The 72,089-nt window shown below is 40.7% G+C and overlaps 1 protein-coding gene and 1 long non-coding RNA gene across 5 annotated transcripts; one reads left to right on the forward strand and one right to left on the reverse strand.

Moving 5' to 3' along the window:
* Positions 1-24,342: 24,342 nt before the first annotated feature.
* Positions 24,343-28,120, reverse strand: LOC308594448 (putative CENPB DNA-binding domain-containing protein 1; the record flags this gene model as incomplete). The annotated part of the gene is made up of 3 exons (XM_081207519.1): positions 27,808-28,120; positions 27,006-27,466; positions 24,343-24,375 (listed from the first exon to the last, which is right to left on the reverse strand). Exons 2-3 carry the CDS (start codon positions 27,447-27,449, stop codon positions 24,343-24,345), a joined length of 477 nt encoding a protein of 158 aa, XP_081063645.1. The 5' UTR covers positions 27,450-27,466; positions 27,808-28,120.
* A 25,750-nt stretch (positions 28,121-53,870) lies between these two features.
* On the forward strand, positions 53,871-69,480 carry LOC308595192. 4 transcript variants are annotated; one of them, XR_014011892.1, is made up of 4 exons: positions 53,871-54,089; positions 59,004-59,162; positions 59,732-59,892; positions 68,039-69,480. It is a non-coding gene; the product is annotated as an uncharacterized lncRNA (long non-coding RNA). The 4 variants fall into 4 exon arrangements; XR_014011893.1 differs by lacking the exon at positions 53,871-54,089 and adding an exon at positions 55,173-55,201; XR_014011894.1 differs by lacking the exon at positions 53,871-54,089 and having other exon boundaries at positions 58,358-59,162; positions 59,729-59,892.
* Positions 69,481-72,089: the final 2,609 nt, after the last annotated feature.

A 72,089-nucleotide genomic window follows, 5' to 3' on the forward strand; every position in this document is an offset into this window, starting at 1 on the left:
GAGCTCAGGACCGTATTATGACATTAATGAAATGTGAAATCCAAAGGATAGTTATATTTCCACTTGCACCTGATCAACATATTATTCCGGGAAATGCAGACATTGGAATGGACAGTAATCACATTTCTTCAGCATCCATTTTGGGAAGACAGGAAGCTTGGGGTTCCTTCCAACTCTACAATTCGATGATTCAATGGCCACCTGCCTCACAGTTGGTATCATATGTGATGTCACATGTGCGGAAGGTAGAGTTGTTACTGGAACATCTGCATGACTGTGTTCCACATGAGGAGCTCAATTTCTGCAACTAATCCCTGCAGGAAGCAGAGCTGAAGCCGCCACCCTTCAGAGCTGGAGGTGAAGTGAAGTGACATGCTACTGCTTGGGAATAAATCTCCCTGCTAGCTGCAGCAAGCCATTGTTGCTCAGTGAGTTGCTGGTTCTGCAGCTGTGACTGTTTCAACACAGGAGAGACCTCCGAAACAGGGTGGTGTGCACCTAGCTGTATAGACATTTTTAATCATGCTCTTGCTGGGTACTGAGGAATTCATAATGCAATGAGAAATTAAGAAAATGTATCTCATTATTCCATGAGGAATGCTCAGCGATGATGGGAGAGCTGAACCAAGCAAACAATTTTGATTTACATCAGCAATCTCAAGGCACTGGTCATTTTTTGAAGAAATAGAGATGGCAGGAACAGGACTGTGAGCAACATGAATTGCAGGACTGCTGAGGACAAAGCGAGAGGGAGGGAGGGAACTCCCTTTGAACACAAGATGAAGTGTTTGCCTTTTGTCTAAATCACATAAAGAAGATGCTGTGTCATAAATAATGTGCCCATTCTTTTAAGCTTTCAGAGACGTAGGAGCGGTTGCATTTTCTCACTACACTGAAGGGTACAATTCCGAATGTTAGATGGCTGTTTTTCCCAGCGTGTTCAGGAGGTGAGCACTTTGTTCAAAAGGCAGTTTAAAACTATCAAAGCCAATTTGTTTCAAAGTAACTGGAATTCACATTCTAACTTCTATTACTTAATGACAATAAGCATTTCGATGGCATACATTCCCCACCCCGCTATTTTTTCTTTTTGAAATATGTACCAGGCCTTAACCCCAGCTTCGTTTTGTGACAGGATTTTATGAAGTATGGGGACAATAATGTATTTTTGTTGTTTTTCTGCCTGGCAACAGAGGCATAGCTAGCAAAAAATGTGCTCATATTGCGCATTGGCAACACCAAGGCTCAACACAGACATATGGTCTATGCATATACAGTGCCATTTCCTCTAAGTAGTGGAGATTAGGATCAAGACACACAGGCACAGACACACAGACATACACAGGCCTGACAACATGTGCTGTCCATAGTGACTTGAGTAAATAGAGTTGCCCCAATCAAGCACCACACATCTCAAGGTAGTTGCCACGGTACAATAGCACTTTCCCCCTGGCGCCGTTGAACTCGCCCTCACTTAAATATAGTGCACCCACCTCACAGAAAACCAATTCCACAAATTCCTACAAACTACCCCAGATTATTTTGTGGGGGACTTGTGTGAGGGAAAACTTAATAATTTGGAGTGAAGATTTTATTCAACAAAGAAAGTTTATTACACAAAGTGGGTAAAACATAGGATACTTCAGATTATAATGCTATTTCACTTTAGTTCTTTCTCAGTTGTTGCACAGCTGTTGCGACTTAATACTTTGGTTCTTAAACAAGTAATTTCCTTTCCAATCTGAACTTACTGAGGGTTCAGTGTTCCTTGTGCCAAAGTGTATAACTGACAGGAGCAACAATACACTCTTTTGAAAAACCTACTCCTGAGGTACTCCATGTAACAGACCCAACAGATCACCACACCCCTCTTAACTAGCTCTGGAGTCTTCTCTTTTTGTAGAAGAATCTCTCCTCTCCTGACTGGAATGAGTCCTAAATAGACTGTATCCTCACAGCTTCTACTTCTCCTGGCTCAGCCTCAGCCTCCCAGTTAATTCCTGGCCAATTACTCTTACAGGACACCACACACTGTCCTTCACACTAAGACTCCTTTCTCTAGCTTGTGATATATTCCTCAGAGTGGATGTTTCTATCCAGAACCAACTCTCTCTCCTCTCACTCCCTATCTCCCTAGCTATCTCCCAACCTACTCTCCCAACTTTTTCCCAACCTAAAAAAACCTGTCTCTCCAAATCCTCTCCTTTTCAACCCCCTCTCCTGGAACGCCAGCCAATAAGAGGCTGCCATTCATCAACAATTTGCTGGCAGGGAAAAAAGAAAAAAGAAAGCACCTGTTGACCCAGCCTGCCCAGCAAAACAAACTTTTCCGTTACAGGAGTCTACCCCAGTGCCAGATTTACATATAAGCTAAACAAGCTATAGTTTAGAGCCCCACTCTCTTGGGGGCCCCCAAAACATTTAAAGGAAAAAAACCTGGATGTACATTTCCAAAATATAAAATAAAAAACAAATTTAAAAAACCCTACATACAGCACCACTGTTTTGTGTTGTGTAAGCCCCTATGCTGTAAGTAATGGGCCCTGCCTGCTAGCCTGCTCCCTAAAATATCACATATAAAGGGCCCCATTACCTTCAGTAGCATAGGGCCTCATCAAACCTAAATACAGCCCTGGTCTACCCAATGGGCTTTCCCTCACTTGTACATCTGGGCTAGGCTTGACATGGAATTATGAAAAAGATGTTAGGAGTGCCCTACTCTCGTGTAGGACCCTGGCAGAGACACATGCCCGGCTGGCATGTTCTCTCCCTCCTGGTCGATCATTTGGGAGCTTCAATAGCTTTCTTCAGCCTGAACATCACAGCGACTGATACCAAGAAGCATCAGCACACCCAGGGATTCCCAGAGTATTCACAGTTTGTGTAACAGAACCAATAGCACAGCATTTTGGCTAATCTACTTTATTTACATATAATACACTTGGAGCATTCTGACTTAGCTCCTGCCTCTTTCTCATCAGACAGCAAAGAGAAAAAGAACAAAGGGCAATAGTCCCACTTCAGGAAACACAGCAACCCAAACATCCTGTCACCATCACTTCCCACACTGTTTAATGAAAACATACACCGTGATGTCATAGACAACAATCTCATGACTGCAAACACGGAGCAGGAATCTTAACAGAAGAGCCCCTGCATGTGAGCAGCTGCTCGTGTATAGTGGCTCTTCTTCAGTTTTTTTTATTGTGTGCCTGGATTTGTGGGGCTAGCTCAGTCACATGATTCCTGGTGTGGGGGCAACTGTGTGACCTCTCTCCCCAGTCATCGTGTGCACTCCCTTTATACATTATATGTGTAAAGAGGACTCCTGTGTCATGTTTTCTTTGGCCTGAAAGTCTGAGCCAGGCCACAGTCTCTAAGAAAATGTTAAATATGTCATTTTGTTTTGTTTTAATAAGATCTCCAGAAAATTGTTACACCAATAAATTGTTACCTATATTGATGGCTGTTTTCATAAGTACGTGTCCTATGTGCTATGGCCAGTTCAATATGGATTTCATTGCTGGCTTACAAAGTTTATTTCTGTCTGCTATGTAAGATAATAAACCACTGATAATGTATTTTAACTTTCCATCAAGCTAGTAATAGCAAAGGCAGGATTATCTGAAACCAGCAGTATGTGTAACAGATATTATTATTGATGGGAATAAAACATCACTTTGCATTAACACAAAGAATTTTGGCATCACTGACTTTGATTTAACATTTTATAAGGTCATGTAAACAAACAGTGGATATTGTACTCCCTTGTCTGGTTAGTAGCATTATTATTTGCTTGTGCCAATATTGCACAAACACTTCAGCATTATTTATGAAGTGTTGAGGATAATGTTGTCTTCCAAAGTTGATTCCCAATTTTTGTTGCAGCTTTGTGACTTTTTCACCCTGTTAGAATACTGTCATGTGGCTGAAATTGTAGCACTGTGTGTGTGCATGTGTGTGTGTGTGTGCATGTGTGTGTGTTACTCTTCAATTATTTTGAACTGTATATATTCCATAAGAATAGGCACCATACTGACAAATTTCAGAGGTAAAGCCATACATTTAAAGCTCATTTAAAGCTCATGGTTTCAATCCCGGGAGCTGTAGTTTGTTAATGCTTCTGGGAATTGTAGTTCTATTTGGGGGAACCTACAGTTACACATATAAAGAACATGATTTCCACTAAAGAACATGAAAGTCATGCTCTTTAATGTGTTTCAGATTTCGGTCAATATGTCAGCCAATATGTCTGTTGCAGCAAAAGCATGAGGCAGAGTGCAGACCCCATTGGTGAATGATTTGTAGCGGGAGGGGGAAGTAAAGGGCAGTTGCAAACACCCCAGAAGCAAGCTAAGTGCAACAAAATCCCTGCACCCCACCCATGATAATTTCTCAGAAATGTTATCTTACTTTGATAATTTTGGAACACAATTACCTTATGATTAATTGATAGTAAATAGATTAAAAAATAAAGTTTTTTTTGTTTTTGTTTTTTTGGCTGAAGTTTACAAGAAACTGCTCAACTCCTAAGAACTATTCTATGCCTGGCCAATCCAGAAGCTTCATTCTGACTGCCAATCTCAGGGACTGATGTTGACCATATGCCTAATCCCTTCTGTGCCCAAAAAGGCCTCTGAAGCATGAACAATGACAGCCCTAGATTGTTCACATTCCTAGGTAGTAGGCTTACATTCCTGAGGTTTGCAGTGAAACATCGGGGCATCTTAACACCAAGAGGTAACCAGGTTGAGGCCTTGGATCACTGGATCTACAATGAGCTACAACTGCTATTTCTCATTCATCTTTCCCATCCTTAACTCTCAGCATGTTCAGCCTTGCCCATCTCAAGATAATGGAGATTCCTTTATCCTGTGTCACACATATCCAAAGATACATTTGCCTTTGCTGTACAACATCCAGCAGCAGCCACTTGCCAATGGAAACTATTTGTCTATGTAGGTTTTAGGTCATACTATTCCCCCGCCCCAAGCTAAGGACATTAAAGTCCCATTTATGTGCCACAGGTGGTTTTGGGTTGCTGTTTTTGTGGGGGTTTTTTAATGTCTTTATGTCTACCTCAAAATTACTTAGCCTGGGGAAACTGAAGTTATTTGAACTGAAAAGGAGTCGAACCACTTTGGCACAAGGAACACTGAACCCTCAGTAAGTTCAGATTGGAAAGGAAATTACTTTTTTCTCCCCTGATCTTTACTGCTTCTTTTGCAGGCATCGAATATGCTCTCAAAGTTCTGGGTGGTGTGTGTGTGTGTGTGTGTGTGTGTGTGTGTGAGAGAGAGAGAGAGAGAGAGAGAGAGAGAGAGAGAGAGAGAGAGAGAGAGATTTAAAGAGGACTGTTGGTTTATCCTGAGTGTACAACTCAGGTTGTTTAATTTGCTAAAATGTATCAGAAAATCATTTTTTTATTATTTATTAAATTTCTACACCACCTTTCACCCGAAGATCACACGGTGATTTGCAATATTAAAACACAAAAATACGTATCAGAATAACAAATAGAAACAATATCCCCCTAAACCACACACAGTTTAAAAGGCCATTGACCAAAACTCTGGGAAATGAAGAATGCTTTTGCCTGGTGCCTAAAGCTATGTAATGAAGGCACCGGGTAAGTCTCCCTTGGGAGAGCATTCCACAATCAGGGAAATCGCCTATTCATATGTTGCCACCCTCTGGACCTCTTGTGGAGGAAGCACATGAAGAAGGGCCTCAGAATATGATCACAAGTCCAGATCGGTTCACACTTAGGGAGGTGGTTCTTCAGGTACTGTTGTCCTGTGTTATGTACTGAAGTCTCACCCTGGGCCAGCAGGGAGATACTGTAGATAGTTATGCAAATGAAGGATCGAAAGTGACGTTCAGTGATTGGATAGTTTGTATGCAAATGAAGGATCGAAAGTGACGTTCAGTGATTGGCTAGTTACAGAAAATGGTTATTGTTGCATTCTAGTGGAGCTCTATATAAGCAGGCTGACTGAGCTCCTCAGTTCTGTTCTGTTCCAGCTTACAAATAAAAAGCTGCTTTGGAAGAATCGCTGTGTCGTCTGATATGTTCGCCCACAACTTAACATCCTGAGCCATGTAAGGCTTTATAGGTCAAAACTAACAGTTTGAACCCAGAAACTGTTTGGCAGCGAGTATAGTTGAGCCAGAATTGGTGTTATATGCTCAAGCCATCTTGCCCAGTGAGCAACCTGGCTGCTCAGTTCTGCACTAGCTGAAGTTTCCAAGCAGTCTTCAGGGGCAACTTCAAATATAATGCATTGCAGTCATCTAACCAAGAGATTACCAGAGCATAGATGACAGAAATTAGGCTATTGCTGCCCAGATAAGGGCGCAGCTGGGCCACCAGCCAAAGCTGATGGAAGGCACTCTGCACAACTGAGGTATTCTGAGCCTCTAATGACAGCAAAGGATGCAGGTTTCAGGATCCAGGAATACCTGCTTATTCAGAGGGAGTGTAACCCCATCAAGAACAGGCAACTCCTCATCTATCTGGTCCAGGGAACCAGTCATTAACAATGCCTTAATCTTATCTGGATTGAGCTTCATTTTGTTGGCTCTTATTCCATCCATTACCAAGGCAAGAGAATGACCCAGTACATCCACTGCCACACCTGCAGATGTAAAAAAGTAGAGCTGTGTGTTATCAGCATGACAAGGTACCTTGCTGACAAGGTATTCTAGAACTCTGAATGACCCCACTCAGTGGTTTTATGTAGATGTTAAACAGCATTGTAATAAAATTGAACCCTGAGGAAACCCACATTGAAGGCTACCTGGGGCCAAAAGGAGCACTCCCCAAGCATCATTCTTTGGAAAGGACCATTCAAGTTGGACTGGAACCACTGCAAAATGGGGCCACTCATCCCTAACTCAGACAGCCGCTCCAGAAGGATGTTGTGGTTGATGGTATCAAATGCTGCTGAGAGGTCAAGGATTTGTAGATTCCTTTTCACTGATCCTCTTGGGCTTGCCGATTGGAAGGTTGGCGGTTCGAATCCCGTTGCTCAGTCCCAGCTCCTGCCAACCTAGCAGTTCAAAAGCACGCCAGTGCAAGTAGATAAATAGGTACCACTTCAGTGTGAAGGTAAATGCTGTTTCTGTGCACTCTGGTTTCTGTCATGGTGTTCCACGGTTTAGTCCTGCTGGCCACATGACCTGGAAAGCTGTCTGCGGACAAACACTGGCTCCCTTGGCCTGAAATGAGAGATGAGCGCCGCAACCCCATAGTCGCCTTTGACTGGACATAACCTTCCAGGGGTCCTTTACCTTTTACCTTACTACAAATGTAATGAAAAGCCAAGAGGAATTTAATACTAGATTTTAATACCAGCACCATTTCTCTGAAGGGAATTGTCCACCCCTAATATCAGGCTTGTAGTAAAAGTTGCATTTTATTCTTATGTTATTTATTGGAAGGAGAATTTAAGAACCCCCTTCTGAAATGAAAAGGAACATGTGAGCACATGGAAGCTTGTATGCTCACTGTAGCAGATATGGGGCTCTACATCAGAAGGGCACAGTTTTAAAGGCAACTTATTTAAAACACTATATTAGGACAGTCCTTCAGTGGTGCATTTAAATATATGGTGATCTTTACCAATAAATAAATAAAAACAAAGAACACCAAGTAACACTGCTGGTTCACAGGGACATGAATTATGTACTAAACTAATTTGATAAGACAGCATAGAATAAAAATACTGTAATTTAACCATCTAAAAATAGCAAGGACTTGGAATTGTTTGCAGTCAGTCAAACCAACTTTTTTAAAAGAAAAGAAAAGAAAGGCAATTTATTGGAAAGGTCCAGAGTTCTGTGATTTAATGTGTGTTTATTCTGTCGGTTGCAAGGGATTTATAAGATACAAAAAGGAAGAAAACTCCCCACCATAATTGCTTTGTGCAGCAAAAGGAGAAAGACCAAAGTATCTGACATCAATTATCTACTGCAATCTTATTATTCGCCAACCTTTGGTATCATTTATTTATGGTGAAGCTGTAAACAGTAAAGACTTTTTGAACGTAGAAATGCTGACACACGCTAAATGATGGTGACATGAAAGACCTTGCTATAATTAGGACATTACAGTAATTAGGGTCAGGTATTATTCTGAAGTAATTTGATTATTTCCCTTCCTAAAAACAACAACAACAAGGAACTCTTTGCTCTCCTGAGACTAGGGCTAAATATTGGGGTGGGTTCCATCAGTTGATGGGGATGCCTTCAAATCTACATTTTGAGTTCCAAAGGTTATAGGCAACCAATCTAAATGACATAACTATTAAAACTCTCTCAAGCAAATAAAGTATTCGGAAAGATTAACTCTAATATATTCAGTAGATCTTTAATCCGCTGAAACCAATAAAATGGAAAACATTACTCAGACTCTAGTGCCTACACACACCCCATCTGAATAAGCTTTTCTCTTCAACCAGGCGTCGGCTGATGAACATTCCATGGCCTTTTAAATGTTTCTGTGGGAGGGGGGTTATTGGTTTGCTTTGCATTTGTTTTATTATGTATTTTGTATTTTTCATTTTTATGTTGTGAACTGTCTCGTGATCTTTGGATGAAGGGCGGTATACAGGCAGCGGCCATTTTATGGATCTCCAACTGATGCACAGGTCCTTTTGGACCTTGAAGAAGGTAGGACAGGGGCAGAACAGGGTGGAATGGGGGGGGAATGGGGCACTTATACCTTATTGTTCTGTCCACTTTTGCCTCCAGCTCTACTCACCACTGGCATGTGGCCCTCAGAAAGTTGCCCCTTGTATAAGTCAAATGGCATCCTTCAAGGCATGAACAGCCTTCTTGTACTTTAATTATAGGCACCTGCTTAAGTTTCGAAGGCCAAAACACAACCATAGGTAACCATAGATTGCTATCCTAAATGTATGTGGATGATTCAACTCATTGAAGTCCCAATAGTTCAGAGAGTATTTTTAATGAATTGTTGCCCTGACCTTTCTTAACAGAGAGATTTATTGGCAAGATGCAAATAGCCCGTAAAAAAAGAGATTAAAGATCTCAGAACCAACATTAGCTAGGAAGTTGAGTTAATAAGAATGAAAATGCAATACATACTGCTTTTAAAATTCTAACTGAAGACTCTGTGTTCGACATGCTGCAGATGACTGAACAGCCTGCATAATAGGAAGCGAAAGACAAATAAATTCAGTCACAACACCGAGAAAAGCACTTTTGCAGCTGCAGAATAATAAATGTGTGGAGTCCCTGCAGATCAGATTGGTAAAGGTGAACAGTGGAGCCATTCAAAAAATGATAGGGCTACATCCTGGGAAAATAAGGTACTCAGAAGGCATTAGAGACAGTGTGCTTTTCCTCATTCCCTCTTATTATCCTGCTATGGCCGTCAGGCTGCAAGGTATGTTAAAAAAGAAAGTGTCTGCTTACTGAAAGCTGTGAGCGACACCAAATTGAGCTCCATGTGCTGTGTCAGATGAAATAGGTTTCATTCTTTTTGTGTCCGCAAACCTTAATTGTTACTCAGGCCTTTCAGAGTAGTCACCGACAAACTAGTCTTATTTCTTATGCAAGGAAAATATCACGGCATCATATAACTGACGAAAGAGAAGAGCAAGCCACAATAGTACTAGGATTTGTCTCCAACACCCAAGTTCAAAAAAATCAGTTTGTCTTTCAGTCCAGGGTTTGGGTTTCTACTATTTGTTCTGCAGTGCTATACATTTACCAAATTCTATCTTCACTCAATATATACACAGGTTCATAGAGGGGTGTAAATATGAAACACTATCAAGTTTCTCTAACCAAATCATTGTATTCTCCCCAAGTTTTCTTTTCCTTTGCTCCATATAAACAGCCCAGATGTTCCAGTGAAGACTGTGGTCAGCTAAGGTTGCATGGGGAAACTGTGGTCCTGCAGATGTTGTTGAACTATAACTCTCACTTTTCCTAAGCACTGGCCATGCTGACTGAGGTTGATGGGAGTTGGAGACCAACATCTAGAGGACCACAGAGTCCACTTCCTTGATGTAGGGCCCTGTAGAGATATGCATGCCATGAACAGGTGTCTAGGGCTAGATTGCATGTGAAACACAGGGTAGCCCACATAAGTTTGGGAGAATCGAATTGAAATTCACTAGAAAGAGATGCTAGGAACAAGTAAACTCTTTGGCAAAGACATCTGAGAAGTTGGAGCCCACAAGATTGAATGAAGCACAGTTGGTTGCTCCAGAGTCAGCAAAGCAGGACTAGTGAGAAATTCAGACCAAAAATAGAAAATCATTGAGGTCCTCAAGTTCTTGGTTATAGAGGATGCAAAGCTTTCTTTGCTCAGAGCATGCTCTCAGAACACTAACTAAAGAGCTTCTCCTCTTATCCTGGGTCCTTACAAATTAAAGTGTGGAGTTTCCAGCATACATAAGTTTTCCTTACAGGTCAAGAGGATCCATCACACCAGAAGCCCACTGTGTCCAGTAGATGATGATGATGATGATGATGATGATGATTGATTGATTTTATATACCACCCCATACCTGCGGGTCTCAGGGTGGTTCACAGGATAAATAAACATTTATTTGCATTGTTGATATAATTATAGTGTTACATAACATAAGAGTATAATAATTACACAATTTACATAAAATTACATTGTCATTTTAGTGTGTTTTAATATGTTATTGATGGTTTAATCTGGATCTGCTTTTCCCTGCTGTTCAGTTTTCACTAATTTTTTGTGTTTTATTGTCAGTTGTTATTTTTAAACCACAAATCCTATGCCTAGCTACTCAGAAATAAGTCCCACTGAGTTCCATGGCACTCCTAGGGACTGCAGCCTTAACATTTATATTTTTTATTTATTTAATGGGAACCACTTTGGAAACTTTGCCTTTTATAGTGAAATGCCTAAAATACATACATACCCAAACAATGTTATGCATGGCTAACTTAATAAGTGAAGCAATGGCTGAAAAGCAGAACAGTTTGTGCAATACCATGAATATTTGATGATATCATAAGACCTTTATTGATATATGTATAGTTAAACACCAACTTATAGAAGCACTTTTTGGGCTGACGCGGCATACATCTTAATTTATATTTTGTGAAATAACAATAAGAACAAAATCATTACCCCTCCTTTCAATATTAGCTGCCTGCTTGCTACCATTCCCCTACTTACTGCAAAAACCAGCAATTTCCATGTATCAATTCTTGCCCATTTCACCAGCAGACAAGAGAGTCTTGTGATTAGCACTTCCATTCCTAGGACACTCTATCATCTATCTATCTATCTATCTATCTATCTATCTATCTATCTATCTATCTATCATCTATCTCTATCTATCTATCTATCTATCTATCTATCTATCTATCTATCTATCTATCTATCTATCTATCTATCATCTATCTATATCTATCTATCTATCTATCTATCTATCTATCTATCTATCTATCTATCATCTATCTATCTATCTATCTATCTATCTATTATCATCTCTCTCTCTCTCTATCTATCTATCTATCTATCTATCATCTATCTATCTATCATCTATCTATCTATCATCTATCTATCTATCTATCATCTATCTATCTATCTATCTATCTATCTATCTATCTATCATCTATCTATCTATCTATCTATCATCTATCTATCTATCTATCTATCATCTATCATCTACCATCAGAGATGTGGAACAAGGTGGGGCAAAGAGAAGAGCACAAACGTCCAGCTAAAGGATCACAATTACGCAATAAGATGTTCCCATGTGCTTTGAACTAAACGGCCTCAGTCCATTATATCTGAAGGAGTGTCTCCATCCCCATCATTCTACCTGGACACTGAGGTCCAGTGCCTTCTGGTGGTTCCCTTACTGCGAGAAGCCAAGTTACAGGGAACTAGGCAGAGGGCCTTCTCGGTAGTGGGGAAGCCCAGCCTGATGGGCGGGGTATAAATAATAAATTATTATTATTATTATTATTATTATTATTATTATTATTATTATTATTATTATTATTGGGTGCTAGGCCTATAGATGCAGGCTTTCTCTTTCTTTTGGACAGAGATGGTTGTTTTCTAACAAGGAAGGCCAACATGATACCCTCCAGATGTTTAGGGCTACAATTCCCATAATTTCCCGCCTCTACAAAGGCCCAACGAGAGAGAAACTGGCTGCTTCCCATTCTTCTGACGCTTACACTCAACAGCAAGCTGAGGACAACAGCCTCCTCCATCCACAAACCAACAAAATGGCAACTTCCACTCTTTCCACCCTCCCACCCCCATAATTGTAGGATCATTGTTACAGAATCAAGAAGAGGACGGTGCCACTATACAAAGACCCACACCATCCCTAGGGTTGGCCTGCATTGGAACACCAGCATGCTCACTTTACACCCACCCATCCCAGATCTCACCTTAAGGAATGTGAAAGGAATGATATTCTTTCACATTCACACCCCAGCAGTGGGAGAGAGGCTCAGAAGCACTTTGCATGGCATGTATCAACTCATTTTTAAAGCAGGTCCCTATTGTTTTTCAGAAACACCTCTGTATCCACAGCTATTGAAAACTTTCATTATACTTGTACATATAACTGCCTTCCTTTTCTTTTTCCTCTGACTGATATTGCTACCTGTTTGAATCTGATTGAATCTGGCGGAAGCGGTCAAAGCAATTTCGCAATGTTATTTCTATTTATGAATTATCTTGGCTGTTCAGTCTGGGAGCTTTCCCTTCTAAGTGAGTGGCGAAGAAGCATGCTTCCTGCGTTTTAATTGATAGAAAGGATAAAGCTGATGTTGTCTATGTAACATTCATTTTTTAATGCCATTTTCTTTAAAGCTGTAAGTGTGTGAAGGGGGTGAAGGTTGCTGTGACTGAGTAGCAAGTATACTACTTCTGTTAATGATATATTTGGTCTAGTATTTGCTTTTTAAATTGGATTTTTATTCCCTCTCCCTGCCAAGGCAGCCTAGATTCTAATGCAAGCAATTTTCTCAAATACTGAATGGCCAGCTTACATTTGAAAGTTTTATGAAGGAGGTTAGAAGAAGCTTGATTTCTCAAAGAATATTATATTATTAATTATTATTATTATTAAAGAGGTGCTGCAACTCACCATGAACACCTCCCTCATTCTCTTAGAACTGAGTTCCAGTGAGTTCTGGCTGAAAAAAAAAGCCCAGATGATGATAATGGTGATGAATAAGATTACTATTCTGTCTCTCTTGGAGGATCACAATTCCCAGAACGAGGATTTGAATCCCCATTCAGGGCAACACTCTAAGTGGCGACATTTCTACATTTTAAATATGGCTGTCAATCAATTGAAGGTGAGCAAGCACATTCCTGTGAACTGATCTCATTCAACAAATTTGCATATGAGAGAAGCTCAGTATAAAGGTGCTAAAAATTTAACACCTCAACAACTGAGGGAAGCAGGGTTTTTCATTTAAGTAATGAAAGCAATGTTTCAATAGAAAGAAAAGCTGCCTTTAATATTTTCTTTGTTAACAGAAACTCATCAGAACAGAAATTTTAGAAACTATACCTTCAACTCACAGCCCCAATAACTGAAATTGATCCCCACCAATCAACTGAAGCTTTTGTTGATTATTTTGTTAACAGAATGGATTAAGGCTGCAGTCATATACATACTTAGCTGGGAGTAGTCCCATTAAAGTCAGTGGGACATCACACACATACACACACACACACACACACACACACACACAGTATTTTTATTGAAAGTTTTTGACATAAAATACAATAAAAATCAAAGTAATCTAAATAAAAATAAGAATAAGAAACCAAGAAAGGAGAAGAAAGGAGAAAAAAGAAGAGAAAGAGAAAGAGAGAAAGAAGGGGAAGTCCTTTATCACATTTATATCATATATATCATGTCATTTATCCAGACACATAAAGATAGACCCTCCCAGCTCCCACCTGGGACCCTACTTTGTCTCCCAGTCTCCCACCATGAGAGAACCTTTCTACCCTGCCTTTCCAGTAAGGACCACCTTCCTCCCATCTATCCCCTTCCTGTGTGTGAGTGGGACATCCTTCTGAGAAGACATGTAGGATTGTGTTGCATAGCTGCTATCATGTGTGTGTTTACTTGGTAGTAACATGTAGAGGAGGGCTACACATGTTGGCTGAACAGTTGGTGTGAAAACCTTTTCACTGTGTGTGGCTGGGGCATAGGCATGGCTATTGCATGCAATATTGTTTAGGGCAGGATTGGCCTCAGAATCCACAAAGTGTGTTCTTTAAACATGTACATGTGTGGAGTCATGTGGGCCTCCCTTTTGCAGCCAGGTAATTACTTCTGAGTAAGCCTGCACTCTTTATTTAAACTAAGTATTAATTCACTCATAGCATTAATTCTATTTAAAAAGCAACAACAAATTTTGCTTCCTGCTCCTTGGAGCAAAGCGTTTAAATCTCACAGCAAATTTAGAGGGGGGATTGAGGCATTCAATCAATTAGCATGATGGGTCTAACCAAAGTTTAAGGGGGAAAGAAAAATAGGCAGATCTGCTTGAATTGAGTCTTTAACATGCTTGTGCATCCATCACATTAAGTGTTTGCTCATCACTGAATGATTTAGGAATGGACATAATGTCAAATGGCCTCTATGGACACTTCATACAAACATGCATGTACAGCGCTCAATTACTCACTGTTTACTAACTGAATGATGATTATTAAATCTAAGCTATAATGGATCTTTGACACAAGACAACTTTTTATAAACACTGTGCTTCTCACTCCCCTGGGAGTGGGAATGAATGAATGAATAACTTTCTCAAATAAAACAGGTTCTTGTTTGCTTTTGCTTTTAATTTGTTTTAAAGGGATTCAGCTTGTTCTAGTTCAAATTGCACTCCCTGTTTTGGACCAGGTCCAAATTTGTGGACGTTGAGAGTTCTTTTAGACCCAGCTTGCAAATGCACACCCAAGCAGGCTTTGTGCCAGAAGCACCTTTCATGAATTGCAGCTGGTTCAAGCAGCAGAGCTGGCCCTACCGTTTGGCAGAGTGGAACAGCCACCTCGGGTGGCAGATTCTGAGAGGGGTGAATAGGAAGTGGTAGTGGGGTGTTAGATGATGCAGCAGTGTGTTCCACATGGCCTTCCCTGACTTCCCTAAACCCTTCTGCCCTCAGATGTGGTGGTGGACACAATCCAATCACTAGTCTTGAAATAAGATTCATCTTGTAATCTGATCTGATTTCCTCTAGGCAGCACAGTGTCTTGGGACAGTACTGTCAACAGTAGCCCTTTCTGCAAAACAAAAAAACACTCTGGACACATTTGATAACAGGGTAGAGAGCTGTGATGAATTGTATATGGGGTTGATGGTTTGGAAGCTTCAGTTGGTTCAGAATACAACAGCCAGTCTGTATGGGTAGAGCCATTTATAACTGTGCTTAGTGATCTGATTAGGTATGTTTCTGGGCATTATTTAAAGGGCTGATCTTGACATAAACAGTCTGGGATTGAATAATCTGAAAGACTGCCTACTTGTAAAAGAACCTGTTCCATTTCTTAAAATCTTCAGCGGAGTCTCTTCCAGGTCTTCCCAGGGACAGGGCCTTCTCTGTGGTGGTGCCCAAATGTGGAACTCCCTCCCAAGAGGCACCAAGTAAACCCTACTATTATTTAAGGTCCGAATAAAAAAATCTATTTCCCCCCTCATAGATTTAATGGAATGTGACAGATAAAAAGCACTGTTTCTGTGCTGGTTTTTGCAGTGCGTGTAAAGTCAGTTGTTGAATGTTTGCTTTCTGTTACTATATTGTTATAAAAATGAAAATTAGTGAGCCACCTTGTGGACCATGTGCTTGAAATATTAACTGGCAAGCTAGCTTTCCTTTGCATTGCTTTTCCGATTTTCAGAAAGGAAGGTCTACGGGTTCATTCATTCATTCAGTAACCTTGGGAAAAGGAGACACATTAATAGACCATTCTATTGTAATGAATGACTTGTCAAGTTCTGGTATGATTCCTTCACTGGTCAGAAATCCACTACCCAGAGGTTTTAGAATCCTTGATTATATAAGAGAACAGCTTTAGGCTTCCTGTCATATCTGTGTCCTCTTTCATTTAATATTCTACTGCTGGCCGGAGTAGTTTTGAAATCATTTCATTAGTAATGACTTTGAGATTTCTTTGCAATACTTGCACTTTCTGTTTTGTACATAAGACCATTAGGAGAGGCAGGTGAGTCCTCCATGTCAAAAAGATAAAGCAAATAAACTGGTTCACTTCTTCCATTCAGTCACTTATTTTCTCTTTTTAATCTCACATAAAGGTAGGAACAAATCAGCCTATTTCTGGTTGGTATCCTTTCTCAATTTTTTCACCCATAAGTCTGTTTTGTCCCATTTCTACATAAGTCTGCAAGATTTTTTAAAAACATCCACACAAAAAGGTGCACTGAGAAATTAATTTTCTCTCAGGCGATGCATTTATAAATATGTTTTCTGTCAACATTTCAAAATGTATGTGGGGATACATTCCAAGCATTCATGAAGAAGAAAAATAGAAAATAGTTAAAGATGCAAATGACATTAGTGTCCATTGTTAATTGTTGCTGTTGTTCGGTGAGCAGCAAGTTAATGTGTACTCTATAGAGGAACAAAATGTTGGTGTGCTCCCTGCCTTTTTCTGAATGGATCTTTCCACCCATTCATCAGATTTCTTTTTTTGTGGGTGCTTCCTTAATAATTGTGAGATAACATTCTGCTAGTTCCTTATATTCTGTTATTTGGAAAGGCAAGCCACATCTCAGCTGTTCAACTGTTAACTCTTATGACTTTCTTGAGAACTGAGTTTGGTAAAGCAAAAGTTTATTGATCCGCCTTGCATCTGTATTTAAAATTCTTTTGAACTGGTGGCCACTCTGAAAAAGTTTGTAACTGCAGGTATGTTCATTTTCTCTATAGTGGTAGAAAATACAAAAATTACAGCAGACATTTAATCTAAAACCAGAACCATTATCTAGAAAGCTTGACATGATGAGAGCTCCCCCCCCCCAGTCATATATCTACAGTTCTTCTATGGACTAAGTAATGAATCTTAATATCATGCTTATCCTCACCGCTTCTGGGAGTTTGATGGAAATCAGGGATACTTCATTGCTTCTGAACAAATTTAAGTTTATTCACAGCCTTACTTAACTGACATAAAATTCAAAAGGAATGTATGATAAAATGTTATAATGATGGGTGACTTCAACTTATACTCACCTTTACAGAGCAAATGTGCACAATTTCAAATTGTGACAGACAAAATCTCTGGAGATTATTAATAATAGTGCCTTAGAAAAGTTAGTCATGAAACCTACAAGGGATAAGAAATGGATTTAATCCTGAATGTGTGCTGAAGATTTGGTGTGAGAGTTGCTGAAGCAATCAGGAGAAACCACAAATTCAACATATATGTAAGTGGACAGTTTCCCAGAAAGCCCGGCATGGTCAAATTTCATTTCAAAAGAAGAAACTTGTTTTAAGGAGAGTTTAATTAAAAGGAAATTGAAGGAACTGAAGAGTCATCAGGGTCATATGTCTTCAGTACACACAGAGGCTATTTTAAATTGTGAGAATAGAGACTCAGACAGGATGTAGACTGCAGATTTAGTCCAAGAGGACTTGAAAAGTCAAGGAAATGATAAAATGCTTGATGGCTTCCTTTTAACAAATGGAAGTGTTAAACAAATAAGGAGAATAAAGATATAGCAAAAGCAGGGAAGCAGCTGAGAAAGTAGTTTGTTACATTATTACAAGGGTGAGAGTTTTGTAAGGGAAACAGTAACTGCAGAGAAGCTAAATGAACCCCTTTTGTCTGTCTCCACTGCAGTTGTTTCACAGGTACTCATGTCTGAACCACTTCTTGTGGGTATGAAGCTGAACTGAGGTGAATACAGTAGAACTAACAGGAAATGAAATTGAAGGATCATGGACAAATTAATTGGCAGAGTCGAGATGGAACGCAGTTGCAAAATAGTCAATCTTTTAACAAAACTATGAAACTTGTAAGTAAAATCAGCCTTCATACTGCATAACTAGTCAACGAAATGCAATTTTTTTAAGCGACTGGGCAGGCTGCTGGTGGAGAGGGGGACATGTTAGTCCAGGCTTCCTCAAACTCAGCCCTCCAGATGTTTTGATACTACAATTCACATCATCCCTGACCACTGGTCCTGCTAGCTAGGGATCATGGGAGTTGTAGGCCAAAAACATCTGGAGGGCCGAGTTTGAGGAAGCCTGTGTTAGTCTAATGTCTGGGTAAAATTGTGTTAAACATTATGAAAGCTAAACATTAAACATATAGCAAAACAAGCCTTGTCTAGGATGATTCAGCATAGCTGCCTCTCTCACCAACCTTGCCCTTTTAGATTTGAGAGTGTCAAGAAGCCTATTGATGGAATATCCCATGGGTAGGCAAACTAAGGCCCGGGGCTGGATCCAGCCCAATCGCCTTCTAAATCTGGCCCACGGATGGTCCGGGAATCCATGTGTTTTTACATGAGCAGAATGTGTCCTTTTATTCAAAATGCATCTCTGGGTTATTTGTGGGGCATAGGAATTCATTCATATCCCCCCCCAATATAGTCCGGCCCCCCACAATGTCTGAGGGACAGTGGACCGACCCACTGCTGAAAAAGTTTGCTGACCCCTGGAATATCCAATAGGCACATAGTTAATTTTCTAAAAGCTCTTTACAAAGTTGCTTAGCAAAGGTGCCTAAACAAACTTAACGAATCTGTCATATGGGGATCTGTGGTAGGGGTTATCTTATGGATTGGTATCTGGTTGAAGAAAATAAAGCTGAGAGCAGGTATAAACTGGCAGATCTCACAATGGATAAAATGAGGTAATAGGGTCTCCAAAGGATCTGTTTTGGTATCTGTAAAGTTTAATTTATTAATCCAGGATCTGGTGTCAAGTGTGGATGTGAATAGTAAGGTGCTGTTAATGGCAGTAGATTGCCCAACATGGTGAAAACCCAACCAACCTGTGATCTATGAAGATCTCTCCGGGCTGGGTGAGTGGGCAACAAAATGGCAAATGACATTCCATGTAAGTAAGCTTAAAAGTGATTCAAAAATCCTAACCGTGTATGCTTGGTAGAGAGCTAAACTGAAAGTGTCCAACTAGGAAACAGATCATGGTGGGTAGTTCAATGAAAAGGTTGACATAGTGCAACATTAAGCAGATTTGTTTGTCTTATTTGCTGTGATTTTGATACTCTCTATCCATTGGGGCCCCTTGAGAGAGATGGAAATTATTTATTGTATTCATTGGGGCTTACTGCTCAGTCAATATGCTTTTCTTTCTTTCTTTTTCCCTCATTGGGAAGCACTAGTGAAAGTAAGACAAGGAAAGGAACTGAAAATAAAACCGCCAATATGGTACTTAAAAAAATTAATCCATTGCTAAAACTAAGCAGCATTTGTAATACTGTGTACAACTCGGCTTCTCCGCCTCTTACAAGAAGGTGCTTTGGAAGTTTATGGTTTAGAATCATTGGAAAGGTAAAGGTACCCCTCCCCGTACGGGTCAGTCGTGTCCGACTCTAGGGTTGAGCGCTCATCTCGCTCAAGAGGCCGGGAGCCGGCGCCGTCCGAAGACACTTCCGGGTCATGTGGCCAGCGTGACGAAGCTCCAACTGGCGAGCCAGCACCAGTGCCACACATGAAAACGCCGTTTACTTTCCTGCTATAAAGCGGTACCTATTTATCTACTTGCACTTAGGGGTGCTTTCGAACTGCTAGGTGGGCAGGAGCTGGGACCGAACGATGGGAGCTCACCCCGCCGCGGGGATTCGTACCGCCGACCTTATGATCAGCAAGTCCTAGGCACTGAGGTTTTACCCACAGCGCCACCCGCGTCCCAGAATCATTGGAACTCAATAGTTAATAACAGGCATAAGGACCCCTAGGCTCAGGGGCTATATGCCTCTCTCCAGACTCATTGCCTGGCCCTCAGGACTCTCTCCACCCCAGCCCTCTCCCTGAGATCTCAGCAGGCCTGCTTTGTCCTTGAGAGTTTTAGCCTTGCTGGGATGTGCCCCAGAATGCAGATCCTGTATATTGCTTGCCTAAATGAAGGAAGACGGTGAAGAAACTGATCTACTATACAAAGATAAAATTCACATTTAATGTCCTGACCACTTTTGCCTCTGGCTTCCAGAAGGTTGCTCAGGAAGCAATGTGGTCCTCAGGCTAAAGAAAGGTTCTCCATCCCTGACTTAGATGAAAGAAGATATAATAAGCACCTTAACAGCACAATCTTATACCGGTCTTCTCAAAATTAAATCTCATTTATTTCAACAGGGCTTATTCCCAGGAAAGTGTTAATAGCCTGATTTATAGAGCTATGATGATAGCCAATGGCTTAGATTAATATACAAGGGGATTGGACGTATTCATGGAGAAGAAGCCTACCAAATCAGTGACTATTAGTTATGATAGGGAAAAAGAACATTCAAATTCAGAGATGGTTGGCCACTGAAGGCCAACTGTTGAGGTGCAAACAGTGGGTGTGATTTGCTCTTGGGCTTTCCAGGAATACCTGGCTGGCCACTGCTGGTGACAGGCTTCTGGATTAGATGGTTTCAGCAAGGTTCTTTTTATAGTCTTTCCCCCTTGTGGCTCCTAAGTCTTGGCTACAGGAGAATATGGAAAGTTGCAAACTGAAGAACAGTGTTGGCAGATTTAATCCAGAGCGACTCACTGCAGTGAACAATTTTCTCACTGAAGTACAATAGCAGTCAACCTTGTATTCAAAATGCATTAGCAGAAAGAAGAATGTGAAATAAATGTTACTGGCCAAGAAATAATATGAGCAAGCTACTTTATATATTAAAAAGTGGGATGTGTAAAACATGCCAGTTTCCGCCCTGATCACTTTGGATCCCAATATACCTCTGAAGAACTTTAGGCTGCAATCCTAAACAGGTTTTCACAGAAGTAAAGGGGATTGGGATTGCAGCCTTAGTCTACTATAAGAATCACAGGAGAAATTACGTATCTCTCTGCATATTAACATCTCCCAGCAGAAGCTACCAATTTTGCTCACTTAACTTGCTATTTTAGAAGAGGAAGGGATCTCCAATTAGCTAGGCTGAAAATGGAAATTCATCCTCGTCTCCTCCTACTGTGTTTGTCTAGTTCACAGAAGTTTTAAAAAGCAATTTAATACGAAATAGTCAAAAATGTTTTAAAACACATGGCTAATATAACCTCATCTGGAACCTCTCCCAACCCCCCACTCACATGAGCCCTCTTCCGGCATTATGATTCTGAGTAAACATGTCAGAGAGGATTGCAGGGAGGGGCAAACATTCTTGCATTGTCCCATCACCATTTTTTATCACTTTGTGTTTCTAAAATTGGAGTGGAGGGATAAGACCATCAGTTGCCACAAGCCTCAATGGCTGTGTTCTACCTCCACCGTTGGAGGAATTCTGCTTCTGAATACTGATTGCTGGAAAATTACAAGTAGGGAGAGAGCTGTTTATGCTCAAGTTCTGCTTATGGGTTTCCCATAGGTCTCTGGTTTGTCACTGTGAGATTAGGATGCAAGTTGAGATGCACCTTTAGCCTGATTCAGCAGAGTTCTTCTTAAGAAAGGTGAAGGTCTGAATTGGGGAACCTCCTGTACTTATCTCCTAACTTTCCAAGGTTCTGAAATGTGTGGGGAACTTCCATGAATGCAGGAGACTTCCTGATTCATAAGTTTTGCCTCCAGCTTGTGGACAGTGATGCAACAAGCAAAGTGGCTGTGCATACATGTCCCTGATGCCCTCTTTTCTGTGTTCGCTCAGAATCAAAACACCTCAAGAGTTATACTGTTTCCATCTGCCCAGATTTGAACTGCCTGCCTCCTGCAAGGCTGAGTCTGACACTCAGCATTGCTTCATGATTTTCTTGTTTCCGGTTTGTTTGGATCCATTAAAACAGGTGGCTAGAAAGTACTTAGCAAAATGAAATGCATGTTTGGCATGACAATGTATGGCTTGGAGGGTGGGGCTGCATGATGTTGCAAGCTGGGCCAAAAATGGAAATAACAGTATACAGTGGTACCTTGGGTTACAAACACTTCAGGTTACAGATGCTTCGGGTTACACACTCTGCTAACCTAGAAATAGTACCTCAGGTTAAGAACTTTGCTTCAGGATGAGAACAGGAATTGTGCAGCAGCGTGGTGGCAGCGGGAGGCTCCATTAGTTAAAGTGGTACTTCAAGATAAGAACAGTTTCAGGTTAAGAACGGACCTCCAGAACGGATTAAGTTCTTAACCAGAGGTACCACTGTATATGCTGCCAATGTTTCTATTTTTAAAAAACTCAACAGTAGTGTATTTAAATTAACTCAAGGGAATATGAAATATGTGATGGTCAGCAGTGATACACCAAAATCCAAATGAAACTCAAAGTCCTTAAGAAAAACTGAATGTTGGCCACCATTACTGCAAAAACCAGTTTGCCTGAAGGATGGCTCAACCCAACAGCAAGTTGAAGCTGCTTACTTCAGGGGTTGGTGGGTCGATGAAGGTAGAAGCTGATGTCTAAATGGTGTGGAAAGTCTTCTTAAAGTGTATGATGAGCAGGGGTATAATTTGATGCTCCTTTCCAAACAAAATGTTTGGAACATTTTGTTGTTGCGGCTTTTGTGCTGAAAATTGTGGTGAATAGGTTGTGAGGGTAGCAGATGGTAAGGAGAGGAATGAGAGATAGAGGGAGGACAGGACAAGATCTCTAGGCAGGAAAAAACCCTAAGAAAGAGGACAGAGAGCTCCACTTCTGGCCAGCTGGACGGCATACTCTGTTCCATTCCTGTTTCTAGTATTTACAGTATAGTGCTCATGTGTTCAGAGGCTGTACTTCCAATAATTTCTTCTTTAAATGATCATAAAGTCCTCAAATTGCCACATTTTGATCCAAACCTCTATGATGACCTTGTGGCTGCACAAAATACACCCTGCACCACAAGAGACTATAAGCCGGAATTTGTACCTTTTTGGGTTTGGAATGTGAATCATGGTGACTCATAAACCCTTGTCTTCAATACAGGTCAGGCAATATGACCCCTGAGTTTTCTCCACGCTCACATTTTCAATCTATGGGGAAAAACGACTCCTCTCTTCGTTCCATTCTCTTCCTTTTCCTCTCTCCACCACAGCCATCAGCAGAGGCTCAAGTTCCCCCTTCTTCCACTATCATCAGCATCAGGGAGGGAGCTATATCCCTTGCCCATCTCATATAACACTACTAAAGCACCAGGCCCAATATCAGGGAGATAAGAGGCAGGGAAGAGGAAGTGTGCCTCTCATTGTGGAGGAGGAGGAGAGCTGGGAGAGAAAGCTACTGTTGCCATTAGGTTTCAAAGCTCACACATTAAAGGACCTATAGTTTGGGGCCATCGGTTCCAAGTCAATTTACAACTTTTGAAGTGGGAGAGAGAAAAAGGAGGCAGAAAATTGATCACAATTGGGGGGGAAATGAGACTAGGGCGTTCACTAAAAACCAACTGTGAGGAAAAGAATTGTCTTATTTTGACCTATTCTCTGGAATAACGTTTTCCACAGCCCATTTAAACTTGTGAGATTTACCTATTAAGGACATAATGATGATTTTATAAAACCAGATTTCTTCTTTGCAATACCTGGCTGCTAATGGCCAGCAATTAAATTAGTGATAGCTGGTATACAACACAAAGCAGCTGTGTGTTTTCCATTCTGTGCAGCTGTAGGAAATGAAATATCTAAAAAAACCCAAGGAGTACATTGTAGCCCATTCAGGGTCCTCCACTTTGATTTATCAATGGCTTAGATCACAATGTAATGGGCTTGGTCACCACCAGAGTGCAATGGGAAAACTCTGCGTGGGTGTCTTTCATGTGTTCTCTTTTGCCGATATTTAAGTTTTTTAACTTTGTCTATGGAGTCTTGGTGTGTGTGGGAGAAAGTAGATGAGCTAATAAAAGGCACATGTTAACTGTTAATGTTCATTTAGCAAATCCTGCTTAAAAGCATGTAGTCTCAAAGCTAATTTCATCCAATTGCCTTTTAATTATAATGCCTTGCTCTGAGTTACAAATATAATGACTTTTTAATATAACTTGCACTGTTCTGTATCCAGTGTAGGATTTAATCATGTAATTTATTCAATCAGAACCAGCACATTTTGTAATTAAACCACACGTGCGTGCATACGCACACCGGCACACGCACACAAAGTGTACTTTAAGGCAAAATTAGCAATGTACTCCTATGCCTGTCTACTCAGAAGTAGATCCCAATTGACATACTCTCAGGAAGTGATTATAGGACCATAGTCTGAGATGCCAACTTTATCTGAAATGCAAAATAGAGATTGCAACCATAATCAGGTTAGTTTAATATACTGTAGCAGCATTTTGCAATAACATGGGATTAGCCTAACCTAGTCTTCCCTTTCAGAGATATGTGACACAGATGGAACCATATATCTCTAGAATGCTAACATGAGATCCAAACAACAACACAATTTAAAAATAAAAGAAAAAGAGGGGAAGGGGAGCTTGAGATTTCAGCCTGAGATTTGCAATGGGGAAGAAAAGAAAAGAAAAAAAGGAATCTGTGATATGTATTATTTAGAGCATGTGGTCAGAGCACTGTTTGACATTTAAAATTGAAAGTGTCTTTCCAAAAATACATGAAATGAAGCAAAGCAGCAAATGTCACTGTTGTTAATGACAACATTGTTTTCTTTCCTGCCCAGGAAGTACAAGTGACAGTTCATAAATTAAATGGCCAGAAGGCTTTAGTTATTCTATAAGTTAATATGCAGGCTATCATTAATACTGGTTATTTTATGGACACAACACATGTACAGTTTTTCTGCAGTGTCCCTGCAATAGTATGGCTGCATTCACAAACTACGTGACTTGCAAGTGCCTTGGAGCTGAAGGTTAGGTCTTCCTGTATTATTTTCATTACATAATTAGGCACAGATCTACAGTCATACTTACTCCCCACCCACCCCAATGTTTTTGCACACACCAGTTGCAGGCAGAAATCTCTGAAGGATGGATCAAATGATGAATTTAATTGAAAGTGGAATATGCTTCCATGTGCACCAGCCCAGATAAATTAAAACCAATTGCACATATTTGCTATCTGATTGGTAGTAAATTAATATAAATGTTTATAACCATGATTGCACCGTAATCCAACTTACTCATTTGTTCTCTTTAACTGGCAATTGGCAGCTCTCCCCACCCACTTTAAAATATAGCATTGACAGCTGGCAGAGGATGAAAAAATAAATTCCTATTTACGAACAATGAGGCACTGGGTATAGGACTAAGGCAAGCAGAGGTCACATCCACACACCATATGTTTAAAGCACTATTACGCCACTTTAACAGTCATGGCTCCCCCAAAGAATCCTTGGAGCTGTAGTTTGTTAAGGAGGCTGACCTCACAGAGCTGTTGTTCCTAGCAGTTGCCAGGATTCTCCAGGTTTTATTGTCAATTTCAGTTTCTCCTCTTTCTAATCCTAAATTCAGTTTCCCACTTTTCTGCAGCAGCTTGCTATTAATTTATTTATTTTCAAAGGACTCATAATTTTTTTACAGTAAGTTTCTCCCAATATATGCATTTTTGTATGTAGTTTCAAGTCTGATAGACACGGTTTTGCAATTCTTCCTAATATGCGTTTCTGTATGCTATTTTTATGGAAGCGGGTGGCGCTGTGGGTTAAACCACAGAGCCTAGGACTTGCCGATCAGAAGGTTGGCGGTTCAAATCCCTACAACGGGGTGAGCTCCCGTTGCTCGGTCCCTGCTCCTGCCAATCTAGCAGTTCGAAAGCACGTCAAAGTGCAAGTAGATAAATAGATACCGATCCGGCGGGAAGGTAAACGGCGTTTCCGTGTGCTGCTCTGGTTCGCCAGAAGCGACTTAGTCATGCTGGCTACATGACCCAGAAGCTGTACGCCGGCTCCCTCGGCCAATAAAGCGAGATGAGCGCCATAACCCCAGAGTCGGACACGACTGGACCTAATGGTCAGGGGTCCCTTTACCTTTATGCTATTTTTGCCAATACATGTACTTTCATGCTTGCTTTTCGCTAATATATTCTATTTTTAAAAAACAAAAACATACCACATTATTTGTTTGAAGAACTGCATTGCAAAATTTGGAGAAGCAGGGATTTTTAGAAGGATATTTGTGTTTCGGTTCATGTGTCAGTTTGGGAATGGTGAAGCAGGTAATTTCTTAGTGAAATACAAATAGAATCAAATTTCTCCCCTATCTCATTCAGACACCTTTGGTCTCTTACTTGAAGGAGCAATTGCCAGTTACTTGTAATCATTTGATGGAATTGCAATACAGTGGTGCCTCGCAAGACGGAATTAATTCGTTCTGCGAGTTTTTTCGCCTTGCGAATTTTTCGTCTTGCAAAGCACCGTTTCCCATAGGAATGCATTGAAAATCAATTAATGCGTTCCTATGGTCAAAAAAAGTCCAAACAAAGCCAAATTTGGTACAAAAAGAGTTTATTAAGTGCTCTTTAAAGTAACACATACTGTAAAGAGCATTTCAAAAATTGAAGGAACAATAATTTAAGTTTCTAAACATGACAGAAAAGCATTTAAACATCACCAAAGTGTACTGTACATACATTTTCTAAGACTCTGGGGGACAACTCAAAGAAGGTTCCTCTTCCACTCTTTGCTTCTTGCTGAAGAACCTGTCCATGGTCTGCTGCTTCATCCGCCTTTTCAGCACCTCCCTAAAAGACGACATGACCCTCGTATCAAAAGTGTTCGCAAGGTCACGTGTCAGGTCCTTGTCAGGGTGGTGCCGCTGTGCAAAAGCCTGCACATCTTTCCACTTCTGGCAAATGTCCCTCAGTTCTTTGGAGGACAGCTGTTCCTCAGTTGCTTCCTCCTCTTCCAGCGAGGCCTGCTCCTGCGCAGCCTCTGTCTGCAGTTTGACCAGCTCCTGGGTGGTCAGCTCGTGGTCATGCTCCTCCACTAGCTCGCTGACGACTTCTGGCTCGCCTGAGGTTCCTGGCTGTTGCCGGACGAGGTCTGTGTGCAAGGCCTTGGCCTTCTCACAAATGACGGCCTCAGTCACTGTGTCCCCTGCACGCTGCTTCTCTTCTAACCAGATGAGCAGCAACTTCTCCACCTCCTCCAGAACAGCTGGGCGGTTCTTCACGATCCTGGTGACTCCCTTGGCTACATCAGTCAGAAGGATCTTCTCCCTCATCTTCAGGATGGTCTCGATGGTCGATGGATTCCTCCCGTACTCCCTGGCGAGGTCTGTCACACGCATTCCACCGTCGTGCTTCCGGATGATCTCCTTCTTCATTTCCAGCGTAACCTTCTCCTTCTTCCTTTCACCGGCCTCTGCAGCAGCAGTCTTCTTGGGCCCCATGGCAGCACAGCTCCTACCTTCGCAAACCCAAAAAATAATAATCAGTGCTTCACATCCAAAAAATTCAAATCACCAAACCTCCCAGAAAACACACAAGCTTCCAGATTCTTGCAAACCCCTTCTCAACAATTCCCTGACCCCCCCAGCCACCCACCACACAGAAATCCAAACCCAGAAATCTTTTTTTTTAACAACAGCAGAGTGCCCCAATGGTCACAAAAAATCATAAAAATGCAGAAAAAAACACACAAGCTTCCAGATTCTTGCAAACCCCTCCCCAACACCAAGTCCTTAAATTCCAAACACCCCAACCCAAAATCCAAAAAAAACCCCAAAAAGTTTTAAAAGTTTAACTTACCAAATGGCTGCAAAAGAAGTTTTGGAAAAGCTTCAAAAATCACCAAAGTCTTCAAAAACCTCAAAAAAAGGCTACCACACCGCGTGCTATGAGTTGCTCCTCGAAGTCAAGTCGCAACTGTACCTCTTCAAGCAATGCACCCTGGGTATTAACAGTTTTAAGAAAAAGGAAACAAACTTGCAAGACGTTTTCGTCTTGCGAAGGAAGCCCATAGGGAAATTCGTCTTGTGAAGCAACTCAAAAAACGAAAAACTCTTTCGTCTTGCGAGTTTTTCGTCTTGCGAGGCATTCGTCTTGCGAGGTACCACTGTATCTATATGCTTATTATTCAAATGCCAGCTTTGAATAATATTTGCGGGCCCTCGCAATAGTCATGGAGAGATGAGCCAGGAATTAATTACATGAAGTCACATAAAAAAAAAGTTTTTAGATGTTCTTAATGTTTTGAAATGTCTGAAATCAATTTTAAATGTGTTTTAAACAACAGAGGTGTGGGACTCTTGGTTTCTGGTTCTAGACCTTCCTCCTTGCTCAGTCGCCTGTGATGTTGACCCAGGATTTTCTTCTGGTCTTCCTTCTGGACCATTATGGACCTAGACTACAGCCAAGACTTTCTCTGTGCTTCAGCTTGGTTTGTTTGGACTGTGCCACAACTGCAAGCCTGTCTATATTGGTGAATAGTTTACCAAGAGGCTTATACCTCTTAGACCTGGGACACTAGAATCTGAGAGTACCCATCTATCAATTCAAATACTGCATCATATGACGCTGAATTTACATTTTCTTTCTCTAGCCCTGTTCAGGTCTTGTGAAATTAAACAGGCTGAGAGGGAGCATGTCTCTTAGTGCAGTAGTTCAATGTTTATGATAACATTTTATTCTCTTGTTAATTATGCTGTTTTGAATGCACACCTTATACTTTGCTGTGTTAACTGTACATTCTGTACTTGAGCTCCTTTTTAATGTTTTATTTTGAATTCTTTAAGATAATATTTTTAGTTTCCTGTTAATTGTGTTGCTTTGACTTTCTTTGGTAATTTTTTATTCTGGAATGCTTTGTTTGATGTTTTAATGTGTTGTAAACCACTTCGAGATGTTTACTTAAAGACATAAAGAGGTATAGAAATAAAATTAATAATAATAATGTGTCAGCTGACTCCAACATCCCTGTCATGATCAACTCCATCTCCAACCTTCCTGCATTCAGCTGAACACATTTAGAAGTCTCTCTTCAATTGGAAAACCTGTATAATATGCTTCCCAATAAGGGGAAGGCTTCTAAGCACCTTCAGCTGATCAGACTTAGAATCTCTCTTCATATTTTCCTGCTTAAAGCATGGAAAGAGAGCAACAGTCTAGCTGAGGCAGTTTGACTTACATGAACTATGTCTCATCTTTGTGAAGCAAATTTGGAAGATGAGTAAGAATTATATTAGCAGACCTTAAACAAATTACATTGTGTATTTCAATAATTCCTTGCATTAAGCAGCATTTTAACACATTGAATGAGTCTAGTTAGCACCAGCATTCTTCCAAGTTTATCAAGTTATTGATTTAGAAAAGTTGACATTTGCATCTTTTGCTTGTATAGAGAAGTCAACGTTTTCTAATCATACCCCTAATATCTGGAAAAGTGTGTTCACTACATGTGAGTTCTGCAGCCAGCAGTATTGATTGACCTTCATCAAAATAAATACAGTGACATTTACTATTCCATCCTTTGTACATCAAACAATTCTTCCTGCTAATCTAATAGGATCTTGTGCATCAATTTGGACAAGAATATAGATACAACACAAAGTCAGCTTAACAATAACAGGGGGAAAGAAAACTATCAATACAACGTACAGAATCATTCCACTGTGATTTTGCAAAGCCACTAAAAGATCAAAGGACTTCTTTGGATACTTCTGGAGTATATGAATAAAATAGTTTGGAATGATGAGTTACTCAGTGGAATGCCACTGTTCAATTTGTGGTGGGAAATGGTTAGAGTTTTGTTATTGATTGAAACACACTCTCAATTATTCCTAAATAATATATTCTCTGTTCTTTCTAGAAATCCATGTTACTTTATTGTGCAAAAGTTATACTTATCCCTGAAGTCAACCTTTCCCTGACTTTTCCCCCGGTCAGAAATGTTGCAAAATGACTTTTTTATTATTACAGATAGGTAGCCGTGTTGGTCTGCCATAGTCAAAATAAAAAAGAAGAAGTGTGCGTGCACACGAAAGCTCATACCAAGAACTAACTTAGTTGGTCTTTAAGGTGCTACTGGAAGGAATTTTTTTATATAGACCAGGGATAGACAACCTTTGGCCCTACAGATTTGCAGGACTCCCATCACCTCACCTGACATGGCCAATGGACAGGGATAATGGGATCTGTAGTTCAACAACATATGGAGGACCCCATTTTTCTCACTCTGGTATAGACCACCTGCCAACATGAAAATTGCATGTCTGGTTTTGTTAATATACATATATACATGCATCATTTATTTGTATGCTGGCCTTTTCATAGCTAAAACCATGCTCAAGGCAGTTTACAACATGAAAAAATACATGATTGCAAACAACAAAAGTAGCCATAAACAGTAAATAACGCGTCAAAAATTATGCAACCAAATTTCCACATAAATAATAAGATCTAAAATAGCAAAAATTAATATCAATAACAGCTATAACCTTCCCACAACAAACCCCCTAAATAATACTCCAGCCCAAGAGTCTGTTCAGCAGTCTCACTTTTGTAGTTGGAGTCAGTCAGGGCCTGGTCTCCCAGGCCATGTGGAAAAAGGTCTGAAAGGCAGGGAGCAAGTCTTCTAGGACTCACAACCAAGATGGTCCCAAATACCCCCAACATGCAATGCAATTTCTTAACAATGTAATAATGATGGTGGTGGTGATGCTTGAAATAGTAGGGCTCACATCCCTTGCTATGATTCTCATGATATCTAGAGTGGTGTCATAAGACTATTTAAAAGGGTAACATCTCTGAACTGGGAGACAATGTTCTGGACATCATCCCTCCTCAGAGTTCTTATTACAGAGCTACAAGAACAGCACAAAGAGGAGCAGACCTGCCTACTATTATTACTGGGAAAGTAAGACTCCATTAGGGACGTGGGTGGCGCTGTGGGTTAAACCACAGAGCCTAGGACTTGCCAATCAGAAGGTCGGTGTTTCGAATCCCCGTGACGGGGTGAGCTCCCATTGCTCGGTCCCAGTTCCTGCCAACCTAGCAGTACGAAAGCACGTCAACGTGCAAGTAGATAAATAGGTACCGCTCTGGCGGGAAGGTAAACAGCGTTTCCGTACTCTGCTCTGGTTCACCTGAAGCGGCTTAGTCATGCTGGCCACATGACCCGGAAGCTGTATGCCGGCTCCCTCGGCCAATAAAGCAAGATGAGCACCACAACCCCAGAGCCAGTCATTACTGGACCTAATGGTCAGGGGTCCCTTTACCTTTTTAAGACTCCATTATTGTTACACTGAACACTGTCTATGCCATCTACTCTCTCTAATATAAAGAAGTGCCTCCATCTTCATTCTACTCCAGACTATAGCACAGCAAGACATCAAAATATAGTGTTTGGTACTTTAAAATGCCTGGGAATTGCTAACCAGGTTGAATACAAATGAAAATTGGTGAAGTAGAAACCTTGTCTTCTTGAATTATTTCCAAATATGTCTGTCCCAATTGGACAGTGTATTGTATCATAGGTGTTGTGTCTCAGCCAACATCTGTCTGACATAAATAAAACATTTCCTTTGACAAATAAATTTGTTCTTATTGTACCTGAGAATGAGACACCATACAATTTTGCCTCATGAATAATTTTGTTCAACTTGAAGCTTTGCAGACCCTCAGAGCAACATAGTTCAGAACAATTTATTATTTATCATAGGTTGTTGGGGTTTTTTGGCCTTTCATACTACTTTTTCCTAGGGAGCCAGGCATTCAACTGATGTTCAATGAGCATCCCTGGAGATATATTTATTTTATAGTTGCTTTTATTAAAGTATTTTCATAGTTTAAAAGGATACATACAAAGTCTCTGATTTCAATTCATAGAGTCCTTCATTTTCCCAAACTGAATTCTGGAAGAAGCTGGGTTTTCCCCTCTGAAAAAGATACACACCAAGAATCATGCAGAAATTCACCCAAAACATCAATTCTCAGATGAAGTTTTCAGTCACTGGAAAATTTGTATCTGCCATAGTGATAGGGAGATAATTAGTTTGGGGTGCATCTTAATGAAAGCCTTTCTAATTTGCAGTTACTGAAACAATATGGAAACCTAAACACAGCTATCTTTTTTACTTAAAAAATCCTTCTCTTGAGTTTTGCAGTAGCTGATCTGCAAATAATGTGTTTTTAAAATGTGCCTATTAAGGCAGAGTGTGCTTAAAAATTCATATATTAGGGAAAATATTATACAAATGTGCATTGTGTTAGAAAAAATTGCTTGCAGAAATATGTATATTAGGGAAATTTAAATACAAATACATGTATATTGAGATAAATTTAAACTAAATTTTAAAACTGGGAGCGAGACAAACAGTTGCTTCCAATTGGGGGCGGGGGCGGGCTCCCACCACAGAAACCTGGAGCCAGTATGTGTGAGGAGCAGTACTCTAATACAATTTAAAAAATACATCCCTTCACAAATCTCCCTCTAAGTCAGAATAAGGTCTGCATTTTACAAAATATGAAACAGCAAAGCACATCTGTCCTCTTTATGGGGACTGTTGAGGCATGTTGGTTGCCGACAAAGTTCAAGTCTGACTTTGACTTTTTTTGTTACCATCTTCAAATTCCTTAAGCATTCTTGAGAAATTTGCACATATCTTTATGTCACTGAGGCTTAAGAGCAGGAGCTGTACTAACACAGCATAATCCTAAAAAAACACATTTGCTGAGGCACATTCCAGCTAGGAGTTGCATGGTGGGCAAACACTTGTCTATTGTGTTGACCACAAGGATATGCAACACACAAGTATCATGATGATTGGTGTACAAAGTTTGGAGAGGAAGAAGGAAATGGAACTTAATCTTTGGAGGAAGGGAAAGATAACATGGAAAAGGCTTTTCAAATGGTGATAAGTTCTATTGATAATTTGTCTCCATGCCTAGTTTTGACAGCTAAGCTGTTTTGTAACCCTCAGCATACAGTTAATGGTTTTTGAAATACAGTACAGTGGTACCTCGGGTTACATACGCTTCAGGTTACACACGCTTCAGGTTACAGACTCTGCTAACCCAGAAATTTGAACTTTGCTTCAGGATGAGAACAGAAATCGTGCTCTGGCGGCACGGCGGCAGCAGGAGGCCCCATTAGCTAAAGTGGTACTTCAGGTTAAGAACAGTTTCAGGTTAGTAACAGACCTCCGGAATGAATTAAGTACTTAACCCGAGGTATCACTGTATATCACTTGCTATCTATTCTAATTCCCTTTGTAATAGATGCTACAAGTCCATCAATTTACTACATCAGGCAGCTTTCATTTACAGCTTTCTATCGTTTTTTAAAGCACCAACTGTATTACATCTATCTTTAAGACTGTGAAATTATGTGTGAGAGGAACCTTTGGCCCTCCAGATGTTGCTGAACTACAAGTCCCATCAGCCACACCAAGCATGGCCAATGTCCAGGGGTGATAGGAGTTATATTTCAGCTGCATCTGAAGGGTCAAAGGTTCCCCACACTTCTTACAAACTTTCCAATTTCAGGATATGAATCTCTTACTGACTCTACAAAATGTGAGAGGTGCCACTGAGGGTGGCTGAAGGCAGTCCACAACCCATGTTTTAGAACAGCCGTTCTCAATCTGTTTCCCTCCAGATATTTTCAGCTATAACTTTCATCAACTCCAGCCATCACAGCACTGAAGAAACTTACTATAACTTCTGGTAAGCTTCCTTAGAAATTCAGAGGTCTTTACAATGAATGACAACCCTACTCTTCAAAAGTCTTGTTCAAACAAGAATGTGAAGACTATTCAGGAATGCCCTGGGGAATTATTTCTGCACAACTGATTTGAAAACTTTGGCACTGCCATTGGTCTCTGTCATAGGCCAAGATTCTCAGTTGCCAGATTTTAAGACTTACAGTGGAAGGGCAAAGTGAGCTCGTGGTCCCAAAGAATGATTTGAAAAGCTTATTTTTGATCTATACTTGTACAATATATGGAATCTTTAAAAAAAATCAATTCAAAGCTTTGAATTCTTTGGGGAATCCTGTACACTGCCTGCTAATAAAAATTTCTAAAACAATCAGACACAGTATTTTGCTAGCAGTCCTGAAAACAAGATTAAATGTAATACATCACAGACAGGCAGTGGGAATTCTAAGGAACATCTGAATGATTTTTTTTTGTCCTGCTAGTTTTCCCCCCTTAAATGAAAATGAATGAGAAACTTGCAAGTTTGCACAAACTTCCCTTGAGCTCCTACTACTTTTCAGCAGACAGCACTGTAGTAATTGAACACAGCACCAAGATTGATGTGAGGATTAAAGGTTATGAGCTATGAAGACAGGCTGGGAGCTGAAATCCATAAAGCCCAAGAATATTAGGTTCTCGAAATGGTATACTGCATGTCAACTTGAGTAAGTGTTTCAGCCTAACTGTGCTAATTGGACAATACGATGTGAGCAGAAATTAAAGACACAATCTGAAGGGCTCATCAGAAATCCAGAAATTGTTCTTTTTGTTATTTCAAATTATGAAGTGTGCACGGCTTGGAAGTTACAAAGAATACCAAACTGAGTTTGTACCTTGGGGGGGGGGGACATTATGAGGATGTGCACAGCACGTTCCTATGCATGTGTACTCAGAAGTCAGTCCTGTTGAGCCTCAAGTATCTATGTAATGCATTGCAGCCAAAATGGAAGCTGCCTCTTACTTATTTGTTGGATAATAGTTGCATAGGACTTGCTAATTGTGGTAAGAGGTAAACAGTTGTCAAGAGCATCAGACAATGCACATAATAGAACAGGGGTGGGAAAACTATGGGTGTTCCTGATATTGTTGAACTCCAGTTCTCATCAGCTCCAGCCAGCCTGGCCATTGGCCAGGGATGATGGAAGCCATAGTCCAATAACACCTGGAGGGCTATAGGTTTCCCATGTCTGTTACAAAGGCAGTAGGGGCCAGCTAGGTTGTATCTGTGGGGGCTACATTGATGACCAGGCTCCCCAACACCATCATGCAATGTTAGCAAGGGGAAAAGAGGAGGGGCTAGGGCCAGGCAGTAGGATTCTTGGTGCAATGTGGATGTAACCACTGGATGTTCCTTCCACTGCACCTGCAGCACACCTGGGACTCAGCTACATTCGTAAAGAAAAAGCGCTTTATATGCATTATGACACTGTGACACCAGTGAGGATTTGTATCCTCAAAGCCTTTCACCAACAGGATTACCCTTTATGAAGCTTACAAAGCATTCAACTGAAATGCTGTTATGATGTGTCTAGATCTAGCCCTGCTGTTGGGTGGAAGACATTTACTAAACAATGACTGAGGTGCTATATTGTTGCAGAAAGCATTGACTTTTCTGCTGTTTCGTGAATTAGTTATTATTTACTTGTTTTTGCACCTGTTGCTTGATTGCTGTAGGACCTTTATTTGTTCAGGTTATTGTTTTAATTTGCACCATGGTTTTGTTTTGTTTTTTAATGCTTTGTGAGCCACACCAGAACCTCTTGGATCTAAGGGAGAGATATCAATGCTTAAATAAATCAATGCTTCTTGCTCAAAAAGCTCTTCTGCAAAACAACCGCTACTACTGCAAAACCCAGCTGGCTGCTGTTGTACAACATCACATCTCCAATTTTCTTTTCCCTCACCAACAGTATTTAGTGGCTGAATAGGCTTGAGTGTGTTTGTCTTCAGGCAGAACGCCAAGGAGACACTGCAATCGTGGCTCTCTGCCAGGCGTCTTGCCCTCACTGAAGCCTTTAAGTAAGCTGGTCTTTGGCTTTACATCTATCAACTTGAAAACATGCTTTATCATTCTATACGGAGAAAAGAAACCACTGCATAATGCAGTGTTGCTTTAATGAGAGGTCAGTATCTTGTGAGTCCCTTGATGCCCATTTTGTTCCACTGTCCAGGTTGTGCTTAAGCAAATCTCCTGCCCCACCTCTGCTACCCTCCTGGACAACTGCTTGATTATTCACTCCGGAAACAGTAACTCAAGCAACCTTCTCTCCTCAATTTCTCGCCAAAAACTAAAGGGCAAAGCAATGGCTGTGAAAGTAAAACTTACACAGAAGCTGTGACATGTGCTGTCAAGTCAAACATCTTGCCATATCTCTGTTCTCAGAGTTAACAAACACTACGTCATGTATCTGTCAAGAACCAAAGCACAATGCAACCTGTCATACTTGGGTATTTGTATCCTCAAAGTTCATTTGGCATGACTTACCATGTATCTGATTCCCTGGCATGTTGCTACAGATCAGATTGCTGTTTTAACTGCCTGGCACTTTAATCTGGTACACTGTTCCCTTCTTTTAGCGGGTAAGAGAGATAGTTGAGTGAATGCTGATTTAAATGTGAAATAAATCACAGCTATTCCGGGTACCCTGCCTCTTCTGTTTTCCTTCCTTATGAGGCTGGGATTTCTTTTCTGATTTTGTTCTTACTGCTTTAAACTTGGCTTCTCGCCAGACTTCCTAACTCAAATACTTCTTTATATCATTAGGGAAACGGTTATGAATTCATTAGATCAACAAATCTTTTGATTTAGAGAACCATTCAGTCCAATTTAAAAGCATGCAACTGCTGTAATGAGAAATTACATGCAATCATGAAAGCTGAGCAGAACTGATCTGAGGTGTGAATCTAGTATCCCAGTTTAGCATCTTAACTCTAGCATCATTCTTTCTTCAGTACCTTTCAATGGGAAATAGTTTTCCCAGGTTTTCCATGGGAATGGAAATTATCCCTGTCTTTCTCACTTTCACACAGGCACATACACCAATTTCTACTGGCATTACATGCTGCCATGTATTTATCTAAATCCAGATTGGTGGTCCTGCTGTGCTGCAACCTAAACCAGAAGGCCTGATGGTGAGGGCAGGCTTCAGACCCATGCTGGCTGCATCTTTGTAGAACTAGGCCCAATTGAAGGCTGATAATGTTCAAATAATTTGCCAAAGAACATTATCTGAATTTTTCAGTACTGTTCTCCAATCAGAAATGGTTTATAAAATATTAGTGGGAAATGAGCATAAAAATGAAGATTTTAGTGAAACCAGCATACAAAAGTATATTATATCAGGGGAGATTGCTTGGAGGAATGTATACATTAGTTAAAACTGCATATAAAATGTGAACTAGAATTCTAATGAATTTTTGTGAAGTTGTTTTTTTAAAAAAAAATATTACAAGCTGCTGCAAAATGTGGAGAACTGAATTTAAACTGGGGAAAATGAGAAACTGGAAGAATCAAAATCAACACATCATTCCATCCCAAGGTGCTTATGTGCAAAAATTCCATGTATTTACATTTGCATAATAACAGGCTACATGATAGGGATCCACTGGCTTGATCCATTTGTTTTAAAAACTTTTATTTATTTGTATCGAATATATCATATGAGTGGGATCTTACTTGAATAGTCATTTATAAACCGAATCTCCAGTTCACATTAAATATTTTGCATTTGTATTGGTAGTGTACACAAGTTAAGACTTGATCCTGACTCTCCAGTGCATGTAAAATTACACACTGAAGTCATATGTTAACCAGCCCTACGTGTTTTTGAAACCAGTTCTGCAGGGAGACAATCATTCTTAAATTTCAAAGCGATGTAATTATGTGAAATTTAACTTTCTTTAATTTTTTTCTACCTTTGTTTCCCTTTTTTAAAATATAAAAAAATATATTCAAAAGTTACAATACAATTACAATACAATACATTCTCAATCAATATACCCCCTCCACTTTTCTACCTTTAACATTTTTTGTTAGAATTCCTGCTCCATGATTGCAGTCATGGGATTTTTGTCTATCACATGACGGTATATGTTTTGACTCCACAGAGTGGGAAGTGACGGAGATATGATGTTCGTGTTACTGTGTTTCGTGAAGTGGGACTATTGTCCTTTGTTCTTTTTCTCTTTGCTGTCTGATGCTAGAGAGAGAGGGAGCCATGTTGCAGTGTTCTGTGTGTGTTTATATGTAAATAAAGTAGATTAGCCAAAATGCTGAGTTACTGAGGTCTGTCACACAAGTTGTGCAAACTCTGCGGATCCCAAAGTGTGCCTGTGTCTGTTGGCATCGGTTGCTGTGATGTTCAGGCTGAAGGAAGCTTTTGAAGCTCCCAAACGAACGACCAGGAGGGAGAGAACATGCAAGTCGGGCATGTGTCTCTACCAGGGTCCTACTCAAGAGTAGGCTGAGCTCCTGACAGTTTTGAGGTTGCCTAGGTATGTATCCCCCCCTTAGCATAAAATCCCCATACAAACCTTATACAATGATCTACAGCATTCCCGCCACTTCCTGGCATGTATTCCTCACAGGAAGACCAGTGGGCAGCTGGGGAGGCTGCTTTTTGCAGCATCCTCAGGTGTTCTTCAGGTAACCTCCTCAGATGCTCATGAGTCCTCCCATATGGAATACAAGCCAGGAAGTTCAAGCAGCCAGTGATGCTGTGGAGCACAGGACCACGCCTGTGTAGGGTTGTTGTTTTTTTAAGACAAAGGAAGATTGCAAACACCCCTCAGCCACTGTGTATTGTTAATAAGGTGAGTGCCACATCAAAGCACACACACACCCGTGCACTCCTGAAAAATCCACTAAATACTCTTCCTCCTTTGTGAAAGAAGCTAGGAAACACTGCCTCTTTCATTGATCAGCTTCCCAAAATGGATAAACAGGGTTCAGCTCCTCTTTCATTCTCCTCTGTTGCTTTGAATGATTCGTAACTTGAGTTTCTGAAACAAGAAGACACAAACTCAGCAGAGCTGGGGCTACACAGGTGGTCAATCCATAAAGAAAACAGCTTCGTTCTGTATGCCTTGTGGTATCTATGCTTAAAGGATACAGACTCAGCAAGCTAGCTAGTGAGCTGCAGAAAGAAGCTGGAGCACATCAAGAGCTACCTAATCACAGCAGGGATTGTAAACTTGTGTGTTGCTTTTATTTATTTACATTTGTCAACAAACACTTCGGGAGCATATTACGGATCCCAGTGCAGAGGTAACCGAAAGAAGCCCCGTCATTACTACTTCCAGATCACTGCACTCTGCAGGTGAGGGCCTCCTGCAGATACAAACTTATCAGGAGGTCTGCTCTGCACAATTTCAGAATCGGGTCATTCGTGGTGAGGCACCTCCCCTTGAATATTTGGTAATTTGTTGTCTTTGCAGCACCCACTGAAGATCTTCCTTCTTCCTGATTGTGTTTTAATGTATTTGATATTTGATTTTAGCCGCCCTGAGCCCAGAGGGCAAGGTACAAATAGAAATTTACTTACTTACTTACTTACTTACTTACTTACTTTACTTACGTACTTCCAACAAACCTTTTAAGTTGTGATCTTTCTCAGTCTGCATCTGTATTGGATTTTTTAAAAATATATCTTTTTTATTGTTTCAGCACTTGTTGTTTGCCACCCTGGGCTCCTTCTGGATGAAGGACAGCATATACATTTAATAAATGGATAATAAAAATAGCACAACAAATTGCTGTTGCAACAATACGATACAATAATCTTTATTGACATTGTCCCATACAGAACAACGAAATTGAAAAAAATCTACATCAGACATTCAAAAACCAACAAGCCTGCTATCCCAGCTATCCCAGCCTGGTTAGCACCCTAAAAAATTCTGATAACTCTGATACCCCAAAATTAAATACAATATACTCCCATAGAGACTACCTTACACTGCGTGTAAGGAACCAAAAGCGCATTTGGATAAAACTGTTTCTCAGGCAGCTAGTCATAGTCTTTATAACCCATAACCCTGTACCTTCTTCCAGAAGGCAGAAGCTGAAAGATTGTCTTCCATAAACACGGTTTTAACAATGAGTCTGTAAGTGACTGTGGAGGCCAATTCTGGATCCACACGTCCTTCCACAGTTCAGGGTGGGAGTTGATCACGGTGTGGATTTGCCAATTGTGCTTTCCTCTTAGCACGTTTCTCCCTTGCGTCCTGAGTTTGAGAGTCTTCAAAGTCCATGACACCTTTGTTAAAGGCTGTTCTCCAATTGGAGCACTCGCAGGCAAGTGTTTCCCAATTGTTGGTGTTTATATTACATTTTTTAAAAAATAAAAGTTGCCTTGAGACAATCTTTAAACCTCTTTTGTTGACCACCAGCATTACGCTTTCTATTTTTAAATTTGGAACAGAGTAGTTGCTTTGGAAGACGATCATCAGGCATCCGCACAATATGACCAGTCCAACGAAGTTGATGTTGAAGAATCATTGCTTCAACACTTAAAAAATATTAAGTTAAATGGGGTCTGACTCAGTATAAGGCAGCTTGCTGTGTTCCACAATTCAAGTGCCTTAGGCTGCAATCCTTTACCAGTTCACTGGGGTGTGAGACACATTGAACTCAATAGGGATTATTTCTGAGTAGACGCGTATGAGGTTGCCCATAAATGGCTTCATATGCATCATCTCAATAATCTTTCCAGCCACCTTGTAAGGTAGGAGGGGATTGGGAAGGATGCGTTGATAGTATAGAGGCTTGCTGAACCTGAGGGTTACCTAGTGATGTTCTGGCTGGAGTGATACTGGAATTGGACTGGCAACTTCACACTATTAACCACTACACTGCTCCCTAATGTGATTTGTTTTTAACACTGAATGTAAAAATACAAGTTACATTTAGCCATTTATTTGCCTCTCTTTTTTGACTATACCCAGTATGCAATTCAGCCTTTTTATTTTCCTGTGCTGTTTTCTGCAGACGTTACGATCTTTTGTCAACAGCATGACATAAGGTCACACTGTTTTTCTGTTCTTGTTGCATTCAGTGTCACAAAATGAAACATTAGAACATGAATGTCTGGGATAGTCATTGAATTATTATGATTTTGAATGCACAATGCTGGCCTTTTCAGTATTCTGAATTTGAGGGACTGGGAATGCCACTTCTCGCTTTGTTTACGGCCTCAGAAACCAGCACAGTTCAGATGGGGAGGCTAGCAAATCAAAAATAAAACAGCAAAGAAATCAAACCAATCCAGCCCCAGATAATGGCACATTCCACACAAATACTCAAATCTTAAAATCCCAGTTGCCAGCATACACAATTGAAAGGTTCAGAAATTTTTACCAAACATGCGGCATCAGACAGCAGCAGAACTGTAAGCATATGTTGCCAAGGTAAAGGGATTTTTCCGTGCTTCCTGCTGGATGGAACCTACATTGAATGCAACAGAATGACTTCGGATCTGGCTATGTAGAACTCATTCCTTTCTCAGTTCACTGTTTTGAAGTGCCATGTGAATAAATAAAACCTTATGACAATGCAGAAAATTGAATCATATCTATTCACAAAAGAGAACACAAATGACAATATCAAGGTTATTTTTTTATTTTTTTAGAGTATTTGTATTCCAAGATTGCACCACACTTGAATAGCCATGCACATCAAGTGCAGAACTCAGGATCCAGGGAATCACAGCTTTCATTGCTTTTTAGAAGTAAGTTTCCAGTCCTTAATATGGCAGTCTTAATTCATGCACGAGGAGCTGATATGCCAGAAATTTCATATACTTCTGTAAGGGGGGGGGGAGTTATAGCTATTTTTAGATTCCCCATTATAGTGAATAAGGATTGGGTGTCTGGCTTTTGTTTTTAACAGATCAAATTTGGATTGGAAAGACAGAGTGGTTCCAAAATAGAGTGGCTGCTTCCCAAAGCTACAGATAGAGATACATGTCAAATGTTGTGGGTGGTACACAAACCCTTTATGTATCCCCATTTTATAGATGATAAAACTGGTGGTGAGAGTAACTGTCCTATCAGGCATACAGCTGCTAATTAACTCTTTACTGACAAGAAAAGCTTTCACAGTGCTCTGGATACACATCCACACATGCTTCTAACCTCTAGGCAGCTGTCCATAGGTCTAGGCTTATATACCCTCTCCTGACAGGTTGCACACCCGTAACCCGTACTTATGTAGATCTATTAAATTCTAGTCTGAGTAAGGTTCAGCTGAATACCACCTGATATATGGAATTCACAGCAAGTAAACAATGACCTGAAAGAGCATAAGGTATGAATAGTGAGTGACTCCAAAAGGAGCCAGGGACCCCCATCTACTCTTGATTCTGTAAATGAGCTGTTAGTGGAACACAAATATAGACAACAAAAGTACAGTTCACTAGGGCTAGCTGTAATGGCTGACATTCCAGCTGTCACAGGTTGCACTTCTGTCTCTTGAGAAATATCATAAGATGCTCAGAGAAGAGAAAGCATATGAAAGTGGATTTATTTGGGCTCTCCTTTCAGGCTGACCCTCCACTGCCATCTTTGATGGTATGATAAAAGTGCAATTCCATTAGACATGGCACACTTCATTGCCACTTCACTGTCAATGCCACGTGTAAGCTTCTCTCTCTTTCAACTCTTAGCATTGTAATTGCAGCCTTGTATTTCTTCACAGATGTCAAAATGGGGTTTTAAGACAATGTGTGCTTGCTCGTGTGCATCTCAGGGAGCCGGATGCACATAATCAAAACTGGCAGATACTGCATGAAAAACCCATTCAATGTTAAGCAATACTTTTCAGATTATTTCAAAGCACAGCAGTATTCTTTTCACCATTTCATTACTGCATTACCCTCAGTAATGGATCCAGAATTAAATACAGGGCATAGGATATAAATGAAGGACTCCACCGTGTGCCACGTAATGTGCCTATGGGGATGTAATGTGCAGCATAGTATAAGTCTAGATAACTGTCTGCGTTCTGCTAGATCTGTGATTTTTGCTCAGGAAGTGGCCATGCAGCATCCATTTTTATATTAGTTTCCCCTGCATTTTGGGATTTCTTTAAAAAATGGAAAGTCTACTTGCAACCAAATAGTCATAGGAGGGATGCCAGAATGCCACAGGGCATGCTCTGAAAGGGATGCAGTCGTTGAAAGAATTCCAGCTGAATACTCATGAAAAAGCCTCTCCTCCTCCAGGAGGGGAGGGGTTGGGAGCAGGAGACGATTCCCACATCATGCAGGGGTGCTCCGCCCCCTGCTTCAACTCCAGGGCTGGCGCGCCACGCCCCTCCCCAGTTGGGCACCCAATAGGGAAGCTCGGCAGGGGCATGGCTTGCCATTCAAATGCAGCCATGCCAACCATCGCCATTAACCTTACATACTGTGTCCACGTGTCTTTATTCCCCAAGTGGGGATCGGGTCCTCGAATCACAACATGAACGCAAGGGCAAAGCACCTGATCCTTCTACCTCCCATTTCCTCTGCCTCAAGTTCCAAGGGCCCAAGGCCCTGAAAATTACCTCAGGCAGTGGTGTAGCGTGGGGGGTGCAGGGGGGGCCGTCCGCACCGGGCGCAACATCTGGGGGGGGGCGCGCTCACACTCGCAGCTCTCTGCCCCTACCTGGTTCACTCACTCTCTCTCTCACTGCAGTGCTGGCTGTGCGAATCCGATCCAAGCCGCTGGGTCGCCGCCCACTGTGGGGGGGGGTGCCAGGCGTGCGGTGCGGAGAGAGAGCGAGGGACTATCTGGGGGAGGGACAGTGCAGCGGCCGCCCAGCGCAGCGCTGAGCGCGGAGAGAACCACACCAGACCAGAGCAGGCAGCAACAAAAAGAAGCTGGCAGCGGCGGCAGGTTAGGGGTTAGGGGGCGCAAATTACTTGCCTTGCCCCGGGTTAGGGGGCGCAAATTACCTGCCTTGCCCTGGGTGCTGACAACCCACGCTACGCTGCTGACCTCAGGGCAGGGAAAGCTTATAACAGGGGCCCTCAGTCCAAGACAGAATAACTTTTTCTTCCTAGAATCCCTGGCCAGAAACAAATTTGCTATGTGTTATTTCTGCTGCAGTTTGCTGGACTTTCAGCCTCAGATTCTGGTAGGAAATGTTGCTCTTCTGGACTGTAGAAACCATTGTTGTCCCAAGCTCAGTTTCTCTGCCTTCAAGTTTCTCTGTCTTTAAGCAGGGAAAGAGGGTTTCAAGAGTCAGCACTACACACAAGACGTACCAGGCAGAGCTGGGTACACCTTGAACCTGCTTGCTCCATTATCCTAGTGTTTATATTTTCTTTTCTCTCTCTCTTTCTTTTTAAAATGACTTTCGTTTTGAGCTCCATTGGCCACACCTGCTAGTTCCCCCAATTCATTTTTGTCTTCCCCTTAACCATCCATATCAGTGGTTCCTGTGAACAAAACCCTGCAAAAAAGGTATCAATGTGATTTTATCTATGATTTGTTTCAATATTGTTTTTGTATGGTGTTTTACAAATGCACCTTGATAAAAAAAAGCCTCCCCCCAAGCAATTTTTGATGTGAGAATGCACACAAATAATCTGAAGATTGTTGTGTTGTTGGGCTTGTTTGTTTGTTTGTTTGTTGCTGTTTTATCAATGCACAGTGCCCCCTGGCATTGTAGAGTGGGTGAAAGACGCAAAGGATGGAATGGAAAGAAATGAAAGCTGTGGCAAACCATGCAAGATGCAGTCTTGAAATTAGTTTTAGAAATCCCTCTGAACTGAACTTTAGGGAAAGTGGAAAATAGGGCAGAGTGAAACCATATAACATAAAATAAATGGAACGCTTGTAATCCATTAATTCCTACTTCAAAGCCTACATTAAGGACAAGATACCTGCTTTTAGTTTAAGATAAAAGGTGAGATTCTTAACACCAAATTATGTGACTTTTTCTGAGCTTGCACAGACTTGTGGTATCCACATTGCTCTGTCAAAGTCTACCATAAACACCTGTGGGGAAGGTGAGCAATGTCATCTGCATACAAAATGTATTAATGGGAAGTACAATGCAATTGTGGCTTTTCTCCTGCTGGAAAGACAATCAATATAAAATGAAAGAAATATTGATTGTCGGTTAAAAGCTATTAAGCTTGGGCTTGTCATGGGTTACACATGAACTGAATGACAGCATTTATCTGTTCATTCATTGCAAGCCAAAAAAAGATGACTTGTGAATTTCCACTTATTTAAGCAATGCTGTTTTCTGTTGAGGCTTGGCATGGACAGTGTAACTCTGTCAGAGCTACGAACCTGTGCCAAGTCCTATATGTTTATTGTCTACTGCACATTGCATAAACATTGCTTTCTGCCTCATTTCAGTCCTCTTCAATCATTTTATAACATCAGAATTTTGCCCCCCTGGAGAGTGATTTTTCTTCCCTTTTAACTTAGAAGTCAATTTGACTCCACTGTTTCAACACATAAACAAAAGTTAAGATTTACCGAGGCTGACAGAAGGGGCATGAGGTTGCAACGTATTTGTTAGACCAGTGCTTGGAGGCAATGGAGGACAGGACATGCACCAATAAATTGAAGCTGAATCCTGATAAAAAACCAGAGGTGTTATATGTCCCAAGTTCTTGAGTCTGGGAGGGGGAGAAATGGCCTGTTCCTGATGGGGTTGCATCTTTCTGAAAGGAGCAGTTCCATCGCTTGGGAGTACTCCTAGATTTGACACTTTCATTGGTAGCTGAGGCGGCCTCAGTGGCTAGGAGAGACTTTTTCCAACTCCATCCGGTTCGCTAGCTATGACCTATTTTGGACAGAAATGACTTGGCCACTGGACTTCATGTTGTTATAACGTCCAGATGAAATTATTATAATATGCTCACTATTGGACTGCCCTTGAAGATGACTGAAAAACTTCACTTGGTCCAAAACGCAACGGCCAGATTACTGGGGTGGGATTCCACTTAGAACTTGTATAATATCTGTTTTAAAACGGGTGCATTGGTTAGTAGTTCATTTCTGGGGCCAGGTTAAGGCACTCACATTGGAATTTAAAGTCCTAAACTTAAATCCTAAATATCTGAAAGGCAGTCTCCTTCGCTGCAGATCCTCTCAGGTGTTAAGATCAGCAGAGGGAGACCACTTGGTGGTTCCTTCACCCTCAGAAGCTTGGTTGGTGGTGATCTGGGAGTGGACCTTCTCTGTTGCAGCCCCTGAGTTGTGGTGCTAGCTCCCCACAGAGGTGTGTTTGGCAACTTCACCATACAGTTTTCATTGAATATGTCTTTATCTTGGCTTTTGACACTTAAGATTTCTATTTTTAGGAGTCACCCTAAACTTGTGATTGTAATTATAGTGTATTTTAAATTGCTGAGACCCACCATGGGACGTCAGGGTAAAGTGCAGGTAAAACTTCAAAACGACAACAAACAAAATAATAATAATAATAATAATAATAATAATAATAATAATAATAATAGTAATAAAATTTATTTATACCCTGCCCATCTGGCTGGGTTTCCCCAGCCACCCTGGGCAGCTCCCAATAGAATATTAAAAACATGATAAAACATCAAACATTTAAAACTTCCCTAAACAGGGCTGCCTTCAGATGTGTTCTAAAAGTCAGATAGTTGTCTATTTCCTTGACATCTGATGGGAGGGCATTCCACAGGGCGGGCGCTGCTACTGAGAAGGCCCTCTGCCTGGTTCTCTGTAACTTCACTTCTCACAGTGAGGGAATCACCAGAATGCCCTCGGTGCTGGACCTCAGTGTCCGGCTGAACGATGGAGGTGGAGAAGCTCCTTCAGGTATACTGGGCAGAGGCCGTTTAGGGCTTTAAAGGTTAGCACCAACACTTGTGAATTGTGCCCAGCAACATACTGAGACAAATATGTAATATTTCTTATTTGACAAGATTTATTTGCCACCTAATCAAAAAAGGATCCTAAGTGATTGGTGCTGTAATGTTAAGCACAGTTCCTAACCACCCTAATTGGACTTACAACACAATCCTAACCACGTCTACTCAGATGTAATTGTCATTGTATATAATGGGGTTTACTCACATGGAAGTGGGGTTAGGATTGCAGCCTTAATTGTGAGTCAACATGCCCAGGGTTGCACAGAAAGTTAGACAAAGATAAAATTTCAGAGAAACAGATCCATATCACTATAACACCAATATGAATCCATACATGACTTTATGAGTGTTGATGAAGCAGAGCTAAGAAGACCTGGGACTTGAGGTTTCTGCCAGCTATTCTTCATGTATCCCCAGAGAACACTTATTAATCTGCTGATTTATTACATCCATGCTAATCTGAATCCTGATCATACAATGAATTAATGAGGAAGATGCATTAAATAATTTAATAGCATATGTCTAGCACAGGTATGGTGACTTCCTCTTTTAATTATGATATTTAACTTTACCCCTGTTGATTTTGTGGCCTATTGTGCAGCGCTAAACATTTGCAGTGTTTTTAATTTTTAATTTTATGTTTCTTTTATCTGCAACCTCCTTATCTTAAAGCGATCCTTTATCTTCCATGGGATAAATGCTGACAGCACTATTTCGTAGCTCAGTACTCTTTCATCATTGTATTTTTGGCTTTGGGAGCGAGAGAGAAAAAGTATACCTCATCAAATTCCTAGATTTCCCCTCATTCTCCTAGTAAAGGTCTTAACTGTGACTTGGTTGCCTGTAATTTGATTTTGATTTTTGTTCTTTTTGAAATTTGTCACATGATATCTAACAATACAAACTTTGGTCCAAATGGATGTGTTCTTGTGGTGTTTTATCTAGTATATCAATCCTTTCTATCACCATCATCTTTGACATGGCCTTATGAACCTACTGGTGAAAACATGTCGTGCTCCAGGCAAAATGTTGAACTTTCCCGGAACTATTTTCCCTTTGAGAGCAGCAAAGCTTATCCAAGGGACCTATCAGGCTCTGTACCAGTACACCCTCTCTAGGTATGGGGAATAAACATGATTCCGTTCACTTTTTTTTTAAAAAAAATACTTTTTATTAAATTTTACAATTTTGTCAATCATAATCAACATTATTTCAAAAGCAAAATTACAATATAATTCCCCACCCCACCCCCTCAGGACTTCCCTCAACTTCCTTTTCTGGTTCTTGAGACTTTGCTTCTCCTGCTTATTTTCATTTACCTTAATACTGCAGTCTTTAATTTAAATTTTATTATATTCTTAACATTTTTATACCATACTTATTTTTCATATTCCCTCTTACCCTTTATTATTTCCCAATTTCTACCTCTTAATTTCTACGTTGTTAATTGTAAGTGTTTAGTCAAACCCTGCTAGCGAGTCTATTTAGTTTTTCTGTAAATATAATATAAATGGTTCCCAGTCTTTATTGAAGCCTCTATTGTCCTTGTCTCTAAGTTTTCCATCAGTTTTTCTTGCCATTCTTCTTTAGTTGGTGTCTTCTCATCTTTCCATTTCTAGGCTACTAGAATCCTAGCCGTTATTGTTGCATACATAAATAATATCTTCTGTTCTTTTGGCAAGTCTTGGCCTGTAATGCCTAACAGAAATGCTTTTGGCTTTTTAACAAATGTGGTCTTACGATTCAGTTCACATTTAAAGGCAAATCTACCTATTCTACCCTTTCTGAAAAAGTACACAAAAATCTTCTAAATTTTACACTTCTCAGAATTTTGAAGTGCAGTCCACACCCCTAAGCCAGGTTATTACAGGGGCCCAGATGCCAGCTGCAACGCCACCCACCATGAATGGTGAGCAGTCTTCTTTAGCAAAGTAATGCATACAAAAACACACACATGAGGGTAAAGTCTCTCTCTCTCTCTCTCTCTCTCTCTATATATATATATATGCGCAAAATGCATAATATTTGGGGAAATAGTTTTGAAAAAATGTATATATTAGGGAAAACTGGATACAAAAATGGGTATATTAGGAAAATATGATGAAATTTCACGATTTTAAATAAAATCCACATTATGTGGAAATATGGAAAACTGAACTTAAGACTGGGAAAAATAAGGAACTGAGAATCAAAATTGGCACATTTGCCAGTTCCTCTCACACTGACTCTTCTTATACTTGGGACCTACATTGTTTTCATGCTTGGACTTTAATAGACTTCTTAAGATGATTCAGATTTATATGTGCTACTACTTTGTATACTAAAGTTGTTCTTGGGAGCTAGATAGGCAGTTAGCTAGCTAGATATATTAAATTAGTAATAATGAAGTGCAAGAGAATTTGAGGAGGAGATATCAAGGGATAGATATTTGCTGCCAAGCCAATGAACATTGATTTAGAGTCCCAGTGGTGTCCAAACTTTTTTCAAAGAGGGCCAGATTTGATGAAGTTAAGGGTTGTGAGGGCCAACCAAATTGTTAACTGAAGCTGTTGGGGTTTTCTTTAGGATTTTACCCCAGGAAAGAAACTGCCACAGGGGCTGGATTAAACCGACCAGCGGGCCAGATTAGATCACCAAAACGGATTTTGGACATACCTGAATTTTAGACAGAGGTGCCCTCTTCCAAAAAAGATATTGACATGGACCAAGACAGTACGAGATTCATCATTGACATAACAGAAATTAAAATGACAAACCTGTGGTCACACCCCAGCAACACTAACAGACAGAATTAGGCAGAAGGCATAAAAGCAGCATTTCTAGGCCCTGCAGATACTTGGTCATGCTGGCTGGTGTTGATGGGAGTTGTGCAACACTGGCTTCCCCTAAGATATGCCTCCTGGGATTTGCAACCCGGTCTGTAAACCCTGACATTCAAATAGTAGGCTTGTTAGTGAAACGATGAAAGCAGGCAATTAATACAGACATGCAAAAATGTTTATCCATATTATTGGAAACCCAGCAATAGTTGTTGCTGTTGGGTATTCATTGATTTAGCACCTTAGAAATATACTAGAATTAATTTTTGTTGCCCATTATATGTCCTCATTAACTTCAGTGGATATTTTTCAGGCTTTTAGTGGTAAACCATCTCCCCTTCCCCATCAGTTGCTTATTAAAATTACCACCCTCTTACATTGATAGGGTATATTTAAACAGCTAGAGAAAAGTGACAGACTACTGAAATGTGTGGAGGTATTCCAGCCTCTGGTTGGAAGTCAATAAAAGGTATTCTAAGTAGTCTGGGAAACAGTATAATACATAAAAGAAAACTGTGTTGTCACTTCACTCTTTGTTAATATAGTACATATTGTCGGAAGGTGTGATACAATATGATGACCATTGTAGAGTTTGTCACAAACTGGGGGATTTGCTTTGCTGTGACTGCAGGATGCATTCATGATGCACACAGAAGATTTTGTCACCTGTCTTGGCAGGCGCTGGCCAAGATGCCAGGATTGGTTCAGGGTTTGAACATCAAACCCTGTAAGTTTCACATGAAATGTGTACAGTGGTGCCTCGCAAGATGAAAAGAATCCATTCTGTGAGTCTCTTCGTCTAGCGTTTTTTTCGTCTTGCAAAGCAAGCCCATTGACGGATTAGTGGCTTTTAGCGGCTTTTAGCGGCTTTTAGCGGCTTTTAGCGGCTTTTAGCGGCTTTTAGCGGCTTAGCGGATAAGCGGATAAGCGGCTTAGCGGCTTAGAAAAAGGGGGGGAAAGGGGGAAAAAACCCGCAGGAACTCGCAAGACATTTTCGTCTTGCGAAGCAAGCCCATAGGAGATTCATTTTGCGAAGCACCTCCAAAATGGAAAACTCTTTCGTCTAGCGAGTTTTCCGTCTTGCGAGGCATTCATCTTGCGGGGCACCACTGTATCTTGTGCAGAGAACAAGGTGAAGGTTGCTCCAAAAGGCAAGGAGTCTAGCAGGCAGGCTTCCAAACCCTACCAGCTAGTCCACGCAGACCTGGTAGGTCCACTTGCTCCCTCTTTGGGAGGAGCAAGATACTTCATGGTTCTAATTGATTCTTTTTCCAGGTACATTCATGTGCTTATGCTCGAGCAGAAATCACAAGCATTTCCTTAAGTTCAAGGCATTCTGTGCTTGGTTGGAGAATGTTCACGGTAAATGTATCGGCTGTCTCTTTACTGATCGGGGCGGGGTTCTTTTTAAGCCCGCTCCCTTTTAAGGTGGAACGGAAATATCCTAACACATATTAGATACACATCTAACATTTGAGGTAAGCAAAGTCACCTTTTCTTCCCTTTGCTCCTGTTGAAAGCAATCCCTGCTTTTGGAGAAATAGTTTTCACAGACTGTGTCTGTGAAAGGGGCTGTTTTCTTGCCACATGCCACTCCAAGGGAGGGAGAAATGCCATTTAGCTTTCAAAAGTTAATAGCTTTTTTGCTATGGCATGGCTTCACCTTTATCCAACCAACTCCGAACAAAAGGATTTAGGTCAATCAGTCACGGACTCTGGTCATATAAGCCTCTTGCACACTGAAGAGGTTACAATTAAAACCCCAGAGCTTCCTCTCGCCTCTTGCTACATCCTATCTAGTTTCAGTGCAGTGGTATGCAATGGGAAGGAGGTGGTGCCGTCTGAAAAAAAGGGGGGCAACAGTCACATAGCATATGACTAGCGGGTCCAGTAAGAAGCATGTCCTGGATGCATGTTGTGCTTTCAACACATGAGCTTTGAGTCATGCTGCAAAATCTCAGCATTGTAGAACTTTGCTCACACCGATGCCTTCCCCCTCCCACCTTTCATTGCCATCTAAAGCTCAGCATACATTCTTTCAGATCACACTGTGCTTTCCTTTCTAATTGCGACTCTTTTCTTGTCTTTTGCTGATCTGGGGAAGTTGTGAGTGCCGCAAGAGTATAATGCATCGCTATGCAAATGTATGATAAACTGTCTCTTTGTGGTGAGGGAGCAAGGAGCAGAAATTGTTGTTTAGTTCAAGCTGCCACTGAAGAATAATCTAAAAGCAAAAAAAGGGGTGGGTTCTTAAAAAAAAAGCACACCAAAGGGGACCACAAGGGGACTGCAAGGGGGTGGGGAAGAAATGCAAAATGGTGGCTTTGATTCCGAACAATGAATGTCATGATACACTTTAAAGAGCCGCAACTTGAAATGTTTAGGCACCAGGTTTCCAAGTAATGGCATTATAACTTCACCTGCCCACACGTGCACACGTGTGCTGGCTGGTGAAATAGTCTCCTTCCCTGTTGCTGTCAGAGATGCTTCCGTTAAGATGCTAAAATGGTTTGCTTGAGTGCTCTTCCTTCTCCTCCCCACCTTCCTGCATTAGGCTGTGTTCAGAGGGAGAGGTCAAAGAATTTGAAGTCAAAGAACTGTGAGGGAAAGGTACAAGCCTGAGAGTAATTCTGAAATCTAAGTGTCAATACGTATCATACTAACAAAATATGGAAGGGGAGCAGTGTGGTATAATGGTTAGAATGTCAGACAAGGTTCAAATCCCTACCGAGATATGAAGCTCACTGGATGACTGGGTGTGGACCAGTCACTTTCCCATCACTTTCCATCCTAACCTATCCCACAGGTTTGCTGTGATGATAAAATAGCGTAGGTGGCTGGAGAAGGGGAGAGAATGATTATGTTTCTGCTGACTGGGGCGGAGGGCAACTGTAGCCTAGCCAGTGTGGTGCAGTGAGATTTTAGAGGTTCTTTCTAAACTAAGGTACTTGTTTCAGATGCTTAAGCAGTTGCAAGCAAGAAGAGGTGAAGATGTCAGGAGACAGAGAGTTACAAGATAAAAGGAAGAAGAAAATAGAAGAAAAGATTGAAGCTGTGAAATACAAGTAATAGACTCAAGAATGAGTGGCCAGGATAGGAGTCGGAGGCCAGCAGACAAGGACCTACCTTAGCAGAATGAGCAGGAAGGCCCCAATAAGACACAAGAGGGCTGACTTCCTGGGTACCTTTTTGATTATATGAATCTCATCATTATTGATTATATGAATCTCCCAATATTTATTTAAATATTTTATTTCCTGTTCTCCTATTGAAGAGATGCCCTGTTTCTTCCTATACCAATTTATCTGCATCAAATTGATTGCATTCCTTTGTCTCTGGTGTCTTCTCAGCCATATTAAGAAGCTCACGCTAATGTAGCTTTCAATTTAACATGTCACACTGAAATGTATGAGTGTCTTGCCTGTGAACCCGAGAGAACAGCCCACATAACCACTTTAAAATGTGGTACTGTACTTTCAACTTTGGATATGTATGAGTGGTGTGTTGACAGGAATCCAGGAATGGCACAAAGACTATATGCGACCAAGAGTTCCTAGGCTCGTGTAGCACTAGTCCTAAAATTAAATTGAAGCTCTAAGTAATCAAACAGTTCATTCCTCTTCTCTGTCAAGGAATGTGTGAGCAGGATAGGACTCCAGACAAGTGCTATGTTTTTCATCACCAGTGACAGATGTCCCAGAGATGTGAATAGGTGCCCCAAACACCTTGACTGTAGGGGACAGAGCAATGCATGTCTGCACTACTGGATTTGATGAAGGCATCCCACTTCCCTCTGGGAAGGAAGAAGTACTCTTTTACAAAATACCTGCAAAGATCAGGTCAAAATTTTGCTGCTTTTAATTATAGATATAGTGCATTTCCTCTTGATTTTTGAATAAGCATCAGCTGATTGGAAGCAAGACCACATTATCTGGGTATGTGCTATTCATCTTTGGAGACAGATCCTCTCTCCCCCCGCTGGTGTGGCTCATTCAGTGTTTGTATTATTTAGCACTCTTATAATTAGACCCACAGTTACCAATAATATCAGTCTTTCGTGCCATCTATGCACAACGGTCTGTTCAGCTGTTTGTGCTGCATGGTTTCAATCACGCTAGTCTAGGCAGCCTTCTTGTGTTGAGTGAGTCACTACAAATGACAGTACTACAAATGACAGTACATCAATTCCCAGATTAAATATATCCATAAACGGCGGATTCATTATTTATAGGAATGAAACTGCACCCCCCTGGTGAAAATAAGAACCATCCCTGCATGAAAACCTACAACAAATCAACTTAACTTCCATGTATAGGTCGCTATCCCTACCAGGAAGAAATAGAACCAGTGTTTCTTTAGAATTGCTCCTTTGGCCATCTTAAGAAAAGTATTCAGATGAATATTGTTATTTCAGTGGATATTCTATTACAGTCGTACCTTGGTTGCCGAACACTCTGGAACTCGGATGTTTTGGCTCCCGAACACCGCAAACCCCAAAGTGATTGTTCCAGTTTGTGAACATTCTTTTGGAACCCAAACATCCGATGGGGCTTCCACAGCTTCTGATTGGCTACAGGAGCTTCCTGCAGCCAATCGGAAGCAGCAATTTGGTTTTTGAATGTTTTGAAAGTCAAACAGACTTCCAGAACAGATTCCGTTCAACTTCCAAGGTACTACTGTATTGTTTTAGGGGATTCCAAAATAGATTTAACCCCCCCCCCTTTAAATAGAGAAAAGAGAAATGTTGTAGCCAAAGTTGAGAACTATTGAGCTTGGTAGCCTATAAACTCTGGAATGGAAGTAAGTCCCATTGAACTCACTGTGACTTACATCAGAGTAGACATGCAAAAGAGATCACCCTAAACCCACTTGGCTTCAGTTAAAAATATATAAGCATGTGATAATTCACCCATAAAAATCAGTGGGACTTAATTGGCTTTTAGTGTAACTTTCCCTAAAGTGTGGATACAAAGACATCTCTTAACACACTTATGAGAAAGATTCCCCATTTTTACTTTGACAATCAGTTCTTCAAGGAATTTCTTATTTAGTGAGAAGTTTGTGTGTGCCTGTCATATAATATGCTGCTGACTGTAGCTGCTCGTTCTTCACTTCATAGTTTCTTTCAATTGCGCTTGTACATGCCTCCATAGCCACCTCCCTTTTCCCTACACAGTTTATGAGGCTTCCTATTACTTTTATTATTCTTTTCTGCTGAGACTGTATAAATCTCTGTCGATAGCCATTGCTTGTGCATTGAATAATGATCAACACGGATCACAGTCTTTCCACATTGAACTCATGTGGAAAATAGGCAGACTGAGCATCTGTGATGAGCAAGTAGTTCTTAATAATATCAGACAGCTCCTTACTGCTGGAGAATTTACTAATTTATTAATCAGCCGTCCATGTGATAGCAGCAGCTGCCAATTAGAGATGTCAGCTCTTGGCAAGGTTTCACAGTGTGTTGGGGCTTTCCATAAAGAGTGAAAGGATTTTGATAGGACTCCTTGTATGAGCCAAGAACTGGCATATTTCTTGGGGGGGGGGGGATCCTTAGGAGGAAATCCTTACTTGCTTACAGCATCATCCTAACCATGTCTACTTAGATGTAACCTCTATTAAAGTCAATGAGGCTTATTCCCAGATAGGGATGGGTTAATCTGCCATTTATGTTTTGCATTTTTCCAGTCTTATGCTCAGTTCTCCAAATTTCCACATCAGTTGACACAGTGCTTTTTTTTTATTTTTTAAAGGCGCTGGTACTCACCATGATGTTGCAGTAAGCGGACTTTTAACATTTGGGGGAAAGTGCTGGTAATGCATAACCTTAGGTTCCCCTAGGGGGGAAAAGCACTGTGTTCTTTTTTTTTTTTTAAGTGCTCATGAAATCTCATTAGCATATTAGTGTGGATTTCTCCTAATAGACACAGGTTTGCATGCAATTTTGCTTAATATACACATTTTTGCAAAGCAATTTCCCCAAACATAATGCATGTTCGTATATTCATATGAATGTATATTTGACTATATGAACCTGCATATTAATTTTTATTTATATTCTACCCTACTAGATGCATTGCTGACACATAACTGGAGAACTACATCACAACATTTTAATAAGTGAAACTTCCAAAGGAGGGATGTGTTTCAGAAAGTGGGAATTACGTCAGTTCACCTTTAAATGTGAACTGAATCAAATGTGAGAGTGAATCTCTTTTAAAAACGAGCAGAATGTATCTCTTGCATTCATGTCACTGTCTAGACCTGTGTTTCTTCATATTGCTCATGAGCTACATACACCATGTGGATAATTAGGACATGAGCAATCTCCTGAGATTTTTTAAAAATGGGATCAGTCTCTCTAATTTCCTTGAATGGAGAAAGAATATGCTACCACATGCCCAGTGCAACATCCATAATTAAAAAGAGCCTGACCCATCAAAATACAAAGCGAAAATTAAGTTTTGGACGTTTCACCTTTGAGAACAGCCATTGCATTAGCTGGGAGATTCTTACAGAGAGAACTTTCTTCTCCATCTTGAAATGAAACTATGTAGAGATGATCTGTGAAGCAATATTTTAGCATTCTGCATGGTTTGATATTCCATCCATAAAGCAGAACTAGGATCAGAAGCTAAAGGTATATTATGGAGGGAATGAGGTAGAGAGCAAGGCTTTTGTACCATCCTAAGTTAAACAACATGAGAGGAAATCCAAGAGTGGATGTCAGTGAAGAGTCCTTCATTTTAAGAATAAAACTGACTGCATAGGATCTTCAATTGGGTTCTTAAATGGAAATCCTTTAGTTGTATTCCATTTTATTTAAGGTGAGGTTTCACCTGTAGTAGATGGCATGGTGGGGTGGTGCCACTCTTCTGACTTGCAAAACACTGAATCACTGCAGGGGAGGCAAGGAGAGGCAGCAGGGAGGTTGATTCAATGAAGTTGGAGAAGCAGGAGCACCAGACCAAGCTTCCTGTTGCCTCTGAGGCCAGGTGAGCACTGATGCCCCACCACACTAGGTTTAACCACTTCTAGCACATTAATAGGGAGTTATTGAGCAATCAATGTACCAGAATAAATGTTGAGGTTAGAAAATGTAAGAATGAAATTGCTTGGCTTATATTTCCTGGGGAAGCGCAGTTACCAGTCTTCAGCATCCACGTTTGAAAGTTGAAACTAGTAATTGTGATGAGTTGCAGGCCTATGACCTGGATCACTCTCTTATTAAAGGTCTGGCTGCTCAAACTCCCAGAAGTCTACTCCAAGAGAAACCCCCGTTTTAGGATTCTGGCTCAATGCTGACCATGAATAGTTCCAGGCTTCCTGTGGGATGTCCTAGAGTTGTCATATATTCCTTTGATAGTGGCTATATTGAGATGTATCTTCTGTTATGTGAAATGACTGCATATTTGGCCATTCTTTATACCTGCATCTTCCAGTTTTCTATCCCCTACTCTAGCGCTTAAATTCCCATTCACTTTGTAAATAGACCACCTGATTTTGATCTTGTCCTGCTTCTAGACAATTTGGTGTGATCACAGTTTGTCCCCCCAAACTTGGCTTGGGGACTCTTAGGATAAAATCTCAAATACTGACTTAGATTCAGCTATTGGATTGCTTGATCCCACCTAAACTTATGCAATGAACCTAATTTTGCAAGTGCTTTACTTTGATTTCTGACTTGGTATGCCACAAACTTTTTAAACTTCAAAATAAGAACATCCAGTTACTTCTCTCTTTAAATATTCTATTAAAAATTGTTAAAAGTGTTCTTGTTCTTTTTCTGAAGAAAAAGCAGCTCAGATTTATTCAGTTTTAAAAGTTGAAGCTTTGTTTCATCCCTGATTCAAAGAGAAAGTGAGATCAATTTCACCCACACACATATGGAACGAAGAGAGAAGACATTGGCTTTTAGTGAGCAGCAGTTTTATTGAAGTTTATAGCACTTTGCAGTGGGTTATTGTTTCAGTGCAACTATCTTCCTCCAGTGTGGTGCCCTCCTGGCCAAAGGTAGGCAACCTTTTCCTGTTGCCTCTGTCAAATGTTATGAAATGGGTGGGCTATTTTGGAAACGTACTTTGACACTTTTCATTACTGGTATGATCATCACTTGAAATGGTGGTAGGAGGCTACACACACCAAACTCCAAGTCATTAGCAGCAGTAGCACTTTAACCCCTACTACATCAGAAGAGAGGGACGCAGGTGGCGCTGTGGGTAAAACCTCAGCACCTAGGACTTGCCAATCGAAAGGTCGGCGGTTCGAATCCCCGCGGCGGGGTGCGCTCCCGTCGCTCGGTCCCAGCGCCTGCCAACCTAGCAGTTCGAAAGCACCCCCGGGTGCAAGTAGATAAATAGGGACCGCTTACTAGCGGGAAGGTAAACGGTGTTCCGTGTGCTGCGCTGGCTCGCCAGATGCAGCTTGTCACGCTGGCCCCGTGACCCGGAAGTGTCTGCGGACAGCGCTGGCTCCCGGCCTCTTAAGTGAGATGAGCGCACAACCCTAGAGTCTGTCAAGACTGGCCCGTACGGGCAGGGGTACCTTTACCTTTACCTTTACATCAGAAGAGACCCTAATCTCTCACTGTTTAACCCATCCTGCCAACTACTGACCTCAGCAACATACAGGCACAAGTCAACCCTCAGAACCAGGACAATGCAGGACATCTCTTCTGGTTCCAGGTCCTTATCTCGGAGCATATTTTATGCTGTGGTGGTACAGTTCTGACTAACTGTATTATAGATAAAAGTCTATAAAAAAGACATATATTGTGCATAAAATATTAAGCAGTTTATAAATGTTTTAAAGAAATAAAAGAAAGCAGCATATATTTCTGCAGCATAATTTTAGAAGTATTAATAAATAAGTATAAGTATGTGCACAAGTATGTGTTTGTGCTTGTATATGATATTCTTTAGAAAATGACAAAACTCTGTTTATATAAAGAATGCTGCTCTCTGCTGCAAGGTCCCAAAAGGGATCCAGATGGGAATGCTTTTGTGGAGGGACAGGAAATGGGGCAAGAAGTACTCTCAAGTAGGAGGGAGAAGTGGGCAGAAGCTAGAAATGCCTTGTCCCTTTCTTATTTTTAGTGAAACCATTAAATGAAAGCCTCACATCTCATTGATATCAAGGAGTGATTCAGGAAGAAGAAGAAAATTCACACGAATTGAGGTTTTAAGAAAAAAATCATCCCTATGTAAGGCAGATGCTGCTGTGGGTTGTGGGGGGGGGGGAGGAAAAAACCGAGGAGAGGATTTGAAGAGTGGGAAGAAGACAGAAGGAATGAAAGTCAAGGGGAACAAGCCTGAAGTTGAAATCTTGGCTCTTAGATAATGGGTAAATTCTTAAGTGCTTTATCTTCAAGTTGCATCATTACTGGAACTGCCATAAGGAAAAGGCAGGGATATCAGGATGACAGATCTTTTCTTCCCTCAGGCCAGAAAGGAGAACATTCTGCTTCACAAGACCCAGATGAACTTTTTTTTCCAGCTGCTGCAGCAGACGTTTCCTTATCTTTCTGTTTAGAACTGAATCTCTTCTAATTGGTTAATGTGCTTACTTTGCTTTTTCTTCAGGTGGACACCATCCTGTTGAGTCTAAACTTCTCTTGATTCTGAGGAGAAAACACAACACAGAACAAAGCTCTTTGAAGCTGAAGTAAAATTTGGACTTGGAAACCTATACATTTGGGTTGAGGAATAAATTCATTTCGACGAAACAGCAGAAAAAAGCAGGTGATTTAATCTTATCACTGAAAATTCCAATCTACTTCATTTTCAAATGCCCCAACTGTTTCTGTTTTAAGGAACTGACATGGACACATCCAAATTTGATGGGGACATCGGCAAAGTGCCATCTCCTCTTACATCAGTGATGGGGAACATCTGGCCTATGGTCCTTTCCATTTGGCATGCTGGACCAAGCCATGTCTATCTGCTTTGACTAAGAATGTCAGAGTGCTCAGACAGGACATGGGAACAAGAGCAGAAATATTTGCTTATGTCTGTAACAAAATATCAGTCCTACAAATGCATTGATAGTCACTTGTTTTCTGTCTATAAATGATACATAGTTGATGCCTGTATCTTTCCCTTCCGCATTGAAATGAATGGCCTTGGCATTGAAATGAAAAGGTGTGGAATAATAGAATGATAACTTAATTAACTATGTAAAATTCCACCAGAGCAAAGAGCAAGCCACACACATCTGAAAACATCTGCATGGTTACTAAGATATCATCTAGTGTACAATCGGACAATTATTCCTTCAAAGTATAACATCATTTTTGCTTTTCTGTTAGCAGATCAGGTTATGACTTAGATGCTTCATTACGGCTGCCATTTGCAGTTTCAATTCTACTTTCTTCAATGTTTGCTAACCCAGCTGTAAATGTTCCTGCATGTTTGGAGCTACAGTCTTTTCCAACAAGACCCATTGCGGGGTTACTACATTCTAATTAAGCAGGTATGTGTCTTAAAGAAATGAAATGGTTAGCTTACTGGGACATGGCTGAACAGTAGAGGAATGTATGTAACAAGTGGAGCAGAGCTCTCAGCACTGTGTAATTGTATATGTGTACACATGCACAAGGAGATTGTGGGGATAAGACAAGAGGGAGAAAAATTCCAACCCCAGTACATTTGGGAAACTTTCTTCAATGACGCCACTCTGTGTACTTTGGATTTGGAGCATGCCTATGTTCAGGGTAGGAGACCACTGCTTCCCCTTTACTTTAACTTTCTGACTTTACATTTCCACATGGAGAATACTTTTTAACAATGCAACAAAGGTAATGCAATTCCCATTTTTCCTTTTGCAAAAATAAAAAAAAAATCATCTCCTACTGACAGTTTGGCAAATGATTTTGCCATTCAATTGCTCCAACACGGAGAGAAGAACCAGAATTAGCAAGGAAAACGAGAGAGGCTTTCCCAACCGAGAAACAGTTTTTGTGTGCATGTGTGTTTACAGAAAACAAGTTGGTAATGAATGAGTGTTTGAACAAACTGACAGCAAAGACTTGCTAGAGGAGAAGCCATAAGACAACTGCGCTGTCTGCATCCATTGGGTTGGAGGGCTTCGCTAGATCTATGAGCATATGGCTTTCCCTTGTTTATGTCATTCAAGATTCACTAAATGAAGGTGCAGAGCCAGTAAAGCTTTGGCAAGCAACTTGATTTCTCAAAGCATGGGGGGACATCTGGAACTGATAGTTCCTCTGTTTATTTTGCATGAACCACACTAATACCAACCCATTTTGTAAACCTTTCAACAACCCTGAGAGCCATCCAACTTATAATAAAGAGAACTGTTCTGTCATTACTGAAGTATAAACACGAGCTGAGCAAATCTTAATTAACAAGAAGATACACGCTCGCCTGCTTTGTTCGCCTTCCTCTTCGGCGTGTCTCATCGAACAGATTTCTCCATGCAGTTCCTTTGCATTTGACCTTGACTTTGAACTATACTATGGATGTTATCAAATGGAAATATTCTCCAGTAACCCGATACATCTTCAGAAGATTATTTTGTAGCAGACAATGCCAGGATGTAAACATAATTTAAACCTTGGGACATATTTTCCCAGGGACTTTAAGCAGGTTAAGAAGAAGGTTGTTATTATAGCCATTTATCTACAAGAGATTGCAAGGCAACTGTGTGTGTGTAGATATAGATAGATAAACATACAGTGGTACCTCGGGTTACCGACGCTTCAGGTTACAGACGCTTCAGGTTACAGACTCCTCTAACCCAGAAATAGTACCTCGGTTTAAGAACTTTGCTTCAGGATGAGAACAGAAATTGCACGGTGGTGGCACAGTGGTGGCACGGCAGCAGCCGGAGGTCCCATTAGCTAAAGTTATACCTCAGGTTAAGAACTGTTTCAGGTTAAGAACGGACCTCCAGAATGAATTAAGTTCTTAACCCAAGGTGCCAATGTATATAGATACAAACACAGAGAGAAATCTTTAGCTTCTGTGTTGCCAATAGTGGTGATATTGTCAAACTTAATATGCAGTAGGCATGCTCATGTCACGAAACGTGTCAGTATTGCCAACCAGCATACCCTCATACCAAAGTTCTCTGGTTCAGATTTCAGTCTGAACTAGGGAAGAAAAAACACTTCCGGCCCCCACTGATCTATTCCCTCACTCCCCAGGTGGCTGTTGAAGCAGCAATGGCAGTAGTGGAGAGGAGTCAGGGTTCAGCCATAATTAGGAGTGTTGGGAATGTCCTCTGTCTCAAATCCTGGAGAATGACTGACACTTATTCTAGACAATACAGAGCCAGATAGACCAATGATCAGACTCAGTATAACACAACTTCCTATGTTCCCATGGAGAGGGCAGTGATAAGGAGGTTATACTGGGCCATTAGCAGTTATCCAGCTATATTATCTGACACCACAAGGACAACATACGGACAAGTTCAGGAAAGCATCAGTCCATGGAATTCAAGTATGATGATACTGATGAGAATTGGGTTTCCTAAGGTTTCCATTCTTCATCGTCCATGAGTTTTAAGGAGCATGAGGTTGGTTGGTTTGGCTCTACCAAACAAAGTCTACCAATAGCTTCCTTTCCATTTCATTCATTTCTGGCTCAGTGGCTTTACAAGGCTAACATGTTTGGATTCTCCAAGTCTGACAGATCCAATCCATGCCTTTCCAATGAGAAAGACAGAATGGCTTCAAAGAGGCATCAAAAGATAGATGAGTAATTTAGTATGTGGATGTGGGTGGGTGCAGTTTATCTCCATGTTCAGCTAATCCCTGTCCATACTGGTGGGCTTCCCATTTTGATATAGTGTTAAAATATCCCCCGCTTTGGAGGAAATGGCATGTATTAAGTACCTGCTTCTAGAGAAGTTATTTTTACACTTTAGAAAAGTAAAAAGTTTCAGTAGCCCTCTGCTCGCATTTACAGATAGATACATAACAAATGGGTTGCCAGTTAATCATGACAGTTCTGCAGAGGAAAAATAGGTACTTGAAAGCAGGAGCTGGCAGAACCTTATTTCACACTCCAGTCACCAGGCAACTGCATAGCCCTCTAACACAGAAATCTCAACTTGCGCTGCTCAGATTCAAAAAAACACATGTCCCTAACCAGTGAGTTAAAGAACCACTTCCATCAGCTAATCCACCAGAGAGAAGAGCTATATATGAGATGTCTTGACATGTGTATATTACAGTAAAAGGTAATGGTGCTCATACATACATCACATAACTGTCAGAGGTTTTTTTCTCTCTCTCTCTCTCTCCATGAGACAGACCCAATGATTAAAAAGAAGAACATCCTTTTCTATCCTCACAAAATTTTCATTTATAGCAGTTATGAAAGACTTCCTTCTCATCCCCTCCATATAAACTCACTCTCTCTTCTGCATTCAGTAAATCACTGAAGCAAAATAAATGGAAAGTTGTCCCCAGACACCCTCCACCGTCTTCCTTATAGTCAATGCACATTATTTTCGATTTGGGGTTGCCGCAATGAAAAATAGGGAGAGGAGAAACTTTGTATCTTTAAACTGTTCTCTGAGAAACAAAAATTATAAGGCGTACTTGTGGCGATTGACAGTTTCTCCACAAGCATGAATGTTGGTGGAATGAGCTGCATGCTATATTTTTGTATTCTGCTGATCTTCTCTTTGCTAGAGTGTTTACACTTGAAGAGCAGTTGGAGGCTCTCGTCTTGTTGGTAGATGGATGGGGGCAGAGTGTCCTCCCCTCTCGCTTCTGCAGTTCCAGGGCAACAGGACAGCTGGAGCTGAGTGTTCTTTCTGGCAAGGAAGGAGAATCAGCATCTATGGTGGTGCTCTTTCTTGGTGTGTTTTGCTTGGGGCTGGAGACACATCTGTGTAACTGCTGCATTTTGTATGTTCAACATGCACATGGAGATTTATCGTGGGTTCCAAATGCCTGAATAAGGCTTTCATGGATTGAGCATCAAGTCACTCCTGTGTCCACCTGCCACCCCTGTGCCATCTGATTTGCACAATTTCCAGCCTGGTGAAGAATGCTGGAGGCCTTAAAAGTCTGCTTGCTAACTTCCGATATATTGGTTAATTTTAACAAAAGTATCACAAATCATGGATTTGGGATATAAAGGACTGTGCTCACCATTCCCAGAGTTCTACAATTCTACCTTGTCCTATAGGTAAAGGTAAAGGGACCCCTGACCATTAGGTCCAGTCATGACCGACTCTGGGGTTGCTGCACTCATCTCGCTTTATTGGCCGAGGGAGCCGGAGTACAGCTTCCGGGTCATGTGGCCAGCATGACTAAGCCACTTCTGGCGAACCAGAGCAGCACACGGAAACGCCGTTTACCTTCCCACCGGAGTGGTACCTATTTATCTACTTGCACTTTGACGTGCTTTCGAACTGCTAGGTGGGCAGGAGCTGGGACTGAGCAACGGGAGCTCACCACATCGCGGGGATTCGAACTGCCGACCTTCTGATCGGCAAGTCCTAGGCTCTGTGGTTTAACCCACAGCGCCACCCGCGTCCCTACCTTGTCCTATAAGTAGGGCTAAAAAGCAGCATAAGAAACATCAGTATGAAATTTCCTCATAATTTTTCAGGAGAAGCAAACAATTTTCCCAGAGGTTGGAAGTGTTAATTATATGTGGAGGTTTTAAAGCTGCATGCTCTCTCTCCTCATCCTTCATCCTCGTCCTGAGGGCCTAAGGGGATGTGTTGGTGAAGCTTGACTGTTTTGACACACCAACTGCTTTGGGGCAAGGCTCTCTGGCTCTTCCCCCTCCCCACAAACCCAGATGTCTGCATAAATGCATCACTTCTTCCAGTGTGTTAGAGAAAAAAGGATTCTGGTCGACACACTGTGGAAATGCAGGCATCTGTCTCCTTCTGCAAATTGCAAAACAGTCCATAACAGACAACTTACCTGACAGACAGGCCATATTTGTTTTGTTTTGTTTGTTTTCCCCTGATACCTGACTGGTTTCAAACACCTCACTTTCCTTCGTTTTCACTTTGGTGTGCAGGAGCCATTAGGAAGCAACTCCACTTCTGAACATTTCTAGACACAGCACAACCTAAATTGGCATTGTATAAATATTTTAACCACATAATTTCCTGCCCTTGAGTGCCAATCTGGCATATGTCTAGGGTTTACGTAATACAAAGATTTAGGCAACCTTCGGAAAATATTGTCCACTTTGCTCTCTAAGCAGATGCTTCGTGATCACAAAAGCATTTAAGTCTACATCTGCCATTAAGTCAGGTATACAGAGGAGATTATCTACCATTTCAATGCACTGATTATTTAGATGAGTAGCACACTCGTTTGACAGATGCTGGCTTGTTGATTTCTTTCCACTTCAAAAGTTTGTTGAGTGACTTGAAAGAAGATGTGAAACACTGGGAAATTTGGAAAGACGTAGGTAAATTCTCCTTGGTTCCTCCTCAGTTCCTCATATATCTGCATTTAGAAGGAACCCTTAAATTGACTGTGTAGCTAGTGTAGCATGGGGACTAAGATACTAAGTTTCAAATCAGGAAGACTGGTTCAAAGCCCACTAATAATAATAATAATAATAATAATAATAATAATAATAATAATAATAGCAGCAACAGCAACAACAATTTATTATTTATATGCTGCCCATCTTTCTGCTTGCCCCAGCTAAATGTGAACAGAACAAATTTCTCCTCCAGCCCTACATCAGCTCCAGAAAGTCTGGCTAATGGTCTGGGATTATGGAAACTGGAGTGCCAAAACATCTGGAGGGCCACAGGCTCCCCACCCTGGTGTAGTTTTTATATAAAAAATGTTAATTAATACATATTTAATTTATATGCCAAAATGTTTAGTAAAAATCCAAGTGGTTTGATCTAAAATGTGCTGCCAGAGGCATTAAATTCCTTTAGAACATCTATTGCTAATGTCTGGATTGTAAGCATAAGGGGGTGGGATCTATCTCCTGATTTCTAGTATTCTAGTTTGAACAATCCCTGAAATGATAGTCTTGTGACAAAAGAAGAAGACCTGTCCTAAATCCCAGGTGTCTAAGGCAAGGTTATGGTTACTCAGTGATGAGGTGCAGATGGTTAGAGGCGCTGTTTATTTTCACTGAACCCTGGTATTCAGAACAGGTAAGCCTTGGCGAATCCTGTTTCAAATTAATTCCTGTCTTTGTGGTTTTAATTGCTGCATTGTAAAAATGGCAGAAAGTTAGGTTGGGAAAGTTTCCCCACCCACACTCTAGATCTATGAGCAGGCTATGCAGATCCAGGAATGAGTGTGGGAGAGAATCAGTGAATTTCTGCATGAATAAAGTAAATAAAGTGCCTCCTTGTGAAATGGCGTGGTCCCTGCGTGAAACCACTCCTCAAGAAATTGTCTATGGATATCGTGTTCAATAATTTTTCCTTCCTGCTTGAATACAGCTGTTAAACTAAATTCTCCCTCCCAATTCCCCACCCCCACAAATTGATCAGTTCATATCCCTTTTCTCTAAAATGGTGTTTTAGCTCCTTACTCTTCAATTTCTGTAACACTCTTTAAATGAGGTCATATATTGCTGTACTTTTTTTTATGTCTCAGTCTGCCAAGCGTCAATTCAATATTTTTCTAACGGAATTCACACAGATCAATTAAGCCAGAGTACTTGGGTTTAAGCCAGCTAAAATCAATGAGACCATATCAACTTAGAAGTCAAGGATTTTACTAGAACTGCTCCTTGGATTTTAGGGATAGCCATGTTTTCTCCAATAGATGTAATGAGAACAAAACAAAAATAATTTTAATCCCTAACCAAGCCACTTACTTCTACTTCAGGTACAGAATCACTTTACCAAGGATGCTATCAGTTGACTACAATACCTCTTGTCCAGTTATTTTACCTAGATTTCTGATTAAAAGACACAACATCTGCACAGGGAATAAAACAGCAATATCTGCATTTCCAGGAGAACTTCCCAATACACTGTTGCCTTCCTCTTAAAAGAACACACAAGCCTAGTGAACTACCAACTGTGCCAGGGGTTCAGTTCCTAGTATCTCCAGAAACTGAAACTGAAACTCCCCAACACTGAAATTACTATTTATCAGTACAGAGTCACTACCGAGCTAGATTGACCAATTATCTGACTTAAGGCAGTTTACTATTTCCCAAATTATACATTGTGAGATCTATATTATTATTATTACTCACATTTATATACCACCCTTCTTCCAAGAAGTGGCATACATGGGCTACCTCCATTCCATCCTTCCAAAAATACTGCAAGGTAGCTAGGGATATACAGTTGTGTCTCAGTCTGTTCCAAAATTCACCCTTAGAGGTTAGGCAGAGATCCCCCCATGAGCTGAACCAGGATGAGATGCCAAGTTTCTCCAGTCCAAATCCCAAACTCTAAGCAAACCTTCCCAACCCTAGTAACTTCTAGGTGATTTGGATTACAATTCCCATCAACACCAGCTAATAAGGCCATGAGGGCTGGGCATTATGGGAGGTGTAGTCCATTTTTTAAAAAAGGACATCTTGTTAGTGAAGGCTGCCATGAGCACACTGGCTTTCTGATGCAGTTAAGTGCAAGGAATAGTTCTTTTGGCTCCTTGAGCTTCCCAGCTTTCTTTGACTCAAGCATCTTAGCAAGGATTCAGCAATTGGATGCTAGGGATAGCCTGATAAACAAGTCCAGGTTAAAGCTCCTTGTCTGTGTTTGAAACCCGCTCACTGAATCTGTTGGCTTTCCCTTTGGTAGAATCTACACACATATAAAAAAGTTGGGGAAATGCTTTTTTAAAAAAAGTTTTGAAAAATACCTTGAATTTGGCATAGCTCACCATCGGCCTCTAGTGTCACATTTGTATATTTCACTTAAAACATTTTATTTGCAGCTGTATAACTGGGTCCTTTGTCTTGCTGTGCCCTTCTCTGAAGCCTGATGTTTGACGGTATATTTTTTAGCTCTCCTCTTCTGCAACCTGTGGCACTAGTGCAGTTCCATTGGGTACCATGACATATTTATTTGCTTCATTAGCCACAGAGTACATGTAATGTAGCAGGAATTCTTCAAGGGAAATGAAAATGCTCCAATTACGATGAAGAAGCTCTTACTGTCTCTGCAGTTCTTTCTGTTTTAGAACTCCTATGTTTCTGCACTTTGGTTATAGATTGCTCTCTCTGCTGCCACTGTACACATTTCATATTCATTCCTATCTGTTACAGAGCCTAACGTATGGTACCCGCCCTCAGGTTAACAGTTACAATATGTACACACAGAAACAGAATGACAGAAAAGGAAGCTGTTAGCATAGCCTTTGCTGCCTAACCTGTCACCTGGAGATGTGCATATTTCTGAAACAAGCAAGTTAAATGGGATACAATCAGGAAGTATTTATCCAGCTTTTACCAGGGTCCGATTTAATTGGCTAATTAGGCCTGGGGGAGAAGGGGGGAAAAGATAATAGCTTTTCTTCTGTTTGAATGCTGCAGAAACTAATCTTTAACTGTAGATAATCCTGATATGCATGCAGGGGGGGTGGTTCTGAGCTCTTGGCTGTTTGCAGAAAGAGGGGGTGTAGATTAGGTACATTCCATGTTCAAACTGTAATGTGCCATTCAAATTATTTCCTCAGGCAATCAAAAGATCCCACATCCTGAGGGAAAGAAGAAACAAAAGATCAACTCGACTGACCACGATGCCACATCCGGAGGATTGCTTCACAATCTATTGCTTGTTAACATGCCAAAGAAAATAATTTAAAGGCTTACCAGAAATCCAGGGAAGTGTTTAGTCATAAAAATGATTCAGTGCCACCTTTAATAATGCAAATCCTGTCTCAAGCATTCAGACCTAAATGATATCTGTGACTAACACTTGTTCCATGTCCCTAACAATTTTTTTTAATTATCTTCCTTGTAGCTTCCCATTTAATATTCCTCTAAAATGTGTTTCTTCTTCTTCTTCTTCCCTTCTTACTTTGTTAAATACAAGATGTAGCAGAGGGACAGTTTTCTGATGTTTCCCGCATTGACATTTGGAGCTTCCACAGCAGATGACAACCACTTTACTTCTCTTGTCAACCAACTGACAATTTCCTTTGTAAATATTCTGCAATTTTCTGGAATGTTTCAAGGAGTATTTTTGTTTTGTTTTGTTTTGTTTCAGTGGGCTGCTTAGAAAGACAGATTGGCCCATTTTCCAGTCTTCCAAAGGCAATAACTGATGACTGAGCATGTAATAGAGAACCATTTCCAAAATGTCTGTTTCTCTTTTAAATGTCCTTTTAGCACTCACCTTTGTTACAATGTTAACTGAACCAGATAGTGGTTTGGTAACCAACATGATCCAAGATAGGGCTCATTAGTTTCCTCATTTTTCTTTCAGTTTCACTTTGTATTTTTCTTCCTCATTATGGTATCTCTACTTCAACTGTGCACTTTAGGAGACAGTCATTATTTTTGTTGCAAGCACAAACCTGAATGACTTTCAAGATGACATTTGTTCTTTGCAGTTGCTGACCTGGATTTGTTGCTAGAATAGAAAAACGATGTGGCACAACACTCAGAAACAAACTAAACTTTCCAAATTACAAATCCCTCCAGCTTTTCTTATTTGCTTGACATCAGTCAATCAACCAGGGATGTGTGCAATGTCTCGGGCAGCTTTGCAACCCAATGCCTAAGGAAAATGACCATGTATTAGCTCCCTGTGTACCACAGCAAAGATTGAGTGAGCAAAGACTGAATGATCATCAGATTAATCTGCTGAAAGACTACCCCGCTTCAGACTTCTGATGGGAGTTGTTTCTCTTTTAATAGGTTGGGAACCTTCAAACTTGCAGTGTTCCATAAGTAGTCTGAACTTGTACAGTTCAGCAACAGAAATATTGTTGAACCAAAAGAGAGGCAGAGATGGTTCTATACAAAATTTGTTAAGATTCCTGCTCCATGTTTGCAGTCATGAGATTGTTGTCTATCACATGACGGTGTATGTTTTCATTCCACAGTGTGGGAAGTGATGGAGACAGGATGCTTTGGTATTACTGTGTTCCGTGAAGTGGGACTATTGTCCTTTGTTTTTGTTTGTTTTTTTAAAGATATTTATTAAGATTTTCAAAATATTACAAAATAGAAAAAGAAAAATACAAAATAAAAATAGTTAAAAACAATTCAATCTTTCAATGACTTATCTTTCATTTGCTTATTTCCTGGACCTCCTCACGCCTCCCCTTTCTGTATTCCAGTTCAGTTTGTTAGTTCAGCAAATCCCTCCCCTCTTTGTTTATCCTGATCTTCAATCTTAAGATATTGTAGCATTGGGTTTTTACCTATTAATAGTTCATTTTCTCATAATCCCTTATAACATTACAGCTATAAACCACTTAGTTTCTATCCAACATCATTCTAACATTCATTAATTTTACAATATTTCTGTAAATAGTCTTTAAACTTTTTCCAATCTTCTTCCACCAACTCTTCTCCCTGGTCTCGGATTCTGCCAGTCATTTCCGCCAGTTCCATATAGTCCATCACCTTCATCTGCCATTCTTCCAAGGTGGGTCGATCTTGTGTCTTATTGTCCTTTGTTCTTTCTCTCTCTTTGCTGTCTGACGAGAAAGAGGCAGAAGCTAAGTCAGAATGCTCTGAGTGTATTATATGTAAATAAAGTAGATTAGCCAAAATGCTGTGCTATTGGTTCTGTTACGCAAACTGCGAATACTCAGCAGATCACTGAGTGTGCTGGTGCTTCTTGGTATCAGTCGCTGTGATGTTCGGGCTGAAGAAAGCTTTTGAAGCTCCTGAACGAATGACCAGGAGGGAGAGAACATGCCAGTCGGGCCAGGTTCCTACATTGAAATGGATGCAGAACATGCTGGGAGGCAGAAGAAGAAAGGAAACAACCCCATTTATCAGGGTAATTGTACCAGCATTCTCTCCACAGTCAGGTTGATGGTTGTTGACTAGCTGGGATACCTAAGTAAGGATTACATGTGATTAGGATTGGATCAGCGTGAAAGTCTTTCTTTTACAAACAATGAAATCACTGCATTGATGCAGCAGACTGAGACAGGAGGCATCAATTCCATTCAGTCCCCCTGACTGAAAGATGGACCCTAGGTTCACCTCTCATTTAACTATATTTGATTGATGATGTGGTGCCCTGATTTCACTATGTTCTGTATGTGATTCCTGATTTGCTGGGCTCATCTTTTTGCCCAAGCACCAGCACATTTACTTTAACTGCACCTATAATTGTATGTGGTATGAGGGTCATATAAGAATCTAATAGAAAGATGCATGGATGTTAATTGCTTTGAACAGGTATAGAAATTCACACACACACACACACACACACACACACACACACACACACACACTATTTCACAAAACAGCCAAAATGCAGCAGAAATTGTGCCTAACAAAAATTCATTATGTCTTTTAATTATGGGTTTCAGCATATTATTATTATTATTATTATTATTATTATTATTATTATTATGCCCCATACCTGCTTTTTACCCTTATTAGGTCTTTTTTTTAAGTGCCTTGAAAAGTAGCAGTTCCCTGTGCAAAATTATAAGACAGTCTAGTAAGATCTCTAAATACCTGAACACCTGAACAGAAAAATTACATATCTGCTCCTCTTCTTGTGCTCCTATATATTTGTAAGAGTTTTGAGGTGGCCTCTGCATCACTCAAATGATAGCTTGTAGGTAGATGCATCCCACATCAAAACCCTTAATCTAGTCTGACGTTAAAAGGAAGGGTTTACTCTTTTCAGATGTTCATTGTATGAAATCTTTTCACCGAAAAGGTTTATCACCATGACTCCTTTTCTTCAGCAGGCCTAAAGCTTCTGTTCTTGCAAATTTGCCATGCACCCACTGCTCAGAGCAAAGGGGATTTGCTGTTTTATCTTTAGTGTTCGTTTTTCCCCACTGTGAAGAAAATGTTTAATACGTGTTTATGGAAATTAGGAAACCATACTGTTGTGCTGAAAGCAATTTGCTCTTCCCCAGTTGGGAACTTAAGAAGCTGTCTTATACTGAGTCTGGCCATTGGTCTAAGATTTTAGACATTCCCTGCAGAACACAATAGCACAAGTACCAGCAGGTCTAACAGCACCCACCCCCAATGTCACTCTATGAACCCTGCAAGCAAGTACAGAACCAATGTAGTACAGTGCCTTCAATACTCATGCAGGTATTCATTGAAATATAGCATTGAGGTTCATATAATGAACAAACAGTGGTCTGCAGTAATATAAAAAATATAGTGAAGTATAAATTTAAGTGTAATTTAATTTTCCTCCAAGTTTTCATTTATAAATAAACAGTAGCCCAGATGGGGTTGTAAGGAGAGATCTCAGGATTTCTGTTTCCACTCCTTATAAAACCCAACCTGCAAAAAAACTTTTCCTTTTTCAAAACAATAATGTTTGCATATGCCAATATTTAATGTGCCATTTCAGTCACCTTCAAGGTGTAGGCTGCACATTTATTTCAACGTATGAGCAAATATGACCTGCACACTATCCTTGCTTGAACAGGACTTCTTCATTAATACAAGTAATGTAACGGGTGAGCTTGTTAACCGTGATAGCCCTCCTTGCTACGCAATCCTATGCATGCATGCAAGTCATATTAAGTTCACTGAAACTTACTTCCAGCATAGAAATTAGAG

The sequence above is a fragment of the Podarcis bocagei genome, assembly GCF_964188305.1.
Source record: "Podarcis bocagei genome assembly, chromosome: 9".
Taxonomy (NCBI): domain Eukaryota; kingdom Metazoa; phylum Chordata; class Lepidosauria; order Squamata; family Lacertidae; genus Podarcis; species Podarcis bocagei.